The sequence below is a fragment of the Lycium barbarum genome, chromosome 4 (assembly GCF_019175385.1).
Source record: "Lycium barbarum isolate Lr01 chromosome 4, ASM1917538v2, whole genome shotgun sequence".
Classification (NCBI taxonomy): domain Eukaryota; kingdom Viridiplantae; phylum Streptophyta; class Magnoliopsida; order Solanales; family Solanaceae; genus Lycium; species Lycium barbarum.
This window is the reverse complement of record NC_083340.1, coordinates 118,613,713-118,685,801: the sequence shown is the minus strand read 5'-3', so window position 1 is coordinate 118,685,801 and position 72,089 is coordinate 118,613,713. Positions and strand designations below refer to the sequence as shown.

Here is a 72,089-nt window from a genome sequence, read left to right as displayed (position 1 = left end):
TTAAGCGTGCTAAGGTGGGAGCAATTTTAGGATGGGTGACCCCCCTGGGAAGTATGCAAGAAATTCTATATATCCAGACATAGGAGACAAATGAGAAGTTAGAGTAACCTAAGGGAAACTAGAGTATACGGAATGGCTGGAAACCTTAAGAGGTCGTGAAAGCCGAGGTAGGCTAGACTGGAGAAGAGACAGAAAGTGCGTCACATCTCTGGAAATTTGGATAGGCTTGAATAGCGATTGGAAGTATTTCGTGGGCTAGTTGACAGTATATATATATATATATATATATATATATATGAATGCGTAGGATATCCCACATATGATTGTATCTGTGGACATGTGAGTTCCAGCAACCGGTGCTACGGTAAGGAAGGCATTAATCACGTAAGGGTACCGAAAATCGGGTGACAGCAAGAATAAATGATATAAGTGTTACAAGGTAAATTGATGACATTTTCACTACAGGTTAAGATTGGAAAGTTTTAATACAGCGATATTTGGAAAAGGAAGAGAGTGAGTAGATGGAAAACAAAGAGATCAAAGTGTCGGAAGAGGTTAAAGGTAAGAAACCTCAGTGAGTGAAGCTCCCGAGAGAAACTACCGGCAAAGCACGAGACTATTTGGGTAAGAACTCAAAGTAGGCATGTGAAAAGGGATAGAGTGTGGTAAAAGGAAACCGGAGAGGAGTGTAGGAGGTTCGAGGACCGGTTTCGATAAGTGGGGCTAAAGGAATAGTGACTAGGATAGGGGGATGTGAAGTAAGAGAAAGAAAGATTAGACCTTGTGATGATGTTAGAGGATTTCGGCCCTTGAAAGGTATATGAAGGAATAAATGTGTAGCCATATTAATGTGGTTGCCTCGGACATGGAAGAGCTTTCCTGAGAGGGTGACCTAAGAATAGGACAGATTTGTGCATTAAAAAGGAATATTTCACGAACTTCAGAACCCATACGTCAAATAACAAGAAAAGAAAAGTGTTTGAGGAGGAAGGAACCTAAGGAAGGTTAAGGATGAAAGCAGGAAAGATATACTAAAGGATGATATGGGCGCGAAATGAAAGAAAAACTTATGGTAAGAAGTTTCGATATGTTGTGCACGGAGTTGGAAAGGAAGACGAGGAGTAAGGTATAAATGAAGACTTCAAAAAAAAGACGATTGGCGTATAAGGATCCCCTTAAAAAGGGGGGGAGAACATATTATATCAGACTCAAAGGATATTTTGATGACAACGACTATTATAATGGAAGTATCAACCATTGGTAGTTTGAAAGTTTTGAAAAAAAGAACGCATCGCCTGTGAAGGAAATAAGAGAGTTCATTGGATACTAGAAAGTAGTTCATGAACCATTAATTATACGGAGCATGAGAATATACGCGATTTAATTGTACGAATCATCGACGTGAAGCAATACTCAATCATGTTTGTAGGGGATCCACACGGGAGAGCCAACAAGAAATAACGATGGACAAAACGAGCGCCAATACAAAGAAATCTAAGACAAGTATACTTGTGTCAAGAAATGACGTGGGAAGGACAAGGATAATGAGAGGGCGCAGTGGATTAGGAAACCCATGACGTGGAATGAGGACTCGTATAAAGACCCAGGAGATCGAGTATAAGGAGAATAGGGTATGGGATAAGGAATGTGCATAAAGAGAAGAATGGCTATAAAAGGGACCCTCCAGAAGTATTATGACACCCCATAAGATCAGTTGAACATTCGAGGACGAATGTTCTAAAGGGGGGGGGGGGGGGGGGGAGGATGTTATATCCCGAATTTTATACATTCGGATAATTCGAGACAATTGCGAGAAGTCAAAGGCAAGACTATTTTCCAAAATTATTTTAGTGAACAAGTTGTTTATTAGTATGGAAATATTTAGAAAGGCTAAGGGTAAAAAGGGAAATTCACAAGGTGGCCTATGGTAATATTGTGAAAGGCTAGAGGCAAAACGGGAATTTCACAAATGTTCAAGAAAATTCTTGAAGAAGGCCACTTTGGCCGTGTGGTATATATATATATATATATATATGGAAAAGTGATGATAGAATAAAACAATAAGTCATCTTTAATTAATATTAAAGAAGCTTGGAGAAGGGGGACATGTGTCCACTTATTACTTGAAGGAGGCACCTATATATATATATATTAGCAAGAGACAATTATCTAGAGATTTCATTTTCTTACAACATAAGAAGACTTGGAAAAAAAAAAAAGAAGGAGAAGAGAGGGCCATTCGGCCAAGACTTCAAAAAATTGAGGCCATGGAAATTGATCAAGATAAATTATTTATTCTAGCTTTCCTACTAATTTGAAGGTCCTCTTTAACATGAGAAAATTGTTGGAGCAAGAAAACCATTCATTCTTTCAAGTTCATGACCCTAGCCAAGTAAGAATACAAGTGGGAAAAGGTATGTATTCAATCTTCTTTTCATATGTTATGGATGCTCTGTATATGTTGTAGAGTGACGAATGAATGAAATTCATGAAATATGTAAGTATAGGGGTGTGGCCGAATGGAGGTGGTGGTGTAGAAGTGATGAATTAATTTTATTTAGTAGTTTGATTGTTGTGTTGTGGATTCCATGATGTAAAATGAAGGTTTGGTGGCTTGAAATGAATTTGAAATTGTTTGTGCATTATTGAAGAAGTTAGTGTGACATTAGTGTGGTTTCTTATATTTGTAAGAATAAATTTGTTAATGTATGGGTTGTTGACATAATTCATGAATTTGGAAGTGAGACATGTGTTGGAAGATTGTAAGTTGGGTTGTTGTGGTTGAATTTGAAAGAAGGAAATAGGTTGTTATTGTTCGTGTTGAATTTGGAAGGTGTCGGGTCAAGTAGTATGTTGAGTGAGTCGTTTTGAATGTTATGTGAATTGAATTGAATATAAATGAAATGTCGTTGAATTGTATGACAAAGGTTGTTAATGTTAGAATGCGTCTTGAATTGATTGTTGATGTTGTTAGCACGATTGTTGGTATTGTTGTTGATAGTTTGGCCGAGTTAAATTCTCGGATGGTTGATTGATGATTTGGGCCGAGTTACATTCTCGGGGATGGTGTATTTACAGGGGAGATGCTGCCAAAATTTCGGCAGATCATAAGTGAATTTATTTGAAAGACTATGTCACTACCCAACCCCGTAGGCCGTGACTAGTACCCGATCTGGGCACCCAAACACATCTATCCAATGCTATCTCAAATGTTATCAAACGCATTCAAGTATAAAGCAGAAGCCGTCAAGGCTATATTTCAAATTTAGATAATTTCCAGAAAAATTTTGGCAGAGTTTCCTTTGTTTTACAGACTATCCAAAATAACCCTGCGCACAGAAAATACCAACAAAGGCCACACCGGCCAACAAAGCAACATATAAACATATGCGGACCGGCCGCGGCGGCGAATGGGATCGCCCCAAACACAACATATACACACATCCGTACAGAAAGACCCTAACCCACAAACATATCCACAGACCTCTAAACAGACATACAGAATCATATGACGGGATAGGGCCCCGCCGTAACCAGAATTACCATACGTACAGAATGTACAGATGTCAGAAGATATATACCAAAAGTACACGCTCCGGATCAAAAGAGCTCTCCAAAATAGCAGAATCTGAGCCCTAGACTGGCGGCGTGTCTCCAGGTGCGTCCGTACCTGCGGGCATGTAACGCAGCCCCCGAAGAACCGGGGGTCAGTATGAAAAATGTACCGAGTATGTAAAGCGGAAACATAACAAACATAATCATAGTCTGAATCAGAAGCACAGAAGTATAGCAAACGGAATCGTAATCCAACGAACAGACAGAGATATACCGGACAGAGTCGTAGTTCAGACAGACAGACGGAAGGATACCGGACAGAATCATAGTCCAGACGGACGGATAGAATCATAATCCATACGGACAGACAGAATCAGAATCCATACGGACAGACAGAATCAGAATCCAATCAGACAGACAGAATCAGAATCCAATCAGACAGACAGAATCATAATAGGGCACAGGAACGTGGTCGCCACTCCTGCCTTTGGCGCCACAACATATCATATTTCAGAAGATTTCATATCTTCGAACATCTCCATCACATAACACATCATATCATAACCACGGTAACCCCGGGGACAGATCACACGCCGGGAAACCGGACACATCATACTTCGTAACATATACACGGTAACTGGGAACGACATATACCACAGTACCCCGGAACCAGACACATCATACTTCGGAATTCATACATGGGACCTGGCCCCCGACAAGGGACTCGGCGGCCCATCCGCACGATATAAACCGGCCCGGGATCCGGTGAAAGGAAGCATTGAGACATCCACGAACAGATTAATGAGAATCCACATACATACAGATCGTTATACCGACTCAATCAAACTGAAGTAGGCCAAATGGCGAGTCAAATCAGGGTATTCGGATAGCGTTCATAATATGCGCCTATATCCTGCTTGGGAAGGCACGACGGATTATTACCAGAATCAGATTTTCAGATGTCAAAGCCATTTTGTAAAATTTATATAAAAAGTAGTCATATCATGATCAGAATAATAGTCCAGATGTTGTCTGAGAAAGTCGGACAGAAACAAAGTAGTTAAAGTTATACAGAAAGTATCGGGCCTTGAGGGCCCACCTCGGACCAACCCGAGGAGACGTACGTAAATTACAGATAGTAGACCTTATGAGGTCGTCCATAATCATTTGGAAGTATTCCGACTCCGTTTAGGAAGGTTGCATACTTAAAGCTCACTTTGAAGACAAGTTATAAGGAAAATGATTCAATCTCACTGAAGGAATTGGGGCGGATTTCCATCTCGAATTCCGAGGAACGGAGTCGTATCTAAGGCTCGCGGCCGAGCCTATTATGTTCAGAACATGCCTAAGAATGAAGGGGTAAGCTTTACATACCTCGATTGCGCCTTACGCTCACTTGGCTTCTATTCCAATCTCGTCCAGAATCTACAAATGGTCATGTTTGCCAAATGTCAAATTCAAGCTTTTCAATAATCCAAACTTATTACATACTTGCCTACCGAAATTTCGGCAGCATTTCCCCTATACATATAACATCCCCGAGACTTAGCTCGGCTTAATATATCAACACAGCAACCCAGCAACAACATCAATAACAACAACAAGTATCACAAAACACATAGTATGGCCTACTAGCCATCTTTCCGACATAACATAACATCCTTCATTCCGACCTTGCATTTCCAAACCAATCTTACCATTTTCATATTCATTACTTATCAAGGTCATTACAACATACTTCGGAGGCATATCATACCATTTTCACAAAATATTCATAAGGTATACACAATATACAAGCTTACTACCAAAGTCATGTTTCACCCACAACTTCCAATCTTTAGCATATATGTTCATGATATATTTCTATCTTTCAACTTCATCAATGCCAACCATAATTTGTCTCTTAATACTTTCATTTCCATATTTACATAAGTTACAATGGATTTGCATGTTTTCCTACAACAACTTAACAACCATTTTTCCATAACAACTAAAGCCATTATTCTTCCATTCATTTCACAATAACACAATTGGCATACTATCGGAATTTGATTAACATTACATTGTTACCATAACACCACACGGCCATACACTAATTTTTTCCAACTTTCACTAATTCATTCAACTTTCACTTCTAATACAATTTCTTCTATAACTACAACAAGATTCCAACATGAATTCAAGTCATCATAGGCATGCTATATATATGCATACTCACGGCCAACATGCATACAATCCCAACACACAAAGTTTTCATGCTTTTCATTCATTTCCACTCACTACATCATACATACACCTCCAATAACATAACAAAAGCATAAAATTCTTACCTTTCCTTCAAGTTCCTCACTTGCCACTAGAGTTGTCCTCTTGCCAAGATAATTACATCAAGTTGTAGAGAATCTTGAGCTTGGTAATAATCCCACAAGGATTGAATTTTTGAACCAAAGAGATTGGCTCCAAGAATTTTTCTTCTTTTTTTCTCTTCTCTCTTTCTCTTACCCGAAACCCTTTTTTTTTCTTGCTTTGCTTTTCTTGATTTCACTTGAAGCTTCTACAAGATAAGGATATATATAATATAGTCCATATTATAATTGTCACATGGAAATTAATGAATCCATGGACTTGGGCCATGTTGTGGCCGGTTGGGCCCTTAGATTTGGGCCTCACTTTTTTTTTTTTAGTCCAATTGGTGGCTAAATGTTGTAATTCTTGAAACAAGCTTCCAAAATTCAAATTTTTCCCTTGGCCTCCTTTCGTAATTCCACACCAACGTATTCATAACCGACACATTCATACCAAGTAAGGTCCAAATATGGCCTTATTCTTTACAAGTCAAGTTATCTCAAATTTTTCGAATAAGCAAAAATGTCGGATGTAACAGACTAAGGCAAGTGTGTGTGACGATGAATCTAATGATTATGTAAATCTTCTTGAATGTAAACTAGCGATAACGAGCTTGGACAATTAAGCGTAGCTAATAGGACGTGGAGCAGGTATGTTAAGGCTCGTCCCTTTCTTTCAAGGCATGATTCCGATGTTATGATTTCATAATTGCTTCCATATTTTCCTTGTTTTCAAAAGTTAGATGTTTATGATTTCAAGGCATGATTCTCTTCCCGATAACTCGTAAATGTTTTCCAAAGTGCCCGTATTCTACCAAAACAGAAGTTTATGACTTTGTAAGATCTTATGACAATAACGATGGATATGCTTTACAATGACACTGATGATGTCAAGGATAAGAATGATTTCATGTTTAAGTTACTTGGTATGATTATTGCTTTGATTTTCAAAAAATAGCTTCCGAAACGTTCATAGAAGGTTCTGTACTTCAAACGCTCATAACTTTCTTATACTAAGTCGGATTGACCCGAAACTTGTTTCTGAGCCTTCAAGTGTCGATTTATGTAAGTACCCATCGAGTCTTAAAAATCTGTTCTATGTGCACATGTATATGAAGCGACGCCTTATGAGATTTCTGATCTTATTCTATGTTCTCTTAACGCTGTTATTCGTTGCTAGTCTCATCTTATAATAATTGTTCCATCAAGGTGAGACAAAGTCACGATGATTATTCCATAATGTAATCGGAGGTTACCGACCTTACGTCACTCCGATGGAGTTATAGCTTTTGATTGGGCTCTTATGCATGCTTAAGTTGTCATAATTACACTGTGCCTATACGGCCGGGTAGCACCGCTAAGGCGGGCGGCTTATGGATGATTACACCGTGCCTATATGGCCGGGCAGCACCGCTAAGGCGGGCCGCTTATGGATAGTAACACTGTGGCTATATGGCACGGGCAGCACCACTAGTGGGCGGCGTGAGATGACTACCCCGGACACGGGAGGCCCGGACGCGGGCTAATGATGTTATGTGATTCAGACAGTTTATGTATGCGTGAAAGTAAAAGTGAGCATGCATGATTCTGCCTTAAGAGGCAAGTAGTCACATTCATACCTTTTCTTATATTTTCTATATTTCCTTATTATGTTGTTGTTCATGTTCTGTCCAAATTATCATGTTATCATTCATGCCTTACATACTTAGTACATTGCTCGTACTGACCCCCTTTTCTTCGGGGGCTGCGTTTCATGCCGCGCAGGTACACCCAGATTAGTGGAGGCCATTATAGAAGATGTTTCAGCGAAGTTGGCAAGCTCCATTTGCCCCTGGAGAGTTGCCGGGTCAGAGTAATATGCTATGATGTCTTGTTCGAAGTTAGAGACTTTGCAGACAGAGTTGTGGGTATAGTATGTCAGTCTTGTAAGCGGCTTCACCAGCCGATGTGTCTTTATATGTTATGTTACAGATTTTGTTTGATTTGAGAATGATAAAAAGAATGTTTCTGAAAGCCGTGCTATATATTTCATCCTTATTCGATTTAAAAGTCCAAAAAGATTATGTGTGTACTAAAGGTCAGAGGGTTCGCTCTGCCCTAAGTAAGGGTCGGGTGCCCATCACACCCTAGTAAGGTCGGGGTGTGACACTGATAATACAGCTCTATCGCACGATCTAGAGTAAGAAGGAAAGATAACATCCAAAATGTCCCGTAGCTTCCTGTTTATAGATGTGGTGCACCACACAACGATAAACAAGACTCTACTAGACACGGCCTGTAGACATTCCGAGGATGAACCGCTCTGATACCATTTCTGTCACGACCCAACCAGAGGGCCATGACAGGTACCCAGTATTGGCTACCGAGCACCCCTTATCATACTATCTATCGTTCAACCTGTACTGTCACGACTCAACCAGATGGACACTTATCATACTTGCGTTTAGCATATTAAGAGATTTTATAAATGCAAGACAAAATGCTGTATAAAACTGTCACGTATGATATCACACACAAGCCGGTCAGGCTATCGTAATGTAGGGAATTGCCAAAACGTAATCCATACTGACATAACTGAACGATAACCACCCATGACCCACATACATGTCTACAGGCCTCTAAGCGAAACAACAGTGTCATATGGCGGGACAGGGCCCCGACGTACCCTAATTAGACATATATATATATACAACAGAAGGATCTGTACTAAAAGTATAGGCTCCGGAGAAAGGGAGCACTTCCAAGTAGCAGAATGGATATCCTAGGCTGGCGGGTCACCACAACGAGCGTCTGTACCTGCGGGCATGAAACGCAGCCCTCGAAGAAAAAGGGGTCAGTACGGAATATATACTGAGCATGTAAGGCATGAAATGCAATTAGGTAGATTATAACTGTAATAGAGATACCAGGAGGCAAGTATGATAATCAAGAAATCGCTGTACCTGTGCATTACGAAACAAAATCATGCATATCATTATCATATATCGTACCCGGCCCATTATGGGACTCGGTGGATAAAATCATGTCATCATGTCAGCATACTATCATATCATCATGTATATATATATATCTCGTACCCGGCCCTCTAGTGAGGGACTCGGTGAATAATGCAGTGACATTGTGCACGATAACATACCCGGCCCGGGACTCGGTGAAAGATGTAACAACAGTATGCACGAGCAGAGCAGTGAGAAATCATATGCATATAAATCAATTTTTAGGACTCAACAGGTAAGTACACTAATCGACACTTGAAGGATCATAAACACGTTTCGAGTCAATCCGAGTTAGCATAAGAAAGCTATGGACGTTATTCATTACAGAAACCTCTATGAACGTTTCAGAGCAATCCGAGACCGCCTATGAAAGTTAGGGACATTAATCCTTATAGAACCCTTTTAGGAACAGGAACTCTTTATGCTTTGCTCGTTATTCAATCATACAATAAGCTCGACTATATTAAGTATGCTCGTGTCAAGAAGTGAATAAGAATCGTAAACAAGCTCGGAATTAAAGAATAGAGTTACCCCAAGATGCGTGTCATACCTTACTTAGCTCTAGGACATGCCAAAAGAAAGAAAGGGTAAGCCTTACATACCTTGCCCGCTTCCTAAGCTAATCCGAACTTTAAGTCTCGCCTTTCGCAAGATCTACAACAACGTCAAGAGATATCAAACATTAGCTATAGGTATTTACGAATCCGATTCTAGGCTAGCAATCCACCTATAGAAATTTGGGCAGCATTTCCCCTATAAATTCAACCAACCCCGAGAATTCAACTCGGCCAAATCACCAACACAATACCAACAATCATATTTTCAACTTCAACAATTAATTCAAAATGCATTCTAATGTTAGCAACCCATTCTACATAATTCGACGGCATTTCATTTACATTCCAATTAACCACAACAACCCAACTTACAATCTTCCAAACTCAATAAGAACAACAACAACACATTCCTCGCTTCCAAGTACATGAATTATACCAACAACCACACGTTAACAACATTATTCATACAAATATAAGAAACCATGCTAATGTCACATTAACTTCTTCAACAATCCCACAACGATTACAACTTCATTTCAAGCCATCAAACCTTCATTTTAATCATGGAATCCACAACAACAACAATCAACATACTAAATAACATAAATTCATCACATCTTTCCAACACAACCCTTATTCGGCCATAACCTACACACACATATTTCATGAATTTCATCCATTTCTACATACTACAACACTCACAAATCATCCCTAACACATAGAAAAGGAGATTAAATCTTACCTTTACCCTTTAACTTCTCAACTTGGCTAGGGTTCACAACTTGCACAATGAATGCTTTGCTTGCTCCAACAACTACTCCACGATAATAAGGGCCTTCCGATTGGTTGAAATACTAGAGGAAAATATTTTTTTGATCAATATTTAGGGGCATCAAATTCGGCCAGCCATGGCCGAATGGTTTTTTTTTTTTTCATGAAGCTTCTTGAATTGTGAAAGATGAATATGAGTCTTGCTTTGTCATCACTCATCTATATATATAAATACATAGCCCATAAAAGGTGGACACATGCCCCCACTCATGGCTCAAGGCAATTGGCCAAGCCATGGGTGGGACCCACTTGAGCCACACGGCCATGGTGGCTTTCATGACCATATTTGTTTTTTGAATTTTTTTGAATTTTTCCCTTTTTACCCCTAGCCTCTCTCAATATTTCCATACCACTAATAACCAACTTGTGTATTAAAATAAATTTGGAAGGAAAATAATAGCCTTGCCCTTAACTTATCGCGATTATCTTGAAACATCCGAATGTACAAAATACGGGATATAACAAGGGACTCGGTGGATAATGCAGTGGATCTGTGCACGAGAACATGTCCTGGCCCGGGACTTAGTGAAAGATATAACAGTATGCACGAGCAGAGTAATAAGTAGCCATATGTACCCAGATCATCTTTTGAGACTCAATAGATAAGTAAACTAATTAATTCTCGAATGTCAGGATGATAGCCATATTAAGTTCTCTCTAAATGTCATTACGAACTACCTAAACGAAAGTCTCAGGGATCATAGACATGTATCAAATCAACACGGGACAACTTATGAAAGTTAAGGACATTATTCATTACAGAATCCTTTAGGAATAGGAACCTTTATGCATCATTTGATATTCAATCATGTAAAAGACTCGAGACCAATTGCTCGACTATCCTGAGGGTTCTAACATCAAGAAGTGAATAAGAATCATAAATCATACTCGGAACTTGTGAATAGAATTACCCCAAAGCTCATATCATATCTTACTTACGTCTAGGACATGCCAAAAGAAAGAAGGGACAGCTTTACATACCTTTAGCGTTCACTGGCAACACAACACGTATACGTTGCCCAATAGTACCTCACCCTATATTAAGACGTCAAAAGCTACGGTTAAGCTACGGGGGAATTCAAAACGTATCCTAATGTTAATAACTCCTTTCTAGATAATCAAACGATGTTTGCCTTATTTTCCAACCAACTACATACAACCAAGCCAACATCAATAATCATACGTTCAAGTACCAACCCGAGACTATTCAAACAAGACTCGAGAACACTCCGGACAGCCCGTACAATATTCCAAACAGCCCATATTCACAATATTCGACAACAATCCACATACGACTATTACATATTCAAATTACTCTTAATAATTCATAATCGTAACACTTTCATCTAAACAACCTTACAATAGCCCAACCAACACATAATACAACATATAATATTAATTACCATTAATCTTCTAAGCTTAATAAGAACAACAACAACATATTTGTTTCCTCCAAATTCATGAACTATACCAACAACCACACGTTACAACATTATTCGTTTAAATGCAAGAACTATACTAACAACAAACTAACTTCTACAACAGCCCACCAACAATTACAACTCCAACTTGAACCATCAAATACCCTTATTCTCATCATAGAATCTATAACGACAACGACCAAAACATCAATCAAAATCAATTCACCATTTCCTTGCAAAACAGCCTCCTACGGCTTCAACAATGATTCCACACCAACACACATAATTCCATGTACTCAATTCATATTTACTAAGTTACAACAAGCCCAAATCCTTACTAAAATATGTAGAACATGATCATCCCTTACCTTAGCAACTTGACTTCTCAACTTGGCTAGAATTTGTGATTGAATTAATACTTGTTCTTGCTGCCCTATGGACTGCTTTCACGTCATAATCTTCCCTTCCAATTCAGTTACAACACCTTGAAAAATCAATTTGAATCAAGGTTGGAAGCTTGCCAAAAATCAGCCATGGCCGAGAGCCTACAAGAGCATTCATGGCATGTTTGTGGTTTCTCTTTCAATTGAAACTTGAAGACAATTATGTAGAACACTTTAGGGCTTGATTTGCTATGGAAACATCATCTCTCAAGGCCAGCCATGGCCGTGAGCTGCCATGGCTGAGCTCCTTTCTCTTGAATTTCATTTTTGTGAATGAAAAATGAACATCTTAGTCATCTTTTTGGTATATATATGCCCTCCATAGTGGTGACACATGTCCAACCCTTGACATGTGTCCCATTATTCTCCATGAACCAATCATAGTAATCCATATGGTGTGGGGCCCACTTAGTGGTCTAATTAGGCTAATTAATCATAATTAATCACTAATTCCTACTTAATAATTTAATCACAATTTATTAATTCCTAATCTCCAATAATAATATTTTTACACTAAATAAAATCTATAACAATTAATTCTAATTTAGAAACTAAAAATTAAGGGTTTCTATTCCGTGTCCGAGATGGGTTCCGTCTTTAACTCGCGTCGATCCTTTGCGAATAACTTGACGTATAAAAATACGGGGTGTAACATTCTTCCCCTCTTTAGAACATTCGTCCTCAAATGTTGAACTAATCCTGAATTCCCAATACTTTCTCAAGTAGTCTCTTACCTTATTATGCCATTTTTATACCTTTTCCGTTTGTTGAGTCGCTTTAGTTCATTATAACGTATTTTAGGTCTCTACATAGTCATTCCTGCAATATCTCCTCCCTCTGCTGCTTCTGGTGGTAATTATTCCACGCCGTTGTCTTTGCTCTTCTCTTTGTTTCATAGTTGATTATCAGCTGCATTTCGAGTTGTCCTTCTAAAATGTCACTGTCTTTCTTATCTGCATACTGTTCAGTTGTACTGTCATCGATTGATTTGGACTTGTACTCATGGTGCATATAGTCGTGATTCGACTCTTTCATTTTCTATTGTTATTTCTTTAAGATGACGCATCGTTCATTTCACTTTACCTCCTTATCTTTAAACAAGATTTTGTAATGCACAGGCGTTCCTCACTGGTTCATTAGATCTTAATACTTCTGGAGCATTGCAAGCCTCTGATAACCTGTAGACCCTTCGCAGATTCTATGAGTAAAATGAGATTTCCCAAAGGGTAACATTTTTGTACTCTAATATCCTTGCTTTACTCCGTTGTGACAATTCACATCCTGGAATCCTCAGCTTTATGTGTTACCTTCTGACTTTCTTTTGAAGGTTTTTGATTATCACTCGTTTTTACTTCTTGATCTCGCTCTATAGGGTTAGCTATCAATTAGCGCTAGGGTTCCCTCATATTACGACTTTACTATCATCCAGTAACCAGTAATCCGCTTGTTCTGATTATCTTGGCTAAATCATTTCATAATTTCTTTTACTCTAACTGGCAATACTTTAGGCGTATTATCTCGTGTCGTTTCTCTATCTTTAACTCAAACTCTGTTATTGCCCCTTTACTCCAATTTGTTCTTAGTTCTGCTATCATACATCTTATTGCAATCATTACACGGGCATGTGTAGGTGCTCTCATCCCAGAAAATACCTCAATGTCTCTTATTTCTTTCGGTTGATATCAAAGTTCAACTATGGCTTTTGCCCTTAGTACTAATTATATCCCCGTAGTTTCGCCTCAACCCATCTTACACCTTTCTTTGGGGTACCCAAAATGTAGCAACTATATTGTTGCTACCAGATTCTTACCCTTCTTATCAAGTACTCACTTGGCCTCATCTTTAACATACAATTAGTCGTAGGTTGCATAACTATTCTTGTATGATAAGTACATTCGGTTTTAGTCATAGTCTTTCCTCCCCCTGGTTTATTTTGCTCTGCATATCTTATTGTACTATTACTCACTTGCTGTGTATTTTGTCATACTCTTTCCCCTCTTTCTATTCAGCATTGGGTTTTCTCATATCCTACAATAGGAAATATTCCCTATTCTTTCTCCTTTTCCACTTATGTGTCACAATATCATTAGCCAATAACTCTATTGTCAACATCTTAACCTCCAATCCAATATAGCCTTGCTATTCTTTATAATATTCTTTTAAGTTACTTGTTATCATTCTCTTGTCGTATTCTTCCTTCTTACAAGCATCCACCTTCTGATGTCATATCATCCCAAGTCTTTACCAATAATTCTCAACACTGTCTCCAATACCATCTTGGCTTCTATCCGTTTGTTGCTGGCTTTCAGATCTCCCTAACTTGCTTCAGCATGGGATCTCACTTGAAGTTTAGGTATTCACATTCAACGTGTTGCAATACCAGTTGATTTCCTCTTACACTTGCATTTTTCTCATCCGCTTCCCCTCTTTAGGGTATACTTACATCATTATCTATTTATTTTTCTGCTCTATGCCTCCATTTCCAACTTCCAAATTCCTACGATTCTTTTTCCAATACATTTGGTATGGTGCACCATATCCATGTCTTCCTTTATATCGTCTATAACTTAGATTACCCAGGTATGAAGCCCTAACACAATCACGAGGCGATGAGAACTCTCGATACATAGTACAAAATCTTATCTGATGGTTGGTACTCGAGTAATATAATTAATGTAGCAATTTGTCCGAAGCCACATTCCATTCATTCCAATCCGTAATTAGCTAGTGCTTATAGTCGTTTAATTTCTCCATTAGGTAGCACTTATATTCTAATGATAAGTGTCCCAAGCTTTCTCATAACACTATCTTTATCCTGATTTTTCCTCCTTGTTGTATACCCAACACTAACTTCTAACTTACTCAAAATCATAGCAAATTCATTTTAATAGTGGTCTTGTCTCATCACTTTTTTGTCGTACTACACCTTAAGTTTGTAGCTATACATTTCCCTTTTATCCTATACTCATACTCAATTAGTTACGTTTGTCTTGAGTGCTTCCTTTAGTATTCCTTTCATTCTCCCAGTCTATGTCCATGTTTTATTTTATGCACGACGAACCTCATGCTACTCCTGTACCCTTCGGAAAGAATTATTTCTGCATAACCTCTTTTATCATTCTCAAAACCTATTCTGTTCATCCCTATTTGTTCTTATCATCCAGTCATTTCCGGCACTCATTCTGCCTCATTGTTCATCTTCCTTTAGGTTTGTCTTTCACAATTCCGTCACTTGTATTACTCATTTTTCCAAGCTATACATGTCATAACGCATCGCTATACTGTAATCCCACTCGCTTTCTTCTTATCTTCCTCTTACTATTAACTCCTTCTCTCCCTGTGCTCGCTTTCACTTTCGTTACCACTTGACTTTCATTCTGAACTTTCCCTATAGAACTTTATAAGTCTTTCTTGTTCGTTCTACATTTGCTTTTCCGTTTCGCACTAACCATATCGTATCCTTTAGTGACTTCCTTGCTAGGCTTTACTCATTTATATAACAATCCTCATGGTATTCACATTACATCATGTTCGTAGTCTATCCTATAATGTAATACTTCTTAATCTTATTCACGATGCTTACTATGTTTTAATTAAACTTTATGGACTAGACGTACTTAACCCTTCACCCTTTTCTGATCAATCTTATCCTTAATATCTCACAAGTTGTCTTATGAATACCTTCATGATTTGTTGTAACTCTTCCTCCTCTGTACTTTTGTCTCAATCATACTACTATTCCTTTTTAACTGTAACCTCGTCGTAATTTATCCCTACTTATCGGTTCACTCGATACCTCAGTAAAATGTTCTGTTACGGGTTACCACCCTTTTTTTTAAAATCATCCCTTAGTATCACAAGCCCTTTCGAATCATCCTAACATTTCACTAACAACATATGAAATACATGATCCTAGACAGCCCACAAGTTTAAGTTTTCCTTCCACCATTTCCACCTTCAATAGTTGCTTAAAAACTAATAAACTCAAGGACATGATGAAATGTTGCCTCAAGGACACAAGAACACTACTACTCCAAGGTTACGTCACCGTTAAGCGTCCCCCCGAAACTACACAAGAAGAACCAGAATCCAACAAGCACCATGAGACTTTTATTGCTTAATTCACACAGTTTACCCTCAGATTTTTTTGTTTGTCACGAACGGACTATTTAGTTCACAAACTACTTACTATGGACTTTGTACTCTTCCAATAAAGTGAAACTTGATTGCTGGACATTTTTGTCCTTCAACGTGAGTCTTTTTTCTAAGGTAAAATGTGGTTGGAAAGTATTCTGGTCCGTTCAAATGAATTGTGAATCCGCTGCTCATATACGCTTCTTCAAAACAAGGTCTCCCAAATAGGAATGATGCTTCTTATGGATGACGTGGGGGTATTTATTAAAGCTTTAGTCCAACATACTAGATTTACCTTATCGGTATCACCCTTCAAAACATATCATGAACCTATGTCTCATTCTCTTCCTTTTCCTATTTCTGGGAAAATTTGGGCAGAGTCCTCTATACTTCTTACTATCCCAAAACCTGTACGCAGGAAATACCAACAATGCCTCACAGGGCCAACGTATATACGCATATATCATATCGTATCATAGCCACGCAGGGCTCCCAATTTCCAGTAAAAGTATAAAGGTGTTCGGGACTTACCTCATATGTTCAACTCAAGCTGCACTTGTTACACTTTCCTGTTTACTTTCCCTTTCAATCTTCAACTTTGCATTTCAATCATATTTCAATGTTCTTACCTTATCCAACATGCCTCTTTCGCACCGTAACTTACCTGTGTACTTTGTAACTGTCAATATCATCGGTCGCTTTCTTCTGTCGATGTCGTTCTTCAGCTTAAATCAAAAGTTAGTACAAGGAATTTCATTTCCTATGGCTGGGCTCTATCGCACGATCTTAGATATGAAAGAAAGGTAACATCCTAAATGTCCTGTAGCTTTCTGTTTATAGATGTGGTGCACAACACATCGATAAACAAGACTCTACTAGACACGGTCTGTAGACACTTCGAGGATGAACCGCTCTGATACCACTTTTGTCACGACCCAACCCCTTAGGCCGTGACTAGTGCCCGAGCTGGGCACTCGTATACATATTTGTTAGCTATAATCAATACACAACTAAACATAATCTGGAACAGAATGTCATCTCAAAACTGTCACATGTCTATATATCAACGCAACCTGTCTCCTGAGGAGTGACAACATCAATAGATAACATGGAACACAAGACGACAGCTGTCATAACGTGTAGGAACGCCCCAACTATATATACGCAAGCCGACAAGGCTGCCACTACACACAACATCCCAAAATATACATATACGCAAGCCGACAAGGCTGCCACTACGAATGGGAACATCCCCAAAACATAAATCATGCTAACACAGCTGAACAACGTCTATATACAACCCACACATATGTCTAGAGACCTCTAAGATTACGACTAGCAAAATATGACGAGACAGGGCCCCGCCGTACCCCTGGATAAACATATACATATTCATCATAAGATCCGAACCAAAGATCCAGACTCCGGAACAACGGAGCTCTCCAAGACAGCTGAATAGAAATCCTATGCTGAAGGGTCACCGAACCGACTATCTGTACCTGCGGGCATGAAACGCAGCCCCCCGAAGAAAGGGAGTCAGTACGGAATATGTACTGAGCATGTAAAGCATGAATTATAGTGAACAGGGTCATACTGAGATAAGGAGTGCAGAAAACTAGTACAATAACCAAAAAAACCACAAGGCTTACCTTTGAACATAAACCATACGTGTCAATATCATATCCAACCAGTTATAGGACTTAGTGACATAATTAGATAATCATCCTGTACATATGCATATAAAACGTGTCCCGACCCTCTAGTGAGGGACTCGGTAATTAAAATCATCATAGACATGCACATATAACGTATCCCGGCCCTCTAATGAGGGACTCGGTGAATAAAGTCATCATATGTCATCCTGGTCGCCATCCCCATATCATCATATCATCATATGCATATACATATAACGTGTCCCGGCCCTCTAATGAGGGACTCGGTGAACAATGCAGTGGATCTGTACACGAGAACATGTCCTGGCCCGGGACTCAGTGAAAGATATAACAGTATGCACGAGCAGAGTAATAAGTAGCCATATGTACCCAGATCATCTTTTGAGACTCAATAGATAAGTAGACTAATTAATTCTCGAATGTCAGGATGACAGCCATATTAAGTTCTCTCTAAATGTCATTACGAACTACATAAAGGAAAGTCTCAGGGATCATAGACATGTATCAAATCAACACGGGACAGCTTATGAAAGTTAAGGACATTATTCATTACAGAATCCTTTAGGAATAGGAACCTTTATGCATCATTTGCTATTCAATAATGTAAAAGACTCGAGAGCAATAGCTCGACTATCCTAAGAGTTCTAACATCAAGAAGTGAATAAGAATCATAAATCATACTCGGAACTTTTGAATAGAATTACCCCAAAGCTCATATCATATCTTACTTACGTCTAGGACATGCCAAAAGAAAGAAGGGACAGCTTTACATACCTTAAGCGTTCACTCGCAACACAACACGTACACGTTGCCGAATAGTACCTCAACCTATATTAAGACGTCACAAGCTACAATTAAGCTACGGGGGAATTCAAAACGTATCCTAACGTTAATAACTCCTTTCTAGATAATCAAACGACGTTTGCCTTATTTTCAAACCAACTACATACAACCAAGCCAACATCAATAATCATACGTTCAAGTACCAACCCGAGACTATTCAAACAAGACTCGAGAACACTCCGGACAGCCAGTACAATATTCCAAACAGCCCATATTCACAATATTCGACAACAATCCACATACGACTATTACATATTAAAATTACTCTTAATAATTCATAATCGTAACACTTTCATCTAAACAACCATACAATAGCCCAACCAACACACAATACAACATATAATCTTAATTACCATTAATCTTCCAAGCTTAACAAGAACAACAACAACATATTCTTTTCATCCAAATTCATGAACTATACCAACAACCACACGTTACAACATTATTCGTTTAAATGCAAGAACTATACTAACAACATACTAACTTCTACAACAGCCCACCAACAATTACAACTCCAACTTGAACCATCAAATACCCTTATTCTCATCATAGAATCTATAACGACAACGACCAAAACATCAATCAAAATCAATTCACCATTTCCTTGCAAAACAGCCTCCTACGGCTTCAACAATGATTCCACACCAACACACATAATTCCATGTACTCAATTCATATTTACTAAGTTACAACAAGCCCAAAGCCTTACTAAAATATGTAGAACATGATCAGCCCTTACCTTAGCAACTTGACTTCTCAACTTGGCTAGAATTTGTGATTGAATTAATACTTGTTCTTGCTGCCCTATGGACTGCTTTCACGTCACAATCTTCTCTTCCAATTCAGTTAGAACACCTTGAAAAATCAATTTGAATCAAGGTTGGAAGCTTGCCAAAAATCAGCCATGGCCGAGAGCCTACAAGAGCATTCATGGCATGTTTGTGGTTTCTCTTTCAATTGAAACTTGAAGACAATTATGTAGAACACTTTAGGGCTTGATTTGACATGGAAACATCATCTCTCAAGGCCAGACATGGCCGTGAGCTGCCATGGCTGAGTTCCTTTCTCTTGAATTTCATTTTTGTGAATGAAAAATGAACATTTTAGTCATCTTTTTGGTATATATACGCCCTCCAGAGTGGTGACACATGTCCAACCCTTGACATGTGTCCCATTATCCTCCATGAACCAATTATATTCATCCATATGGTGTGGGGCCCACTTAGTGGTCTAATTAGGCTAATTAATCATAATTAATCACTAATCCCTACTTAATAATTTAATAACAATTTATTAATGCCTAATCTCCAATAATAATATTTTTACACTAAATAAAATCTATAACAATTAATTCTAATTTAGAAACTAAAAATTAAGGGTTTCTCTTCCGTGTCCGAGAAGGGTTCCGTCTTTAACTCGCGTCGATCCTTTGCGAATAACTTGACGTATAAAAATACGGGGTGTAACACTAAGTTCCTCTTTACTATAGGATCAGGTAACTTGGTCGACAACATAAAAGTGATCCCGGACAAAACAGAAGGATAAAGAAACTAACACAGTTTTGAGGATGACCGGACAGACAATGTAGGTATGAACGAAACTCGGATGGACGAAATACAGATACCCATTACTGAACCTACGGATCAGCCGAAATTAGACCGGACAGATGCCCGTCTGTAAAGAAAACATGAAGAAAGTACAAAGTGAAGGCGTCGGGACCAAATAAATGCCCCTGAAAGGAAAATTGGGTAGGTGTAAACGTCAGAAGCATTAATCGATTCAGTTGCACGATTACGCCACTAAAACATTCTCGAAACAAAGTCCATCAATGTGTCTGCCCGATCCTCAATAACCCTCAGGTGCGCCTTATCCTTTAGCTTACTATATATCTTGTGATAATGTTTCCTCGCAACACCAAAGCTTTATTACAGCAATCACCACAAGAACCAAGCCAAAAACCTTTTCGGAGGCAATGAAAAAAGAACATTAGAGATAAGGCATGCAGCAAGAGGTCCAAGCATTGAAGGTTGATGGAACGTGGACATTAGAAAAATTTCCATCAGATAAGAAAGCACTCGGATGTTGATGGGTGTACAAGATCAAGCACAACTTTGACGGCACAATCGAGCGATATAAAACTCAGTTGGTCATTTTTGAAATAAACAGGAGGAAGGAATTGACTACAATTAAACGTTTGCTCCGGTTACTAAGGTAGTAATCTTTTGGACTTTTATGGAAGTTGCGGCTGCACGAAATTGGGAGTTGCATAAGCTGGATGTTCATAATGCCTTCTTACACGGTGAACTTATGAAGGAAGTTTATATAAAATTGCCACCAGGATTTCATGTTCCTAGTCCGGGGCAAGTATGTCGACAAAGGAAATCTTTGTATGGTTTGAAACAAGCCCCATGGTGCTGGTTTACTAAATTGTCAAGTGCTTTGATGAAATATGAGTTCAAACAATCATATTCTCTCTTCATAATGCACCGGGAGATTTGCAGCTTAACATTTTAGTCTACGTGGATGACTTTATTATCTCCGAAAACGACCATAGTGCCATTGAACATTTCAAAGGCTATCTCCGCGCATGTTTTCAGATGAAGGATTTGGGCCTTCTGAAGTATTTTCTAAATATGCCTTGAATATAATCTTTGAGTTCAGATTATAGGGAACTAAACCAATCAATACTCCCATGGAACAGAATCATGGTTTGGCATTGGCTGAAGGAGCATGTAAACCATGAATTATAGTGAACAGGGTCATACTGAGATAAGGAGTGCAGAAAACTAGTACAATAACCAAAAAAACCACAAGGCTTACCTTTGAACATAAACCATACGTGTCAATATCATATCCAACCAGTTATAGGACTTAGTGACATAATTAGATAATCATCCTGTACATATGCATATAAAACGTGTCCCGACCCTCTAGTGAGGGACTCGGTAATTAAAATCATCATAGACATGCACATATAACGTATCCCGGCCCTCTAATGAGGGACTCGGTGAATAAAGTCATCATATGTCATCCTGGTCGCCATCCCCATATCATCATATCATCATATGCATATACATATAACGTGTCCCGGCCCTCTAATGAGGGACTCGGTGGACAATGCAGTGGATCTGTGCACGAGAACATGTCCTGGCCCGGGACTCAGTGAAAGATATAACAGTATGCACGAGCAGAGTAATAAGTAGCCATATGTACCCAGATCATCTTTTGAGACTCAATAGATAAGTAGACTAATTAATTCTAGAATGTCAGGATGACAGCCATATTAAGTTTTCTCTAAATGTCATTACGAACTACATAAAGGAAAGTCTCAGGGATCATAGACATGTATCAAATCAACACGGGACAACTTATGAAAGTTAAGGACATTATTCATTACAGAATCCTTTAGGAATAGGAACCTTTATGCATCATTTGCTATTCAATAATGTAAAAGACTCGAGAGCAATAGCTCGACTATCCTGAGAGTTCTAACATCAAGAAGTGAATAAGAATCATAAATCATACTCGGAACTTTTGAATAGAATTACCCCAAAGCTCATATCATATCTTACTTACGTCTAGGACATGCCAAAAGAAAGAAGGGACAGCTTTACATACCTTAAGCGTTCACTCGCAACACAACACGTACACGTTGCCGAATAGTACCTCAACCTATATTAAGACGTCACAAGCTACAATTAAGCTACGGGGGAATTCAAAACGTATCCTAACGTTAATAACTCCTTTCTAGATAATCAAACGACGTTTGCCTTATTTTCAAACCAACTACATACAACCAAGCCAACATCAATAATCATACGTTCAAGTACCAACCCGAGACTATTCAAACAAGACTCGAGAACACTCCGGACAACCCGTACAATATTCCAAACAGCCCATATTCACAATATTCGACAACAATCCACATACGACTATTACATATTCAAATTACTCTTAATAATTCATAATCGTAACACTTTCATCTAAACAACCATACAATAGCCCAACCAACACACAATACAACATATAATCTTAATTACCATTAATCTTCCAAGCTTAACAAGAACAACAACAACATATTCTTTTCATCCAAATTCATGAACTATACCAACAACGACATGTTACAACATTATTCGTTTAAATGCAAGAACTATACTAACAACATACTAACTTCTACAACAGCCCACCAACAATTACAACTCCAACTTGAACCATCAAATACCCTTATTCTCATCATAGAATCTATAACGACAACGACCAAAACATCAATCAAAATCAATTCACCATTTCCTTGCAAAACAGCCTCCTACGGCTTCAACAATGATTCCACACCAACACACATAATTCCATGTACTCAATTCATATTTACTAAGTTACAACAAGCCCAAATCCTTACTAAAATATGTAGAACATGATCAGCCCTTACCTTAGCAATTTGACTTCTCAACTTGGCTAGAATTTGTGATTGAATTAATACTTGTTCTTGCTGCCCTATGGACTGCTTTCACGTCACAATCTTCCCTTCCAATTCAGTTAGAACACCTTGAAAAATCAATTTGAATCAAGGTTGGAAGCTTGCCAAAAATCAGCCATGGCCGAGAGCCTACAAGAGCATTCATGGCATGTTTGTGGTTTCTCTTTCAATTGAAACTTGAAGACAATTATGTAGAACACTTTAGGGCTTGATTTGCCATGGAAACATCATCTCTCAAGGCCAGACATGGCCGTGAGCTGCCATGGCTGAGTTCCTTTCTCTTGAATTTCATTTTTGTGAATGAAAACTGAACATTTTAGTCATCTTTTTGGTATATATACGCCCTCCATAGTGGTGACACATGTCCAACCCTTGACATGTGTCCCATTATCCTCCATGAACCAATCATATTCATCCATATGGTGTGGGGCCCACTTAGTGGTCTAATTAGGCTAATTAATCATAATTAATCACTAATCCCTACTTAATAATTTAATAACAATTTATTAATGCCTAATCTCCAATAATAATATTTTTACACTAAATAAAATCTATAACAATTAATTCTAATTTAGAAACTAAAAATTAAGGGTTTCTCTTCCGTGTCCGAAAAGGGTTCCATCTTTAACTCGCGTCGATCTTTTGCGAATAACTTGACGTATAAAAATACGGGGTGTAACACTAAGTTCCTCTTTACTATAGGATCAGGTAACTTGGTCGACAACATAAAAGTGATCCCGGACAAAACAGAAGGATAAAGAAACTAACATAGTTTTGAGGATGACCGGACAGACAATGTAGGTATGAACGAAACTCGGATGGACGAAATACAGATACCCATTACTGAACCTACGGATCAGCCAAAATTAGACCGGACAGATGCCCGTCTGTAAAGAAAACATGAAGAAAGTACAAAGTGAAAGCGTCGGGACCAAATAAATGCCCCGAAAGGAAAATTGGGTAGGTGTAAACGTCAGATGTATTAATCGATTCAGTTGCACGATTACGCCACTAAAACATTCTCGAAACAAAGTCCATCAATGTGTCTGCCCGATCCTCAATAACCCTCAGGTGCGCCTTATCCTTTAGCTTACTATATATCTTGTGATAATGTTTCCTCGCAACACCAAAGCTTTATTACAGCAATCACCATAAGAACCAAGCCAAAAACCTTTTCGGAGGCAATGAAAAAAGAACATTAGAGATAAGGCATGCAGCAAGAGGTCCAAGCATTGAAGGTTGATGGAACGTGGACATTAGAAAAATTTCCATCAGATAAGAAAGCACTCGGATGTTGATGGGTGTACAAGATCAAGCACAACTTTGACGGCACAATCGAGCGATATAAAACTCAGTTGGTCATTTTTGAAATAAACAGGAGGAAGGAATTGACTACAATTAAACGTTTGCTCCGGTTACTAAGGTAGTAATCTTTTGGACTTTTATGGAAGTTGCGGCTGCACGAAATTGGGAGTTGCATAAGCTGGATGTTCATAATGCCTTCTTACACGGTGAACTTATGAAGGAAGTTTATATAAAATTGCCACCAGGATTTCATGTTCCTAGTCCGGGGCAAGTATGTCGACAAAGGAAATCTTTGTATGGTTTGAAACAAGCCCCATGGTGCTGGTTTACTAAATTGTCAAGTGCTTTGATGAAATATGAGTTCAAACAATCATATTCTCTCTTCATAATGCACCGGGAGATTTGCAGCTTAACATTTTAGTCTACGTGGATGACTTTATTATCTCCGAAAACGACCATAGTGCCATTGAACATTTCAAAGGCTATCTCCGCGCATGTTTTCAGATGAAGGATTTGGGCCTTCTGAAGTATTTTCTAAATATTCCTTGAATATAATCTTTGAGTTCAGATTATAGGGAACTAAACCAATCAATACTCCCATGGAACAGAATCACGGTTTGGCATTGGCCGAAGGAGCCGATGCTACGTCCCGTATTTTATACATTGGGATGATCCGGATTAACTATGATAAGTTAGGGCAAAGACCATTCCGGGACTTGAAGTAGAGACTTTTGACCTTTGATTTTATTTTGAGACGTAAGTTGTTCATGAAATTGTTGGCATGGACCACTTAGGAAAAGTTGGCACCAAAAATCATATATTTGGAAGTTGAAAATCTTGCAAAAGAGGCCCTTTGGTCATGTGGCTTTGAAAGTAGTCCCACACACTTTGTGGCCAATTTTAAATGGTTCAACTCATGGGTGGACCATGGACACTTGGAGGGCTCATCTTGGGGCTTAAAAGATGACTTCTAAGTCATCTTCTAGCACTTCCACACTTAGAAAAATAAATCAAGAAGTTGAAGAACAACAACCAACACCATTCGGCCAAGCCTAAGAAAAACCAAGTCCAATTTTAGCCATCCCAAAAATATTTCTTTGGTGAAAATCCACTAATTGAAGGTCCCTAAGTAACGTGGAAGTGTTGTTGGAGCGATCAAGCCATCCGTTTAGTAGATCGCAAACCCTAGGCAAAGTGTGGAGTTAAAGAAGAAAGGTAAGATTTGATCTTGTTTTATGTGTCATAAATGTTGTATGCATGTTGTAGTATGCTAAAATGGACGAAAATCATGACATAGGATATGTTGGAAGTGGGTCGTGTGCTTGGTGTGTTAGCCGTGTGAGGTGTGTGTATGTTGTGTGGTTGAGGTGATGAATTGTTCTTATGTACCATGTTTAATTGTTGTAGTGTGTAGGATGGCTAAGAATCACTAATATATGCATGTGTGGTAATAGCCGAATGTGGGTCATACTATATGCCAAAGAAAGCATTAATGTCGCTTAGTGTTTTAGTGGTTGTTGTGATGACTTTTATGTTGGAAATGAGAGTTTAATGTCGCAAGTTGATATGGTAAGTGTTGCGGACTGATTTGGAGAATTATGTGCAAGTAATGCAATTTTTATTTTTATGAGAATAGCATTGTTAGAATGTGGATTATTGGTGCAAATCATGATTCGAAAGTCGGAAGTGTGTATAGCGAGGTTCTCGGGTTTGGGACTGTTTTCGGGAAAATTGGAGCAATTGTTGGATTGTTGGAAATATTGTGTAAGTTGTTTAAAATGTCCTTGAATATTGTTGGTATGGGTTCGGGTTGGTAATTGAATGTATGAGCGGTATTGTGGCTTGAATGTAAGCCGTCGAATTGAATATTATGAATGTTGTTGAATGATGAAAAAGAGAGCTATTAATGTTATATTGCCTTTCGGATTGGTCATTGGGGTTGTTAGGTTGGTTATTGTTGTTGCGATTGTTGATTTGGCCGAGTTAAATTCTCGGGGTTGGCCTATTTACAGGGGAAATGCTGCCCAAATTTCTGTATAATTGAGTGTTAGTTTGGAATAAATCGCCTAAGTGCCTATGTCTAATGTTTGATATTCGTTGACGTATTTGTAGACCTTGGGGTGCCCGAGGCGTAGGTTGGGATTAGCTTGAGTTGGGCTATCTTGGAGTGCGTACGAGGTATGTAAAGCTCAAACCTTCCTTCTTTTGGCATGCCTTACTTATACATAGGTTATATCACGAGCCTCGAGGAAATTCTAAATTCGCAATCCGAGTACGTTATTACTCTTATATATTTCTTGGCACTCGTATGTTTGATGTGATGAAATATGAATCCTTATGTCTTCGAAATAACTGATTTCCAAATGTTTCACAAAAAGTTTTGTTTTAAAGAATTCCGTAATTATGGACGCCGTATCTTTCACATAAAAGCTCGGATTGCTTCGATATTTTCGTAGGAGTTTGTATGGCGTATAATGAGTATGTTCTCCATAGGCGGGCCTGGCTCGGGTCTATACCCGTCCGTAGGTCCCGCGACTTTCCTTTATGTAATTCGGATGACTTTTGAAAGAATTTGGTATGACTATTAATTCGATTCTCAAGTATGGTCATTTTACTTATATTTGAGTCCATGATAATGATTTTATGCATATGGTTACTCACGACTCTGCTCGTGCATTCTGTTATATCTTTCGCCGAGTCCCGGGCCGGTTCTGTTGTCGTGCGCACTTTGATATATTCCGGTGTTATGCTGTGTTGATGGTTCACCGAGCCACTCGCTAGAGGGCCGGGTTCCACTTATATTTGGCGTTATGCTGTGTATGGCGTTATGCTGTGTTATGATGTGTGACGGGGATACGGAGATTTGAACCTTCTGGTGTTATGCTGTGTAATGGCGCCATCAACGGGCGGGCGACCATATTCTCTGTGCCCTATGCATGACTTATATTTTGAGAGTAAACATTTTGATATTTTGGGTTTGCACTTATGTTCTGTACTTCTATTTCGTTTATGCCTCAGATTTGTTTTCTGTATCTTCTGCTTTGCATACTCAGTACATATTTCGTACTGACCCCCTTTCTTCGGGGGGCTGCGTTTCATGCCCGCAGGTGCAGACGCACAGTTTGGTGATCTAGCCATTTAGGACACCCTCTTCTGCTGTTTGGAGTGCTCCTCTTATTCCGGAGCCTACATTTTGGTATATATCTTCGTTCGTTGCATATGTATGTACTTGTTCAGGGGTACGGCGGGGCCCTGTCCCGCCATATGATTCGGTTGGTCTGTTTAGAGTTCTGTAGACGTATATGTGGGTTGTGCCTACTTCTGTTCAGGTGTGTTTGTATGATCCCACTTGCCATGGAAGCCTTGTCGGCGTGCGTTTGTATATGTTTTGGGCCGTTGCGCCATTTGATAGCCTTGTCGGCTTCTGATATATATGTACATATATGGTTGTGTTTGAAATGTGTCTGAGACAGTTTGATATGATTTGTGGCAGCGTGTGATATTTGTGCCCGTATACGCTATTTGTATGCGATTCGAAATTGATGAGTGTGTTCAGGTGCCCAGTTCGGGCACTAGTCACGGCCTACGGGGTTGGGTCGTGACAGCCAATTTGGGCTATCCGGAACCATACCAATATCTGGTAGAATGATATACCACAGTTTTACGCGACCTGAGTTGTCATATTACGTGCCTGTTCTATATTATTTCATGCAGTAACTGAAGAAAGCACACCGGAACGCAACTCTTCGTGTGGTGCGCTACTTGAAGAAGAACCCAGGACAAGGCATTGTGATGAGAAAAGATTCTGATCTCCAATAGCACAAATGGTGTGATTCGGACTGGGCTGGATGTCCATTGACCCAAAAATCACTCCCGATTGGTTTATCTCCCTTAGGAATTCATCAGTATCATGGAAAAATAAGATGTAGCACATTGTCTCTCACTGTTCAGCGGAGGTGAAATATCGATCAATGGCAATGACAGTCTGTGAGTTGAAATAGTTAAAAGGGAATTTCTCATAGATTGGGCATTGAAGATAAATCTTCGGTGAAAATGTAGTGTAATATTCAAGCGACATTGTATATTGCACGAAATCCTATGTTTCATAAACGAACTAAAAACATTAAAGTTGATTGTCACTATGTCCGGGATGCACTCTAATCTGGTATAATACTTCCCAATGATGTGTCAACTAGTGAGCAATTGGCAGATGTGTTTACAAAGGTTTTGGGCAAATTGCATCATGAATATTTGATTGTCAAGTTGGGCATTCGAGACCCTCATGCTCCAACTTAGGGGGGGTATGGAACCCTATTTTAGTCTAATTTGAATAGTTTATTTATGGTGAAATTGTAATTATGGTAATATAGGATGTGTAGTCCTGTTAGAAAAGGGTTACTTAATTAAATTAGCAAAAGGTGGGCCTTATTTGTATATAAGGAGGTCATTCTGATCAGTAAAAAGCGGAAATAATTATCCCATTATTCTTGTCTCTCTAAATTCTTGTCCCTGTTTCAATTTCAATGGTGGATGACACACTTTCTTGGTAGGAATATATGTACTTGCTCATGATAGGTTCTATGCACAAAATGCTGGTTGTGGTGGAAATCATGGCAAACATCCTGTATATGGTTTTTTACAAAGTTGTTGTTTGAAAAGTTGAACTTTTAATGTATATGACAGTTCAAAATCATAAGCTTGGTTTCTGACACATTAATCTTGAGTGTAATTTTTCTCAAAGACATTGTTCTTATTCAACTTAGCATTCAAGACACATAGCACCGACGCGCCAACTGCTAGTGAGATACAAATATGCATAGTTGTTTCGAGGATGTGTTTCCATTCTAATGTTCTATGCTACCACATATAGTGCAATAGTCTGAACAAGTTAGTGGGGCTCCACACATAGCATTTCAAAAAAGTTAGTTATCTCATTAAAAGGCCGTTTCATGTGCTTGGAATTGTAACGGGCCTTGCTTTCCTGAATATTAGGTTTTTTCTTCTGGATTTATGGAGTGATTATGTTTCTCTGAACAAGTAATATGTAAATCCTTTTTTTCGGATAAGTAGTAATGTATAAATCGTTTCGGAGTCTTGTTTGGTTCAGTGCTTTGAAACAATAATTATTTAGTTGTGACAAAGTATTGAAAGTTGACATATTCATTTGGCTCGATGATGCCTTTTCTCTTTTATTCATTGTTCGTATTTTTTATGTCTGATTTGCTAATGTTTGCAATGCGAGCGTTGATGGGCGCGTTTATATATGGAAAATTACAGAAGGGCCATATGAGGAAGATAGGCCTCAAATAACTGGGAGGATTTTCATTACAGTTCAAGTTGTGGATAAAGGCGGATCTTTTCATCGACGAGTTTGCTGGCATGACATAAACAAGTATCTTGCAATCCTTTTTTTTTTTTTTTGCTTTTTGGAACTTTTTGTTGCTTAGTTCTATTGAATTTCCCCTTAATCATTCTCATGGTTTCTTTAATAGTAAATTCTTGCTGTTGGAATTGGAAGACGTATTCTAAGAATTGATACTACTAAAGTAGGAAAAAATGAAGTATTTTCAGCATATGAACCTCTCAAGTTTCTTATCGATAGGTTAGTTGATGGGGTACAAATTGTTAGTACTCACGATGAGAAGTGACTGATTTGTCCATGTGACAATGGATGACCACTCATTTGGTACCTGCTCCTACGGATGCAACAGTTCTTGAGAGTTTTGCTCATTGATGATATCATGTAAATTATTCCTCGCTCTGCTATTTGGTAGCATAACTTGGTTGCACTCTATTTACTGGTGCATGTGTCTTGTATCTTGTTTTATTTTTTGGGTTTTTATGTTTTATTAATAAATATGGGTTTGTTTCCTATTTAATAGATAAAGATTTGGCAAGATAGGAAACCCCTACCAATTGCAGTTCACAGGCCTTATGATGGTCAACCTGTTAATTTTGTTACCTTCTTGGTAGGCCCACATCATACTCATCACTGGAGTATGTGCTTATAGAGGTCATTCCACTGGTTGAATCATAGAGGTCTTTCCACTGATTGAATCATACTTCCGGAGAATAGTAGCAAACACATTCAGAAAGTTATCTTGATTTTCTTTATAAATTTGACGCTTGGTTATTCTTGTGTATTGAGTTATCCATGAACAACTAGTTAAATATATTCAGGGGCCACTTAATCGGGAAGTGAAAATATGGTCATTAGCAAGTGAAGAAGGCTGGTTACTTCCTAGTGATGCTGAATCATGGCACTGTATGAAGATGTTGGAGTTGAAGAGTTTAGCTGAAACTCGTTTTGAAGATGCGTTTTAACCAAGTTGTAGCCTTTTCTCAAAAAGGTATTCTCTTACTAGCAAATGCAAGAAAGATTGCAATATATTTTGTGCATCTAGAGTATGGTCCCAACCCTGCAGCAACCCGGGATAGATTACAAGTTAGAGTTTACGATTACAATTCTAGTTTTGAGCTTCACCGGGACGAGTGATCTTCTATCCCATGGTGAACAGATTGTTCAAGTGTAATGTGTACATACACAGGCTATTCATCAGTATACTTTGGACTCATCCCAATGTTTTCCACATCCAATGGATAATCTGGGCTAAAGGACGGGATCTAGTGTTTTACGTGAGGCTAGCAGTCTTAAAGGATTTGACCCTATTGATCCCCCCATAAAGTAAAAAAATGGAGTTACCTTTATCAAGTTCTACAACCACATCATCACTACCTGAAAGTAGGTCTGATATTGCAAGTACAACCATACTTGCAACTCCTGCACCTACCGATTTGGGAAAGTCCACATATTTCTTCCATTATGAAATCAGATCTGTCTAGATTGCGCTCTGTAACTAGTGATACTTTTATTGCCCCTATAAAATCATCAACAACTTCCTATGAGTCCAAAGTTTTCCCAAAAGCTACATGTCTCAGAAGTCCATTAAACATTGTTGAGCCTTTCTCTCTCTATCAGTAACCGTGTCGGGGACCCAAACGTTTTTGAATATTCAGTTGACAGGAAAATGGATGCAATTCATCCAAAATTTTCTAGTGTTACTTCCTTGGATGATGAGCCAAGGAATGATGAAACTAAAGTGTACATGATGATGGTTCCTCAGGTATCAATCATTACATTAAGTTAAAGTACCTAACAAATCTGGCGACTCCTTTGGAGATAACAATGGCTAACTCACACTCGGAGGCAAACCAGGCTCATGAGAAAAAAAAATGAAGGAGAACTGAAGATCCAGGATGTTGTAATAGACAGTGAAGCTCCTAATGTGGAGGTGGAGTTTAAGGTTGTTGGTGAAACAAGATTCAGTCAGAATACTGATATTGATTCTCATGAACTAGACACTTTTGGATTAGAAAAGAAGGAGAAAGCCTTTTGCTCGCAAGAGTTTGATCTTGGAATTGAAATGGCTAGAGAATCTCATGCCTTATCACCTAACCTATACCATTGAGAAATCCAGGCAATTTCATGGGGCTAGTGGAAGTGAGGGGCTGGGCAAAACTTCGATCACTGCATGCAGATGGAAATCGTGACTCTACAAAGGAGATCCCTGAACAGGATTTTGATTCATCTATCATATTTCCTGCTCATCAACCATCGGCTACTACTGTAAAAGGAAAAAAGCAAAAGGGAAAAAAACTCAAGGATCTTGGCCATCATCACCATTACGTAGTGCTTTCAATTCATCAGATTCTTACACTGTGAGAGTCATATATTACTATTCTAGTCAATTCTTTGTTGGTAATGCAAAGCCAAAGTTTCTTTGTGGGTTCTTTTTCTTACTTATCTTTTCTCCTATATGCAGTTCAAATGTCCCTCATAGGTGGTGGAAAGCATTTCCTTCCTCCTTATATTGAATTATGTGTTGTTGAGTTAGTAAATGGGCTAGAACAAGAGATGGGCCCCGCGCACATGAGAATTGGGCTTGGTAGGCAAAAGTGATGAATTTTCTCCCCCTGCGAGCGAGGTATACCTGAGGCCCAAATTAAATTTGGTTTTGGAAAAAATTAGTTTTTGATACTTTCACCTTACCCGAAATTGTCAAAATATATCCTTACCTTAATGCGTCCAGATTCATTCCATGGAATTGATTATTCATATTTGTAACCTATACAGTTAAGTGAGCCATTATGGTCATAACTGTTGGCCTGATTTATTTCCTTTTTCTTGAACAGTTATTTTCTATACCTATATATTTGGAGGTCTACCTTTGGTAAGATACACAATAAAAATATATCTTCTCTACTACATAGTTCTTTTTCTTTCGGGTTTCTGGGCAAACTCCATACTTCCAGCAACCAATGCAGATTTTTGGAAGTGTTTTGGAACCTTGGGGAGCATGGGCTAAACGATTTACAACATGGATGGTTTGAGAATCGCTTTCAAGGCAGTGGATAGTGATTGTTTTATAATGGGTGGTAAGGTTCCCGAGGAAATCAAGAGAGTTTTGGATCAGATTTTGAAAGTTGGAAGTACTCAAGAAAATGAGAAAGTTTGACCGAAGCCAGCATCAGTTTAAATGGGTCCATGTCGGAGTTTCGTCTATTTCATTGGGTCCAAAATGTGGTTTATGACCTAGTCGAACAGTTGGTTCAGCCCCTGAGGGGTCGGGCGTGATTTAAATCATTTTAAGAAACTAGTTAAGTTAAGGATTTGACTTGACTGCGGTCAACATCGAGTCAAGACGACCCCTGTTCTGATTTTTGAGTGTGCGAGCAGGTTCGTAGTGTGTTTTTTTTTTTATTGAAATGGAAAATTGGATTGTGTCATAGATGTTCTTGATGAGTTTCTAATGTTGGATCCAGATATGTTGGATCCAGATATGTTGTATGCCAAATTTTGTTGGTTTTCTGGTGCCAGCAGTGCGCACTTCTTTCAAGATTGGATCTTCGCCATCACGAATGGTTGCCGAGGAAGCTGGTCATCATTTTCGGGAGAGTCGAGCCGCATTCACATAGGAGAAGCGAGGTCTTGGCCGGGTCAGCTAAGCCATCGCGATAGCGATAAGGTTGTCGCGTTCGCGGTGCTCTTGACTGGGTTGGGTCGTCATTGTGGGCAGGGATCCGCGTGCGCGAAGATTAAATAAGACCTAGATAGATTACAACTCCCACTTCAAATTTCATTGTTCGTAAATTAATTTGGGAGTTGGTGAGATACACAGTAAAAATTATATATTCTCTACTTCATACATCCTTTTCTTTCTGGTTTCTAGGCAAACTCCATACTTTCAACCACCAGTGCAGGTGCTTGGAAGTGTTGTGCAACCATGGGGAACATACCGGGCTAAATGATTTGCATCGTGGTCGTTTTGAAAATCACTTTCAAGGCAGTGGACAGTGATTTCATAAGTTATTTTTCTTGCTTTATGATGGGTGGTGCGGTTCCCGAGGCAATTAAATGAGTTTTGGATCAAATTTGGTAAATTAAAAGTACTTGAGTTAAGAAAATGAGGAAATTTGACCAAAGTCAGCATGTTAAATGGGTCCATGTTGGAGTTTCATCTATTTCATTCGGTTCGAAGTGTGATTTATGACCTAGCCGAACAGTTGGTTCGCCTCCCGAGGGGCCGAGCGTGATTTAAGTCATTTTGAGTAACTAGTTGCGATAAGCATTTGAGTTGATATCAGTCAACATCGGATCAAGATGACCCCTTATCAGAGTTTTGAGCACGCGAGCTGGTTGGTAGTGTGTTTTATGATGAAATGCTTAATGGTTTGTGTAATAGAGGTTCCGGACGAGTTTCAGATGTTGGATCGATATATGTGGTATACCAGATTTTTGGTGGTTTTCTGGTGCCAGCAGGGGTCATTTCTTTCGCGATTGGATCTTCGCCATCGCGAATGGTTTTCGAGGAAGCTGGTCATCGTGGTCGCGAGAATCAAGCTGCATTAACCTAGGGGGAGCGGGATTTTGGCCGGGTCAGCTAAGCCATAGCGATAGTGATGAGCTTGTCGCATTTGCGATGGTCTTGGCTGGGTTGGGTCGTTATTGCGGGCAGAGGTCCGCGTTCGCAATGAGGAAATAAGACCTAGATAAATTACAACCCCCATGTCGAATTTCATTGTTCATAAATTAATTAGGGAATTGGTGAGATACACAATAAAAAAATATATCTTTTCTACTTGATACGTTTTTTTCTTTCTAGTTTCTGGGCTAACTGCATACTTCCAGCCACCGGTGCAGGTGAGAAGTGTTGTGGAACCATAGGGAGCGTACAGGCCTAAATGATTAGCACTGTGATTGGTTTGAAAATCACTTTCAAGGCAGTAGATAGTGATTTCATAAGGTGTTTTTCTTGTTATATGATGGGTGGTGCGGTTCCCGAGGGAATCAGGTATGTTTTGGATCAGAATTTAAAAATTGGAAGTACTTAAGTTAAGAAAATGACAAAATTTAACCGAAGTCATCATTGGGATTAAATAGGTCCATGTCTGAGTTTCGTCTATTTCATTGGGTCTAGAATGTGATTTATGACCTAGTCGAACAGTTGGTTAGGCTCCCGAGAGGTCGAGTGTGATTTAGGTCATTTTGAGAAACTGGTTAAGTTAAAGATTTGAGTTGACTACGGTCAACATCGGGTCAAGACTACCCCTTTTCGGAGTTTTTAGCGTGCGAGCAGGTTCGTGGTGTGTTTTATGATTAAAATGCATAATTGGTTTGTGTCATAGAGTTTCCGGATGAGTTTCGGATAGTGGATCTAGATATGTGGTATTCCAGATTTTTGCTGGTCTTCTGGTGCCAGCAGTGGTCATTTCTTTAGCGATTGGATCTTCGCCATCTCAAATGGATCCTGAGAAAGCTGGTCATTGCGGTCGGGAGAGTCCGGCCGCGTTCACGCAGAGGGAGCGGGGTCTCTGTCGGGTCAGCTAAGCCATCGCAATAGCGATAAGGTTTTCGCATTCGCGACGCTCTGGCCGGGTTCGGTCGTGATTGCCCGCAGGGGTCCACGTTTGCGAAGATGAAATGAGACCTACACAGATTTCAACCCCCACTTCAAATTTCATTGTTCATAAATTAATTTTTGGAGCTGGTGAGATACTCAGTAAAATATATATCTTCTCTACTTCACACGTCTTTTTCTTTCTGGTTTCTGGGCAAACTTCATACTTCCAACCTCTAGTGCAGGTGCTTGGAAGTGTTGTGCAACCTTGGGGAGGGTACCGGGCTAAATGATTTGCACTGTGGTCGGTTTGAAAATCTCCTTCAAGGCAATGGACAGTGATTTCATAAGTTGTTTTTCTTGTTCTATGATGGGTGGCGCGGTTCTCGAGGCAATCAGGTGAGTTTTGGATCAAATTTCGAAAATTGGAAGTACTTAAGTTAAGAAAATAAGGAAATTTGGCCGAAGTCATCACCGGGGTTAAATGGGTCCATGTCGGAGTTACGTCGATTTCATTGTGTAACACCCTGTACCTTTAACGAAAGTTTTGACCACGATCCTAGACTTAGAACATCAGATAAAGAATGTGGGAATTGAAAATTTTCCGTTCAGTTGTGATATGGTGGTTTACGCCCATGAACAGTGGTCGTATTTAAATTTACGACCATGAACAGTGCCCGTAAACTGAAACCAAGAATTTCTGAACATTCTGGAATTTGACATTTTGAGGTCATATGGTTAAATACGGACTGTATTTCACTTTACGGCCCGTATTTCAAAACGTGTTTGGAATTTGGGAAAACTTCCTTGATACAAGTTGTAGATCATTGAAATATCTTTCCAACGGTATCTTACGGGGGTCAAACGGACATCTGTGCAAAGAGTTATGGCCATATTACTGAAGAGATGCAGTGCAGTCCATATGGCAGAATACGGAAAGTATTGCAGTTTACGGCCCGTAAACTGAAATACGGCCAGTATTTTGCTGGACGTAAAGTGTAAAGTTCCAGAACACTATATATTCGTCCATATCAGTTCAACTCATTATTTTTCATTCCTTCAAGCCCTAGAACGACTTCCTACCCTCTCCCATCATCAAGAACACCAAGGTAAGCCTACTCTAATTATTCCAACTCAATTCTAACACCTATCCTTGTAATATAATCAAGACATTATCATTCTAAAACTAGGGTTTTCAAGAAAACCCATCTCAAGGTTCAAGAATTCAATATTTTGGAAATCTTCTTCAAAGCTCAAGTCTTTAATTGAAGTTTTGGAGCAATTAAGGTATGTAGAACTTTCATCCACATGAGGGAATCTCTACGTTCTTCCCCATGCTCCGTTTCTTGATATCCATGCAGTTCAAACCCTAGGGCATTAAACCCAACATATTGGTAGCCCGTATTTATGTATTTATGTACATGAATTTTGTATCTATATTCGTTATTGTATTCCTAATCTTCCATTACGGTTATTAGGAACCCTAGCTTAATCCATGAATCATGAATTCTTCCTCATGTATTCTCATTATGTTTATATGAAACTTTATGATTTTATGTAGCAAGTTACAAGCATGTTTTCAAGTCAATTATGTATATATAATTATGAACTATTGTTATTACTCATGAATCAAGAACATGTTTGCAAGACTATGACAAGTTATCTCATGAAACCATATTACAAGATATTTCATGAAACCACGTTTACAAGTTATTTAGTTAACCAAGAAGGCTCAGATAGCCTGAAACTACGTAGCCACCGTAGGATAAGGGTTGTCAGCAAGGAGGCAACACCTTCATTATGCAGTTTGGATCCTTACATGCTTATTATTACTTAAATCTCATATCCCTGGCAAGGTTGTGAGTGTTCTGCTGGTAGGACGCAAGTACCAGACCATGTTGTCGGTTATACTATAACATTCCCCACGATACAAAGTAGTTTTACATACAAGTATTTCTATTGATTACTGTTTTAAGACTTCACTCACGTTTCATGTTCATGTTCAAGTTACATTCAGTTTCAGTTCATATCCTATATCTATGTTGTGCCATGTTCTTCATTTCAGCAGGTTTTACATACTTGTACTATTCACCATGTAGTAACGTCCCTTTTGCCCAGGGCCTGCACTTCACGGTGCAGATACCGGTTTTCAGGAGCATACATCTGCACAGTAGGATCACTTCAGATATCAGCTTATTGGTGAGCCCCACTTCTCTCGGGGTTCAACATGGAGTCTGCATTAGTATTCAGTTTATGGTAGTCCAGGGCCACGTCCTGGTAGTTAGTATTCAGACATGTTTTAGAGGTTTCATAGACATATGTTAGTTCACAGAGTCAGTTATGCTTTTATGTTTGCAAACTATTGTGTTTCCATGGTATTTCATGCTATGAGATAATTTCAAGACTTTATTCCGCAAATTACATTTTCATGATTTATTTAAATTGCATCATATAGATTATATTGTTTTGATGCCCATGTTGACAAGCAAGCCATGAGGTTCGCTCGGACACATGCAAGCAAGGCCCGAGTGCCGTGTTACGCCCAGGCCATGGTTCGGGGCGTGACAAAGATTGGTATCAGATCCTAGGTTCAAGTATCTTTAGGGAGTCTATGAAACCGTGTCCAGTGGGGTCACTTTTATATGTGTGAGGGCCCCACACATATAAACAGTTGACCACCAAGACATTCAAGATTGTCTCAATTCTTTCATATTCTAGATCGTGCAGTTAGAGCAGTACTTTTAGGATATCTTTCTAATTCGTGCATGTACGTATTTTCAGAAAATGCCTGCGAAAAGGAAGTACACCAAAAAGGCTACAGCCACCAGCCTAGGGGCTACTGCAGAAGCAACTCGGGAAGAGACTGTTCCGACTCAGACAGCAGCCCCATCTGCTCCTACAGTAACACCTCCTATTGATTCGGATGGGGATGTTAGGAATGCTATTAATATGCTCACACAACTGGTAGCAGCTCAGGCCCAACGTCAGGAATCTGGGTCGAGTTTAGGAGGTAATGGGGAGTCTTCTAAGACTAAGGACTTCATCAGGATAAAACCCCCAGTCTTTACGGGGACAAAGAAAGATGAGGACCCTCAGGACTACATTGATGCTCTCCAAAAGATCTTCAGGATTATAACAGTTACAGAAACCGAAGCAGCTACTTTTGGAGCCCATCAGCTACAGGGCATTGCTAACACTTGGTATGAATCTTGGGAATTATCCCGAGGTGAGGATGCACCTGATGCTACATGGGATGAATTCACAAGTGCCTTCCTGGACCACTTCATGCCAATAGAAGTCAGAGAAGCTATGGCTGAGCAATTCTTGAAGCTTAAACAAAATGGTAGGTCAATTCAGGACTACTATTTAGAATTTATCAGTCTGGCTAAGCATGCTTCACATATGGTACCGGATATGAGGGCAAGAGTGAGGAGGTTTGTTGGAGGTCTTGATCCCTATTTGTACGATGGGGCCAATATTGCCGCACAGAATGGGGGAATGACTATCTCCAAGATGGTTGCTTTCGTACAGGGAAATGAGACAAGGCTGAAGGAGGAGGAAGCCTTGCAGAAAGAGAAAGACAAGGAGTTCAACAAGAGGGTCAAGTCTACCGGACAGTTCAGCGGTAATGAAAACAGGAAGTTCTTTAAGAACAGGTCAGCCGGACCTACTCCGTCCACGGTAAGTGCTCCAGTTTCCAAGTTCAGGAAAGATAACCGTCAACAGAATTTCAGGTGGTCAGGCTCCCAGTCTCAGGCCAGTGTGACTCAGAGTAACTTCACCAATCCGATTTGTGCTAAGTGTGGGAAGAGGCATCCTGTGGAGTACCGCTCTGGATCAAATATTTGCTATGGGTGTGGCCAGCCGGGCCATGTTCAGCGAAATTGCCCTTCAGTCAGACATGGCACAGGAGGTAATCGGACTCAGTCAGTAAATTCATCAGTTCCTCATAATAACCAGACTCAGGCAGGACGTGTACCAGCTAGATCTGGCAACACAAGCGGTGGCCCAAACCGTTTGTATGCTTTGACCGGGCGCCAGGATATCGATAACCGTACTGATGTTGTCACAGGTATACTCACAGTTTTCAGTTTTGATGTTTATTCTCTCATGGACCCTGGATCCACCCTATCCTATGTGGAGTCAGTCATAGCCCGACGTGTCTATAAGGGTTGTCCAATCAGAGTCTATCACCATGTTGTTCCAACTGACCTATCTGAGTTAGAAATGGTAGATTTTGATGTAATCATGGGCATGGACTGGTTATATTCATGTTATGCGTCAGTTGATTGTAGAACCAAAACTGTGAATTTCAAGTTTCCTAATGAGCCAGTCTTAGAGTGGAAGGGTGATTCTGTGAGTCCTAAGGGTAGGTTTATTTCTTACCTCAAGGCAAGAAAGATGGTGTCTAAGGGTTATATCTATCATCTCGTTCGGGTTAGGGATTCATCTTCCCAGACCCCAACTCTTCAGTCAGTCTCTGTTGTTAATGAGTTCCTAGAAGTCTTTCCCGAGGATCTTCCCGGAATCCCTCCTGATAGGGAAATTGATTTCGCAATTGACCTACTCCCAGGTACGAAACCTATATCTATTCCACCTTATAGGATGGCTCCAGCTGAATTACGCGAGCTTAAGGCTCAACTCAAAGATCTTTTAGACAAGGGTTTTATCCGAACCAGTGTCTCTCCATGGGGTGCCCCAGTCCTTTTCGTTCGCAAGAAGGATGGTTCTTTGCGCATGTGCATTGACTATCGACAGCTCAATAAATTCACGGTCAAGAACAAATACCCTCTTCCACGAATAGACGACTTATTCGATCAGCTTCAGGGTGCCCAATGTTACTCCAAAATAGATCTCCGATCAGGTTACCATCAGCTTAAGGTTTGGGGACAAGATATTCCTAAAACAGCCTTTAGAACCAGATATGGCCATTTCGAATTCTGTGTCATGTCCTTCGGTTTGACCAATGCCCCAACAGCATTTATGGACCTCATGAATAGAGTCTTCAAGCCATACCTCGACCTCTTTGTCATTGTCTTCATAGATGATATCCTCATTTACTCCCGTAGTGAGGCCGAGCACGCAGAAGATCTTCGTATAGTTCTTCAGATTCTTAAGGACCGCAAGTTGTATGCAAAATTCTCCAAGTGTGAATTTTGGCTCAAATCAGTAGCCTTCTTAGGTCATGTGATTTCTGGTAAGGGTGTTCAGGTTGACTCTCAGAAGATTGAGGCCGTTAAGAATTGGCCCAAACCCGCATCAGTTTCAGATATCCGCAGTTTCTTGGGTCTAGCAGGCTATTACCGACGTTTCGTCGAGGGGTTTTCATCTATTTCAGCACCATTGACTAAGCTGATGAAGAAGGAAGTTAAGTTCCAATGGTCAGATGCTTGTGATCGAAGCTTTGAAGAGCTGAAGAAGAGATTGACTTCTGCTCCAGTTTTGACTTTACCAGAGGGAACTGAAGGGTTCGTGGTTTATTGTGATGCTTCGGGAGTTGGTCTCGGATGTGTCTTAATGCAGCATGGTAAGGTTGTAGCATATGCATCTCGTCAGCTCAAGGTTCCCGAAAAGAATTATCCGACTCATGACCTAGAGTTGGCAGCTGTAGTTTTGCACTTAAGATATGGCGTCATTATTTGTATGGAGTGCATGTTGATATTTTCACAGATCATAAAAGCCTGCAGTATATCTTCAAGCAAAGAGAGATGAATCTTAGGCAGAGGAGATGGCTCGAATTGCTTAAGGATTATGATGTGGATATTCTCTATCATCCGAGGAAAGCGAATGTTGTAGCTGATGCTCTTAGTCGGCGCTCCATGGGGAGCTTAGCCCACGTTGATGCAGATAAGAGAATTATGACCAAGGAAGTTCACCGTTTGGCTAGTCTTGGAGTTCGACTTTTAGACTCCGAGGACGGCGGCGTAGTTGTTCAGAATAGAGCCCTTTCCTCCTTAGTGGTTGAAGCCAAAGAGAAACAGTTTAGTGATCCCTACTTGTTGTAGCTGAGAGAGGGAATTCACAAGCATAAGACGGCGGCTTTTGAACAAGGGGGAGATGATGGTACCTTGAGGTACCGAGGCAGATTGTGTGTTCCAGATGTAGATGGGCTCAGAGAGCGAATCATGTCAGAAACTCATAACTCCAGGTATTTCATTCACCCAGGTTCCACCAAGATGTACCATGATCTTAAGGAGATTTACTGGTGGAACGATATGAAGAAGAATGTGGCAGATTTTGTAGCTAAGTGTCCGAATTGTCAGCAAGTGAAAGCCGAACACCAGAGACCTGGTGGCTTGGCTCAGAATATTGATATTCCTGTCTGGAAATGGGAAATGATCAATATGGACTTTGTATCAGGTCTACCTCGTTCAGCTAGGAGACATGACTCTATTTGGGTGATCGTTGACAGGCTTACTAAGTCGGCGCACTTTTTACCAGTCAAGACCACAAATTCAGCAGAAGATTATGCCAAGCTGTATGTTAATGAGATTGTCAGATTGCATGGGACACCAGTGTCCATTATTTCAGATCGTGGTGCTCAGTTTACAGCGAACTTCTGGAAATCTTTTCAGAAAGGATTGGGTACCAAGGTGAACCTTAGCACAGCTTTTCATCCGCAGACCGATGGCCAGGCAGAGCGTACTATTCAAACTCTGGAGGACATGTTGAGAGCATGCGTCTTGGATTTCAAAGGTAATTGGGATGATCACTTGCCTCTTATCGAGGTTTCCTATAATAACAGTTATCATGCTAGCATTGGGATGGCACCGTTTGAAGCTCTGTATGGGCAAAGGTGTAGATCACCAATTGGTTGGTTCGAAGTTGGTGAAGTAGATTTGTTAGGAACAGATTTGGTTTATCAGGCTATGGAGAAAGTCAAGTTAATACGGGAGCGTTTGAAAACGGCTCAGAGGCGCCAGAAGTCTTATACAGATGTGAGGTGAAGGGACTTAGAATTTTCAGTTGATGATTGGGTGTTCCTTAAAGTCTCACCCATGAAGGGTGTTATGAGATTTGGCAAGAAAGGGAAGCTCAGTCCCAGATATATTGGACCTTACAGAATTCTACGAAAGGTCGGTCTAGTAGCTTATGAACTTGAGTTGCCACAAGATTTGGCTGCCGTACATCCCGTGTTTCATGTGTCCATGTTGCGGAAGTGTGTAGGAGACCCATCGCTGGTTGTTCCTGTTGATACTATAACAGTTAAGGATGGGTTGACTTATGAGGAGATCCCCGTAGCCATTCTTGACCGTCAGGTTCGCAAGTTGAGGACTAAGGAAGTAGCCTCAGTGAAAGTCTTGTGGAGGAGCCAGAAGGTTGAGGAAGCTACATGGGAAGCCGAGGAGGATATGAAATCCAAGTACCCATTTTTGTTTGAACAGCAAGCAGAGAACCTTTAAGGTAACTTTCCGTAGCCCATGTCACGTTATGTCTCATGTTTCACGCTCATGTCATATATCCAGCACTCATGTTTCTTGTCTCATGCCAGAAGTATCTATATTTTCAAGTAATCACATCATTTCATGTCTCATGTTTCATGTCATGTTTTCTTCACGTTTATGTATTCAAGCCATGTCCATCCATATCCTTAACCATGACCCATCATTCGAGGACGAATGATCCCAAGGGGGAGATATTGTAACACCCCGTACCTTTAACGAAAGTTTTGACCACGATCCTAGACTTAGAACATCAGATAAAGAATGTGGGAATTGAAATTTTTCCGTTCAGTTGTGATATGGTGGTTTACGCCCACGAACAGTGGTCGTATTTAAATTTACTACCATTAACAGTGCCCGTAAACTGAAACCAAGAATTTCTGAACATTCTGGAATTTGACATTTTGAGGTCATATGGTTAAATACGGACCGTATTTCACTTTACGGCCCGTATTTCAAAACCTGTTTGGCATTTGGGAAGACGTCCTTGATTAAAGTTGTAGAGCATTGAAATACCTTTCCAACGGTATCTTACGGGGGTCAAACGGACATATGTGCAAAGAGTTATGGCCATTTTACTGAAGAGATGCAGTGCAGTCCATATGGCAGAATACGGACCGTATTGCAGTTTACGGCCCGTAAACTGAAATACGGCCAGTATTTTGCTGGACGTAAAGTGCAAAGTTCCAGAACACTATATATTCGTCCATATCAGTTCAACTCATTATTTTTCATTCCTTCAAGCCCTAGAACGACTTCCTACCCTCTCCCATCATCAAGAACACCAAGGTAAGCCTACTCTAATTATTCCAACTCAATTCTAACACCTATCCTTGTAATCTAAACAAGAAATTATCATTCTAAAACTAGGGTTTTCAAGAAAACCCATCTCAAGGTTCAAGAATTCAAGGTTTTGGAAATCTTCTTCAAAGCTCAAGTCTTTAATTCAAGTTTTGGAGCAATTAAGGTATGTAGAACTTCCATCCACATGAGGGAATCTCTACATTCTTCCCCATGCTCCGTTTCTTGATATCCATGAAGTTCAAACCCTAGGGCATTAAACCCAACATATTGGTAGCCCGTATTTATGTATTTATGTACATGAATTTTGTATATATATTCGTTATTGTATTCCTAATCTTCCATTACGGTTATTAGGAACCCTAGCTTAATCCATGAATCATGAATTCTTCCTCATGTATTCTCATTATGTTTATATGAAACTTTATGATTTTATGTAGCAAGTTACAAGCATGTTTTCAAGTCAATTATATATATATAATTATGAACTATTGTTATTACTCATGAATCAAGAACATGTTTGCAAGACTATGACAAGTTATCTCATGAAACCATATTACAAGATATTTCATGAAACCACGTTTACAAGTTATTTCGTGAAATCATGATTACAAGTTATTTCACGAAAATCATGGGCTTCTTAGCCAACTATATTATGTTCATGTTTTGGGAATTGCTTAGTTAACCGAGAAGGCTCAGATAGCCTGAAACTACGTAGCCACCGTAGGATAAGGGTTGTCAGCAAGGAGGCAACACCTTCATTATGCAGTTTGGATCCTTACATGCTTATTATTACTTAAATCTCATATCCCTGGCAAGGTTGTGAGTGTTCTGCTGGTAGGATGCAAGTACCAGACCATGTTGTCGGTTATACTATAGCATTCCCCACGATACAAAGTAGTTTTACATACAAGTATTTCTATTGATTACTGTTTTAAGACTTCACTCACGTTTCATGTTCATGTTCAAGTTACATTCAGTTTCAGTTCATATCCTATATCTATGTTGTGCCATGTTCTTCATTTCAGCAGGTTTTACATACTAGTACTATTCACCATGTAGTAACGTCCCTTTTGCCCGGGGCCTGCACTTCACGGTGCAGATACCGGTTTTCAGGAGCATACATCTGCGCAGTAGGATCACTTCAGATATCAGCTTATTGGTGAGCCCCACTTCTCTCGGGGTTCAACATGGAGTCTGCATTAGTATTCAGTTTATGGTAGTCCAGGGCCACGTCCTGGTAGTTAGTATTCAGACATGTTTTAGAGGTTTCATAGACATATGTTAGTTCACAGAGTCAGTTATGCTTTTATGTTTGCAAACTATTGTGTTTCCATGGTATTTCATGCTATGAGATAATTTCAAGACTTTATTCCGCAAATTACATTTTCATGATTTATTTAAATTGAATCATATAGATTATATTGTTTTGATGCCCATGTTGACAAGCAAGCCATGAGGTTCGCTCGGACACATGCAAGCAAGGCCCGAGTGTCGTGTTACGCCCAGGCCATGGTTCGGGGCGTGACACATTGTATTCGGAACCCAGGACAAGGCATTGTGATGAGAAAAGATTGTGATCTCCAGTTGCACAGATGGTGTGATTCGGACTGGGCCGGATGTCCATTGACTCAAAAATCATTCCCGGTTGGTTTATCTCCCTTAGGAATTCACCAGTATTATGGAAAAATAAGATGTACCACATTGTCTCTCGCTCGTCAGCGGAGGTGAAATATCGATCAATGGCAATGACAGTATGTGAATTGAAATGGTTAAAAGGGAATTTCTCATAGATGGGGCGTTGAACATAAATCTCCGGTGAAAATGTACTTTAATAGTCAAGCGGCATTGTATATTGAACGAAATCCTATGTTTCATGAACGAACTAAACACATTAAAGTTGATTGTCACTATGTCCGGGATGCACGACCCTCATGCTCCAACTTAAGGGGGGGGGGGTATGGAACCCTATTTTAGTCTAATTTGAATAGTTTATTTATGGTGAAATTGTAATTATGGTAATATAGGATGTGTAGTCCTATTAGAAAAGGGTTACTTAATTAAATTAGCAAAAGGTGGGCCTTACTTGTATATAAGGAGGTCATTCTGATGAGTAAAAAGCGGAAAGAATTATCCCATTATTCTTGTCTCTCTAAATTCTCGTCCCTGTTTCAATTTCAATGGTGGATGACACACTTTCTTGGTAGGAATATATGTACTGGCTCATGATAGGTTCTATGCACAAAATGCTGGTTATGGTGGAAATCATGGCAAACTTCCTATATATGGTTTTTTACAAAGTTGTTGTGATGGATTATTTTGAAAAGTTGAACTTTTAATGCATATGAGAGTTCAAAATCATAAGCTTGGTTTCTGACACATTAATCCTGAGTGTAATTTTTCTCAAAGACATTGTTCTTATTCAACTTAGCATTCAAGACACATAGCACCGACGCGCCAATTGCTAGTGAGATACAAATATGCGTAGTTGTTTCGAGGATGTGTTTCCATTCTAATGTTCTATGCTACCACATATAGTGCAATAGTCTGAACAAGTTAGTGGGGCTCCACACATAGCATTTCAAAAAAGTTAGTTATCTCATTAAAAGGCCATTTCATGTGCTTGGAATTGTAACGGGCCTTGATTTCCTGAATATTAGGTTGTTTCTTCTAGATTTCTGGAGTGATTATGTTTCTCTGAACGAGTAATGTGTAAATCCTTTTTTGTATTGAAAGTTGACATATATAATATACATTCTTCCTTACCCTTAAAAGGGACCATTATTGTTGTTGTCTAGAAATGGATACATTCATTTGGCTCGATGATGCCTTTTCTCTTTTGTTCATTATTCGTATTTTATATGTCTGATTTGCTAATGTTTGAAATGCGAGCGTTGATGGGCGTGTTTATATATGGAAAATTATTGAAGGGCCCGATGAGGAAGATAGGCCTCAAATAACTGGAAGGATTTTCATTACAGTTCAAGTTGTGGATAAAGGCGGATCTGTTCATCGACGAGTTTGCTGGCATTGACATAAACAAGTATCTTGCAATCCTTTTTTTTTTTTTTTTGCTTTTTAGAACATTTTTGTTGCTTAGTTCTATTAAATTTCCCCTTAATCATTCTCATGGTTTCTTTAATAATAAATTCTTGTCGTTGGAATTGGAAGACGTATTCTAAGAATTGATACTACTAAAGTAGGAAAAAAAAAATTAGCAGATGAACCTCTCAAGTTTCTTGTCGATAGGTTAGTTGATGGGGTACAAATTGTTAGTACTCACGATGAGAAGTGACCGATTTGTACATGTGACAATGGATGGCCACTCGTTTGGTATCTGCTCCTACGGATGGAACAGTTCGTGAGGGTTTTGCTCATTGATGATATCATGTAAATTATTCCTCGCTCTGCTATTTGGTAGCATAGCTTGGTTGCACTCTATTTACTGGTGCATGTGTCTTGTATCATGTTTTATTTTTTGGGTTTTTATGTTTTATTGATAAATATGGGTTTGTTTCTTATTTAATAGATAAAGATTTGGCAGGATAGGAAACCCCTACCAATTGCAGTTCACAGGCCTTATGATGGTCAACCTGTTAATTTTGTTACCTTCTTGGTAGGCCCACATTGCCTTGACCACATCATACTCATCACTGGAGTATGTACTGATAGAGGTCTTTGCACTGATTGAATCATAGAGATCTTTCCACAGATTGAATCATACTTCAGGAGAATAGTAGCAAACACATTCAGAAAGTTATCTTGATTTTCATTATAAATTTGACGCGTGGTTGTTCTTGTGTATTGAGTTCTCCATGAATAATTAGTTAAATATATTTAGGGGCCACTTAATCGGGAAGTGAAAATATGGTCATTAGCAAGTGAAGAAGGTTGGTTACTTCCTAGTGATGCTGAATCATGGCACTGTATGAAGATATTGGAGTTGAAGAGTTCAGCTGAAACTCGTTTTGAAGATGCATTTTAACCAAGTTTTGGCCTTTTCTCAAAAATGTATTTCTTACTAGCAAATGCAAGAAAGATTGCAATATATTTTGTGCATCTAGAGTGGTCCCAACCCTGTAGCAACCCGGGATAGATTACAAGTTAGAGTTTACGATTACAATTCTAATTTTGAGCTTCACCGGGACAAATGATCTTCTATCCCATGGTGAACAGATTGTTCAAGTGTAATGTGTACATACACAGGCTATTCATCAGTACACTTTGGACTCATCCCAATGTTTTCCACATCTAATGGAGAATCTGGGCCAAAGGACGGGATCTAGTGTTTTACGTGAGGCTGGCAGTCTTGAAGGATTTGACCCTATTGAACCCCCCATAAAGTAAACAAATGGAGTTACCTTTATCAAGTTCTGCAACCAAATCATCACTACCTGAAAGTTGGTCTGATATTGCAAGTACAACCATACTTGCAACTCCTGCACCTACCGATTTGGGAAAGTCCACATATTGTTTCTTCCATTATGAAATCAGATCTGTCTAGATTGCACTCTGTAACAAGTAATACTTTTATTTCCCCTATAAAATCATCAACAACTTACTATGAGTCCAAAGTTGTCCCAAAAGCTACATAGTCTCAGAAGTCCATTAAACATTGTTGAGCCTTTCTCTCTCTATCAGTGACCGTGTCGGGGACCCAAACGTTTTTTAATATTCAGTTGACAGGAAAATAGATGCAATTCATCCAAAATTTTCTAGTGTTACTTCCTTGGATGATGAGCCAAGGAATGATGAAACTAAAGTGTACATGATAATGGTTTCTCGGGTATCAATCATTACATTAAGTTAAAGCACCTGACTCATCTGGTGACTCCTTCAGAGATAACAATGGCTAACTCGCACTCGGAGGCGAACCCGGCTCATGAGAAAAAAAATAAAGGAGAACTGAAGATCCAGGATGTTGTAATAGACATTGAAGCTCGTAATGTAGAGGTGGAGTTTAAGGTTGTTGGTGAAACAAGATTCAGTTAGAATACTGATACTGATTCTCATGAACTAGACACTTTTGGATTAGAAAATAAGGAGAAAGCCTTTGGCTCGCAAGAGTTTGATCTTGGAATTGAAATGGCTAGAGAATCTTATGCCTTATCACCTAACCTATACCATTGAGGAATCCAGGCAATTTCATGGGGCTAGTGGAAGTGAGGGGCTGGGCAAAACTTCGATCACTGCATGCAGATGGAAATCGTGACTCTACAAAGGAGATCCCTGAACAGGATTTTGATTCATCTATCATATTTCCTGCTCATCAACCATCGGCTACTACTGTAAAAGGAAAAAACCAAAAGGGAAAAAAACTCAAGGATCTTGGCCATCATCACCATTACGTAGTGCTTTCAATTCATCAGATTCTTATAACTGTGAGGGTCATGTATTACTATTCTAGTCAATTCTTTGTTGGTAATGCAAAGCCAAAGTTTCTTTGTGGGTTCTTTTTCTTACTTATCTTTTCTCCTATATGCAGTTCAAATGTCCCTCATAGGTGGTGGAAAGCATTTCCTTCCTCCTTATATTGAATTATGTGTTGTTGAGTTAGTAAATGGGCTAGAACAAGAGATGGGCCCCGCGCACATGAGAATTGGGCTTGGTAGGCAAAAGTGATGAATTTTCTCCCCCTGCGAGCGAGGTATACCTGAGGCCCAAATTAAATTTGGTTTTGGAAAAAATTAGTTTTTGATACTTTCACCTTACCCGAAATTGTCAAAATATATCCTTACCTTAATGCGTCCAAATTCATTCCATGGAATTGATTATTCAGATTTGTAACCTATACAGTTAAGTGAGCCATTATGGTCATAACTGTTATCCTGATTTATTTCCTTTTTCTTGAACAGTTATTTTCTATACCTATATATTTGGAGGCCTGCCGTTGGTGAGATACACAGTAAAAATATATCTTCTCTACTTCATACTTCTTTTTCTTTCGGGTTTCTGGGTAAACTCCATACTTCCAGCCACCAGTGCAGGTGTTTGGAAGTGTTTTGGAACCTTGGGGAGCATGGGCTAAACGATTTGCAACGTGGATGGTTTGAAAATTGCCTTCAAGGCAGTGGATAGTGATTGTTTTATAATGGGTGGTAAGGTTCCCGAGGTAATCAAGTGAGGTTTGGATCAGATTTTGAAAATTGGAAATACTCAAGAAAATGAGAAAGTTTGACCGAAGCCAGCATCAGGTTTAAATGGGTCCAAGTCGGAGTTTCGTCTATTTCATTTGGTCCAGAATGTGGTTTATGACCTAGTCAAACAGTTAGTTCAGCCCCTGAGGGGTCGGGCGTGATATAAATCATTTTAAGAAACTAGTTAAGTTAAGGATTTGACTTGACTGCGGTCAACATCGGGTCAAGACGACCCCCGTTCAGATTTTTTAGTGCGCGAGTAGGTTCGTAGTGTGTTTTTTGAAATGGAAAATTGGATTGTGTCATAGAGGTTCTTGATGAGTTTCTAATGTTGGATCCAGATAGGTGGTATGCCAGATTTTGTTGGTTTTCTGGTGCCAGCAGTGGTCATTTCTTTCAAGATTGGATCTTCGCCATCACGAATGATTGTCGAGGAAGCTGGTCATCGCGGTCGGGAGAGTCGAACCGCATTCACATAGGAGAAGGGGGGTCTTGGTCGGGTCAGCTAAGCCATCGCGATAGCGATAAGGTTGTCGCGTTCGTGGTGCTCTTGACTGGGTTGGGTCGTGATTACAGGCAGGGGTCCGCGTTCGCGAAGATTAAATAAGGCCTAGATAGATTACAACTTCCACTTCGAATTTCATTGTTCATAAATTAATTTGGGAGTTGGTGAGATACACAGTAAAAATTATATATTCTCTACTTCATACATCCTTTTCTTTCTGGTTTCTAGGCAAACTCCATACTTTCAACCACCAGTGCAGGTGCTTGGAAGTGTTGTGCAACTATGGGGAACATACCGGGCTAAATGATTTGTATTGTGGTCTGTTTGAAAATCACTTTCAAGGCAGTGGACAATGATTTCATAAATTATTTTTCTTGTTTTATGATGGGTGGCACGGTTCCCGAGGCAATTATATGAGTTTTGGATCAAATTTGGTAAATTAAAAGTACTTGAGTTAAGAAAACGAGGAAATTTGACCGAAGTCAGCGGGTTAAATGGGTCCATGTTGGAGTTTCATCGATTTCATTAGGTTCGGAATGTGATTTATGACCTAGTTGAACAGTTGGTTAGGCTCCCAAGGGTCGGGTGTGATTCAGGTCATTTTAAGAAACTATTTAATTTAAGGGTTTGAGTTGACTGCAGTCAACATCGGGTCAAGATGACCCCTTTTTGGAGTTTCGAGCCTGCGAGCAGGTTCGTAGTGTATTTTATGATTGAAATGCGTAATTGGTTTGTGTCATAGAGTTTCCGGATGTGTTTCGGATGCTGGATCGAGATATATGGTAAACCAGATTTTCTCTTGCTTTCTGGTGCCAGCAGTGGTCATTTCTTTCGCGATTGGATCTTTGCCATCACGAATGGTTCCCGAGAAAGCTGGTCATCGCGGTCGAGAGAGTCGAGCCGTGTTCACGTAGTGGGAGTGGGCTCTTGGCCAGGTCAGCTAAGCCATCGCGATAGCGACAAGGTTGTAACATTCGCGGTGCCCTTGGTTGGGTTGGGTCGTGATTGCGGGTAGGGATCCACGTTTGTGAATATGAAATGAGACTTAGACAGATTACAATCCCCACTTCGAAATTCATTATTCATAAATTAATTTTTTGAGTTGGTGAGATATGTAGTAAAAAATATATCTTCTCTACTTCATATATCATTTTCTTTTTGGTTTCTGGACAAACTCCATACTTCCAACCACCAGTGTAGGTGCTTGGAAGTGTTGTGCAACCTTGGGAAACGTATCGGGCTAGATGAGTTGCACCATGATCTGTATGAAAATCGCTTTCAAGGCAGCGGACCATGATTTCATAAGTTGTTTTTCTTGTTTTATGGTGGGTGGCGCGGTTCCCGAGGCAATCAGGTGAGTTTTGAATCAAATTTCATAAATTGGAAGTACTTGAGTTGAGAAAACGAGAAAATTTGACAGAAGTCATCATCGGGGTTAAATGGGTCCATGTAGGAGTTACGTCGATTTCATTGGGTCCGAAATATTATTTATGGCCTAGTCGAACTGTTGATCCGACTCCCGAGGAGTCAGGCGTGATTTAGGTCATTTTGAGAAACTAGTTGGGTTAAGGATTTGAGTTGACTGCGATCAAAATCGGGTCAAGACGACCCTTTATCGAGTTTTGAGCGCGCGAACAGTTTTGTAGCGTGTTTTATGATTGAAATGCATAATTTGTTTGTGAAATGCATAATTGGTTTGTGTATGCCGGATCGAGATATGTGGTATACCATATTTTTGCTGGTTTTCTGGTGCCAGCAGTGGTCATTTCTTTCGCGATTGGATCTTTGCTATCGCGAATGGTTCTCGAGAAAGCTGGTCATTGCGGTCCAGAGAGTCGAGCCGCGTTCACGTAGAGGGAGGGGGCTCTTGGCCGGGTCAGCTATGCCTTCACAATAGTGATAAGGTTATCGCGTTCGTGGTGCCCTTGGCCGGGTTGGGTCGTGATTGCGAGCAGGGTTCCACATTTGCGAAGATGAAATGAGAACTAGACAGATTACAAACCCTACTTCAAATTTCATTGTTCATAAATTAATTTTGGGAGTTGGTGAGATACACAGTAAAAAATATATCTTCTCTACTTCATACGTCTTTTTCTTTATGGTTTCTGGGCAAACTCCATAAATCCAACCACTAGTGCAGGTGCTTGGAAATGTTGTGCAACCTTGGAAAGCGCACCGCGCTAAATGATTTGCACTGTGATGGGTTTGAACATCACTTTCAAGGCAGCAGACAGATATTTCATAAGTTATTTTTCTTCTTTTATGATGGGTGGCACGGTTCCCGAGGAAATCAGGTGAGTTTTGGATCAAATTTGGTAAATTAGAAGTACTTAAGTAAAGAAAATGAGAAAATTTAACCGAAGTCATCATCGGGGTTAAATGGGTCCATGTCGGAGTTACGTCAATTTCATGGGATCTGAAATGTGATTTATGACCTAGTCGAACAGTTGGTCCGGCCCCCGAAGGGTCGAGTGTGATTTAGGTCATTTTGAGAAACTAGTTAAGTTAAGGATTTGAGTTGACTACAGTCAACATCGGGTCAAGACGACCCCTTTTCGGAGTTTTGAGCCGTGTTTAAGTAGAGGGAGCGGGCTTTTGGCAGGGTTAGCTAATCCATCACGATAGCGATAAGGTTGTCGCGTTCGCGGTGCTGTTGGCCTAGTTAGGTAGTGATTGCGGGCAGGGATCCGCATTCGCAAAGAAGAAATAAGACCTGGATAGATTACCACCCCGCTTCGAATTTCATTATTCAATATTTAATTTTGGAAGTTGGTGAAGATATACAGTAAAAAATATATCTTCTCTACTTCATACGTCTCTTTCTTTGTGGTTTCTGCGTAAACTCCATATTTCCAACCACCAGTGCAGGTGCTTGGAAGTGTTGTGCAACCTTGGGGAGCGTACCAGGCTAAATGATTTTCACCATGGTAGGTTTGAAAATCGCTTTCAAGGCAGTGGATGGTGATTTCATAAGTTGTTTTTCTTGTTATATGATGGGTGGGGCAGTTCTTGAGGCAATCAGGTGTGTTTTGGATCAGATTTCGAAAATTAGAAGTACTTAAGTAAAGAAAATGAGGAACTTTGACCAAAGTCAGCATCAGGGTTAAATAGGTCCATGTCAGAGTTTCATCGATTTCACTGGGTCCAGAATGTGATTTTGTCCTAGTCGAACAGTTGCTTAGGCTCCCGAGGGGTCGGGTGTGATTTAGGTCATTTTGAGATACTATTTAAGTTAAGGATTTGAGTGACTGTGGTTAACATCGGGCCAAGCCGACCTCTTTTCGGAGTTTTGAGCGTGCGAACATGTTCGTAGTGTGTTTTATGATTGAAAAGCATAATTGGTTTGTGTCATAGGGGTTCCACATGAGTTTCGGATGTTGGATCGGGATATGTGGTATACCAGATTTTTGCTGGTTTTCTGGTGCCAGCCGTGGTCATTTCTTTTGCCATTGAATCTTCGCCATCACGAATGGTTCCCGTAGAAGCTGGTCATCGCGGTTGAGAGAGTCAAGCCGCGTTAACGTAGGGGAGTGGGGTTTTGGACGGGTCAGCTAAGCCATCGCAATTGCGATAAGGTTGTTCCGTTCGCAGTGCTCTTGCCCGGGTTAGGTCGTGATTGCGGGCAGGGTCGACATTTGCGAAGATGAAATAAGACCTATACAGATTACAACCCCCACTTCGAATTTCATTGTTCATAAATTAATTTTGGGAATTGGTGAGATATAGAGTAAAATATATATCTTCTCTACATCATACGTCTTTTTCTTTCTGCTTTCTAGGCAAAGTGCATACTTCCAGCCACTAGTGCAAGTGAGAAGCAGTGTGGAACCTTGGGGAGCGTACTGGGCTAAACGATTTGCACCACGATTGGTTTGAAAATCGCTTTCAAGGTAGTGGATAGTGATTTCAGAAGTTATTTTTCTTGTTATATGATAGGTGGTGCGGTTCTCGAGGCAATCAGGTGTGTTTTGGATAAAATTTTGAAAACTGGAAGTACTTAAGGTAAGAAAATGAGAAAGTTTGACCGAACATAGCATCGGGGTTAAATGGGTCCATGTCAAAGTTTCGTTGATTTCATTGGGTTTATGATTTATGACCAAGTTGAACAGTTGGTTAGGCTCCCGAGGGTCGGGTGTGGTTTAGGTCATTTTGAGAAAATAGTTAAGTCAACGATTTGAGTTGTCTGTGATCAACATCGAGTCAAGACGAACCCTTTTCGTAGTTTTGACTGTGCGTGCAGGTTCGTAGTGTCTTTTGTGATTGAAATGCATAATTGGTCTGTGTTATAGAGTTTCCGGATAAGTTTCGAATGATGGATCAAGATATGTGGTATACCAGATTTTTGTTGGTTTTCTAGGGCCACCAGTGGTCATTTCTTTCGTGATTCGATCTTCGCCATCTCAAATGGTTCTCGAGGAAGCTGGTCATCGCGGTCGGCAGAGTCGAGCCGCGCTCACGTAGAGGGAGCGGGGTCTTGGCCGGGTCAGCTAAGTTATCGCGATAGCGATAAGGTTGTCGCATTCGCAGTGCTCTTGGCCGAGATGTGTCTTGATTGCGGGCTGGGGTCCGCGTTTGCAAAAATGAAATGAGACCTAGGTAGATTACAACTGCCACATTGAATTTCATTGTTCATAAATTAATTTTGGGAGATGGTGAGATACACAGTAAAAAATATATCTTCTCTACTTCACACATCTTTTTCTTTCTGGTTTATGGGCAAACTCCATACTTCCAACCACCAGTACAGGTGCTTGGAAGTGTTATCCAAACTTGGGGAGCGTATCGGGCTAAATAATTTGTGCCACGGTCGGTCTGAAAATCAATTTCATGGCAGTGGACAGTAATTTCATAAGTTGTTTTTCTTGTTTTATGATGGGTGGCGCGGTTCTCAGGTCAATTAGGTGAGTTTTGGATCAAATTTCATAAATTGGAAGTACTTAAGTTAAGAAAATGAGAAAATTTGAACATAGTCATCATCGGGGTTAAATGGGTCCATTTCAGAGTTATGTCGATTTCATTGGGTCCGGAATGTGATTTATGACCTAGTGGAACAGTTGGTCCTGCTCCCGAGGAGTCGGGTGTGATTTAGGTCATTTTGAGAAACTAGTTAAGTTAAGGATTTGAGTTGACTGCGGTCAATATCGGGTAAAGACGACCCCTTATCAGAGTTTTGAGTGCTCGAGCAGGTTCGTAATGTGTTTTATGATTGAAATGCATAATTGGTTTGTGTCATAGAGGTTCCGAATGAGTTTCGGATGTTGGGTATACCAGATTTTTGTAGGTTTTCTGGTGCTAGCAGTGGTCATTTCTTTCGCGATTGGATCTTCGCCATCGTGAATGGTTCCCGAGGAAGCTGATCATCACGGTCGCGAGAGTCGAGCCGCGTTCACGTAGGGTTAGCAAGGTTTTGGCCAGGTCAGCTAAGCAATCACGATAGCAATAAGGTTGTCGCATTCGCAGTGCTCTTGGCCGAGATGTGTCTTGATTGCGGGCTGGGGTCCGCGTTTGCAAAGATGAAATGAGACCTAGACAGATTACAACCCCCACTTCGAATTTCATTATTCATAAATTAATTTTTGGAGTTGGTGAGATACACAATAAAAAATATATCTTCTCTACTTAGTACGTCTTCTTTTTTTCTGGTTTCTTGGTAAACTCCATACTTCCAACCACCAGTGCAGCTGCTTGGAAGTGTTGTACAACCTGGGGGCGCGTATCTGGATAAATGATTTACACCGTGATCAGTTTGAAAATCTCTTTCAAGGCAGTGGACAGTGATTTCGTAAGTTGTTTTTCTTATTTTATGATGGTGGCGCGGTTCCCGAGATAATCAGGTGAGTTTTGGACTAGATTTCGTAAATTGGAAGTACTTAAGTTAAGAAAATGAGGAAATTTGAACGAAGTCATCCTCAGGGTTAAATGGGTCCATGTCGGAGTTACTTCGATTTCATTGGGTCCGAAATGTGATTTATGACCTAGTCAAATAGTTGGTCCGACTCCCGAGGGGTCTGGTGTGATTGAGGTCATTTGAGAAACTAGTTAAGTTAAGGATTTGAGTTGACTGCGGTCAACATCCGGTCAAGACGACCCCTTATCGGAATTTTGAGCGCGCGAGCAGGTTCGTAGTGTGTTTTATGATTTAAATGCATGATTGGTTTGTGTCATAGAGGTTCCGGATGAATTTCTGATGTTGAGTATACCAGATTTTTGCAGGTTTTCTAGTGCTAGAAGTGGTCATTTCTTTCGCGATTGGATCTTTGCCATCGCGAATTGTTCTCGAGGAAGCTGGTCATCACGGTCGCGAGAGTCGAGCCGCATTCACCTAGGGGGAGCGAGGTTTTGTCCGGGTCTGCTAAGTCATCGCGATAGAGATGAGGTTGTCGCATTCGTGGTGCTCTTGGCAGGGTTGAGTCGTGAATGCGGGTAGGGGTCTACATTAGCGAAGATGAATTGAGACCTAGACAGATTACAACCCCACTTCGAATTTCATTGTTCATAAATTAATTTTGGCAGTAGGTGAGATACAGAGTAAAAAATATATCTTCTCTACTTCATATGTCTTTTTCTTTCTGGTTTCTGGGCTAACTGCATACTTCCAGCCACCAGTGCAGGTGTTTGGAAGTGTTGTGGAACCTTGGGGGAGCGTACTGGGCTACACAATTTGTGCCGCGATCAGTCTGAAAATTGATTTCAAGGCAGTGGACAGTGATTTCATATGTTATTTTTCTTGTTTTATGATGGGTGGTGTGGTTGTCAAGGCAATCAGGTGAGTTTTGGATCAGATTTCGTAAATTGGAAGTACTTAAATTTAGAAAATGAGAAAATTTGACCAAAGTCAGCATCAGGGTTAAATGGATCTATATCGGAGTTTCGTCGATTTCATTGTGTCCAGAATGTGATTTATAACCTGGTCGAACAGTTGGTTCGGCTCTCGTGGGGTCGTGTGTGATTTAGGTCATTTTGAGAAACTAGTTAAGTTAAGGATTTGAGTTAACAACGGTTAACATCAGGTCAAGACGACCCCTTAGCGGAGTTTTAAGCACGTGAACAGGTTCTTAGTCTGTTTTATGATTGAAATGCATAATTGTTTTTTGTCATAGAGGTTCTGGATGAGTTTCGGATGTTGGGTATACAAGATTTTTGCTTGTTTTCTGGTGCTAGCAGTGGTCATTTCTTTTGCGATTGTATCTTCGCCATCGCGAAAGGTTCCCGAGGAAGTTGGTCATCACGGTAGCGAGATGCGATCCGCGTTAACGTAAGGGGAGCGGGGTCTTGGCTGGGTCATTTAAACCTTAACAATAGCGATGAGGTTGTTGCGTTCGTGGTGCTCTTGGCCGGGTTGGGTCATGATTTTGGGCAGGGGTCCGCGTTCGCGAATAGGAAATAAGACCAAGAAAGATTACAACCCACAATTTGAATTTCACTGTTCATAAATTAATTAATGGAGTTGCTGAGATACACAGTAAAAAATATACCTTCTCTACTTCATACGTCTTATTCTTTCTGGTTTCTAGGAAAACTGACCAGTGTAGGGGTTTGGAAGTGTTGTGAAACTTTGGAGAACGTACCGTGCTAAACAATTTGAGCTGTAGTCGGTCTGAAAATATCTTTCAAGGCAGTGGGCAGTCAATTCATAAGTTGTATTTCTTGTTTTATGATGGGTGGCACGGATACCAAGGTAATCAAGTGAGTTTTGGATCCGATTTCAGAAATTGGAAGTTCTTAAACTAAGAAACTGAGGAAGTTTGACCGAAGTCAACATCGGGGTTAAAAGAGTCTATGTCGGAGTTTCGCCAATTTCATTTTGTCTAGGATGTGATTTTATGACCTAGTCGAACAGTTGGCTCGGCTCCCGAGGGGTCGGGTGTGATTTAGGTCATTTTAAGGAACTAGTTACGTTAAGGATTTTAGTTGACTGCAATCAACATCGGGTCAAGAAGACCCTTTTTCGGAGTTTTGAGCACGCGAGCGGGCTTGTAGTGTGTTTTATGATTGAAATGTATAATTGGATATTGTCATAGAGGTTCCGGATGATCGGGATATGTGGTATACCAGAGTTTTGCTGGTTTTCTGGTGCCTGTAGTGGTAATTTTTTTCGCGATTAGATCTTATCCATCACGAATGGTTCACGCGGAAGCTGTGATCGCGGTCAAGAGATGCGAGCCGCGTTCTCGTAGAGGGAGCAGGGTCTTGGCTGGGTCAGCTAAGCCTTCGCGATAGCTATAAGGTTATCGCATTCACGGTGCTCTTGGCCCGGTTGGGTCGTGATTGCGGGCCGGGGTCAACGTTCATGAAGAGTAATTGAGGCCTTGAAAGATTACAACCCCCATTTCGAATTTCGTTGGTCATAAATTAATTTAGGGAGTTTGGGAGTTGGTGAGATACAAAGTAAAAAATATATCTTCTCTACTTCATACGTCGTTTTCTTTTGGGTTTATAGGCAAACTCCATACGTCCAGCCACTAGTGCAAATGTTTGGAAGTGTTGTGGCACCTTGGGGAACGTATCGGGCTAAATGATTTGCACCGTGGTCGGTCAGAAAATAGCTTTTAAGGTAGTGGACAATGATTTCATAAGTTGTTTTTCTTATTTTATGATGGGTGGCGCGGTTCCCGAGGTAATTAGGCGAGTTTTGGATCAAATTTCGACAATTGGAAGTACTTAAGTTAAGAAAATGATGAAGTTTGACCGAAGTCAGCATTGGGGTTAAATGGGTCCATGTTGGAGTTTTGTCGATTTTATTGGGTCCAGAATGTGATTTATGACCTAGTCGAACAGTTGGTTAGGCTCCCGAGCAGTCGGGTGTGATTTAGGTCATTTTGAGTAACAAGTTAAGGATTTGGGCAGACTGCAGTCAACATCAGGTCAAGACGACCCCTATCCGGAGTATTGACTGTGAAAGCTGGTTCGTAGTATGTTTTATGATTGAAATACATAATTGATTTGTGTCATAGAGGTTCCGGATGAGTTTTGAATGTTGGATCGGGGTGTGTGGTATACCAGATTTTTGCTAGTTTTCTAGTGCCGCAGTGGTCATTTCTTTCGTGATTGGATATTCGCCATCACGAATGGTTCGCGAGGAAGCAGGTCATCGCGGTAGCGAGATGCGAGTCGCGTTCACGTAGGGGGAGCGGGGTCTTGGCTGGGTCAGCTAAGCCTTCATGATAGCAATGACGTTGTCGCGTTCGCGGTACTCTTGGCTGGGTTGGGTCGTGATTGCGGGCAGGGATCCGCGTTCGCGAAAAGGAAATGAGGCCTAGACAAATTACAATCTCCACTTTGAATTTCATTGTTCATAAATTAATTTAGGGAGTTTGGGAGTTGGTGAGATACACAGTAAAAAATATATTTTCTCTACTTCATACGTCTTTTTCTTTCGGGTTTCTAGGGAAACTCCATACTTCCAGCCACCAGTGCAGGTGTATGGAAGTGTTGTGGAACCTTGGGGAGTCTACCGGGCTAAACAATTTGCAACCTGGTCGGTCCGAAAATCACTTTCAAGGCAGTGGAAAATGATTTTGATAAGTTGTTTTTCTTGTTTTAAGTGGTATTACCTCTATGTTTGATTGAGTTTCTTCGCTTCGTAATCTCCCAAAGGATAATAGCTGGCATTGCTGTATATATAGCTCGTAGTTTAGAAGGTGCTTGCACTGTCAATCATTTGACAATAACTTGCTGAAGTTGCAGGCCTTCAATGTTAATACCTGCACAAGAAGCAAACTATTTCCAAAGCTTAAAAGCTATTGGAGATGTTAGAAAAACATGTGACATGGTCTCCATTTTCTGATCAACACAGCACCAGCATCTAGACACTATAGGGATCTGCAGTTTTTTCAAATTATCATCAGTTGATACTCTATTATTCCACAATCTCAATAAGAAAAAACTGATCTTGATTGGCAATTCTTTTGGCCATATATACTCATACTGCATTGATCTCTGCTGCTTTAGCCTCAGTTCATCCCAGGCACTACTAACAGTGAACTTCCCATTTGTTGTCCCCATCCATCATGCCTTATCATTGTCAACCTGTATTAATGCTGGACTGATGTTGTCTGTGATGTGCTGAAAGTTGTCCTCTGGTACCACTTCCTTAAGTTTTTGTATATGCCATTGCCCATTAACAATATACTTCTTAACCTCCATTTCCTCCTCCACTACATAATCTAGCAGTACAATATATAAAGCTTCTTGTATGGTCCAATTGTCAAACCAAAAACTAGAATTTCCAGCTCCAATTTGCCACCAGATATTATGTTCTACTTCCTCTCTAACCTCCACCATTTTCTTCCAAACATTTGAAGCACCTTTTGCCTGAGCTATAGTAGGATGAAGTTTCTTGCAATATTTATTCACGATATATAATCCACATAAAGATGGTGTGGTTCTCAGATTCCGCCATAGTTTAGCAAAAAGTGCTTCTGATACATCCATCAATGATCTGAATCCCAACCCTCCCTCAGTCTTTGGATAGCATATCTTTTCCATGCAACCCAATGTTTTCCTTTCACACCTGCAGTGTTACTCCAGAAAAATGTTGCAAAAATTTGATGTAACTTCTTAACCACTCCAACCAAAGGGCTCATAGCAGACAACAGATACACTGGCATTATTTGTAATACATGAGAGATCAAAATGTACCTACCCCCAAAAGATAGGAATCTGTTTTTCCATGACATGACTCTCCTCATTACTTTCTTGATCAACTCTTCAAAGTAGATGTTCTTTCTTCTACCATAAAATATTGGACACCCCAAGTAAGTAAAAGGAAAGGAACCTTTTGTCATACCTGTTACTCTCTTGATTCTTGCAGAAACTGAGATAGGATTCTTTTCATGCATGTAAAAAGAGTTTTTGCTATTATTCACCAACTGGCCTGAGGTAGTTTCATAATCTCTCAAAATTTTCATCATTTTTTTCAAGGATCTAGACTCAGCTGAACAAAACATAAATCATCTACATAAGACAAATGATTTATCTATGGACTTCACTTGGGAAGCCCATATCCTTTAAATCCTTGATCTTCATTTAATTTATTCAAACCTCCAGTTAAAACCTCAGCTGCAATGATAAATAAGGTAGGAGGCAAGGGGTCTCCTTATTTAAGCCCCCTTGTGGAATGAAAAAAAACCATGAGACTGCCCATTAACTAACACTGAATACCAATTATTAGACACCAACCTCCATACCATATCTATTATTATTTCAGAAAAAAACCAAACTTCCTTAAGACCTTTGTTAAGAATATCCAAGAAACCCTGTCATAAACTTTTGCCATATCTAAATTAATAACAACATTAACTAGTTTGTTCCTCTGATTAATAGCTCTTATTATTTCTTGAGCTAATAGAACATTTTCTACTATACTCCTCCCTTTTACAAAGCCAGTTTGATTCTTTGAAATAATGCAAGGAAGCACAGTAACTAATCTCTCATGCAACACTCTAGATATAATTTTATTAGCAAAAGTGCTTAGACTAATAGGCCTCAGATCAGTAAAGTTATTGATTACCCACGAGATTTGTGTGAGTTATGAACTTAGGCAATTCCTGTCCACAAAAGAATGCCCTGACCATCTTTGTCACATCTTCTCCTATAATTGCCCAACAGACCTGAAAGAATTGCCCTGAAAAACCATCTGGACCACTTGTGTTGTCACCATTCAACCCAAAAACAGCTGCTCTAACTTCCTCTTCAGTTGGAAATGCTCCTAGGATTTCATTTTGCTCTGCTGAAATTGATGAAGGAATGTTCTCAAGCATATCAAAATTAGAAGGTCTATTTTCCTCAGTGACTTGATCTTGATAGAAATGAAAGCTTTTTTCCCCATAAGATTATTTGCAGTAATCCAATCTCCTTGCCTGTTTTGAATCCCCTGCAGATGCAGCTTTCTTCTCCTTCCTTTCACATATGAATGAAAGAATTTAGTGTTTCTTTCACCATCCTTAAACTACCTCATACCTGATTTTTGTTTCCAGTATTCCTCCTCTAAATGCAAGTATCTGTTAAGATCTGCTTGAACCTTATGAAGTTCCTGCCTATTGACTATTGAAGGATTAATCTCCAACTGAATTTCCTTCACTTTTATGACATCTTGAAGAGTAGAAATCTGCTGAAAAATATTCCCATAAGTCTCCTTGCTCCATATTGATAAATCATGTTTTACCTTTTTCATTTTAGCCTCAAACTCGGTGAATGGATTTGCTGCAAAATCTAAACACCAATGTTGTTTCACCACATAGAAAAAGCTATGATGTTTTGTTTAGAAGTTCAAGAATCTAAAAGTTTTGAAAGGTGGATGTATTACACACTACATATAAAGGGGCATGATCAGAACCATGCCTAATCAAGTGTTCTACCTCAGAAGAAGGGAAAATGTTCAAGAGCTCCTGGTTGCCAAATACTTTATCTAACCTTTTGAATATGCAATAATCTTCTATTCTACCATACCACCAAGTATACTTGCTGCCTATAAACTCCATCTCTATTAAACCACAATCATTAATAAAATGTACAAAATCATCAGTTTCCTGGTGATGCACTGGAAGACCTCCTAGTTTCTCCTATTCTGACAATATAACATTAAAGTCACCACCAACTATCCATGGTAACTGAACTGTCCCTGCAATTTGACCAACAGAGTCCTATAGGCTTTGTCTCTCCAGAGTTGTACACTTAGTATATACTGTTGTCACCATCACTGCTTGATGTAACCTTATATTGGAAAGTTTAAGAGTGACATGCTGAACTTCATCTGCTATAACCTAACTTTGCCACTCTTCAGACCAGAAAATCCACAGTTTACTCGAAGTATTTACCATGGCATTTTGAAAACCCAATCTTTTTCTGTAAACTTCTAATTCATCAGGCTTTTGGAAAGGTTCCATAAGAGCTATCTAAGTGTAATGATGTCTCCTATTAAGCTCAATCAATCTCTCAAAAGAATTTTGAGTATTGACTGACCATATATTCCAAAAAGTATTTTGTCAATCATTGATCAACCTTGGGATTTTTAACCTTATTACTCCTTGTAGTTACCTGTAAAGGCAATACTATTTTGGGCTTTTCAAAATTGCTCTTCGATCTACTTTCTTGCCTTGGGGACAAATCACCTGCTTTTGTAATATTGCTAATGTTTTGGTCCATGTTGTCACCTTCTTGAGTATCCCTAACAATCTCCATTTCCTTCCCTGGACCAAGATCATCAATTGTTTCATCAGGATTTGCTACAACCTGTATATGAGAATTGTCACACCCCTCTGGGGAAACAATATCCTTGACACATTCCTTGACCCTCCTCATGTATCATAAATTTGAGCTTTGCTATATATCTCTTGAGTATCAATAACTTGCAAAGGATTATCTGGAGTTAAGCTAGAGTCCATCACTCTCTCCTCTAATTGCTCATTATCTCCATCTGTCCCCATGTCTTCTTCTATGCTACCTTTGTTATTTCCTGCTCCTTGCCATGTCATCATTTATGCATTAACAATTGGATGTATCTCACTGGGGACTAAATTGGATGATTTCATATTCTTCCCTTCTCCTTTAGTTTCTTTCCCCACTTGATCCTGATACTTGGATTTTCCAAATAATTTTTCCACCGATGGCTTTGTTGATTCCACTTTCTTTCCTGGTGTTGATTGCTTTTTAAAATTGTTACTGCTCTTTGGTGCAGTCTTTGCTGATTCCACTTGAAAAAATTCCTTTCCATTGACATTTTTTCTTATGCTTCCCTTGTCTGTATTGATTGTTTTAGCTACATTCTGTTGCACCCCTGTGAACTGGTCCATACCATCATTTTGAAGGGCTGCAAATTTGTTCTCAGTTAGCACCTTCTCAGCCCATTATTCTTCTGTGTTTTCCTGTCTCTTATCATCTTGATTTTGCTTGCCTTTTTTATTTTTAACAGGATTCCATGCTTGATTAACCCTGTTGTTACCACCATGAAATTTGTTCCTTCTATCCATAAAGTTTAGATTTTTCTTACCCTTGATAGCCTTTTTTTTATTGATCTCATCCAGTTTACCCTTTTCATCACCTTTTACTTCACCCTTGTTTTCCACTTTGTTCTGTTTCTCTTTACTCTCAGCTCCTTTGATCTCTTCTGTCTTGTTCTCCTCAGTTTCTTCTTCCTCCTTAGGATATAGTTCTGGATGAATAACATAATACTCCTTCTCATTATGGCCTTGAAATTTGCATCGTTTACAGTATTTTAGGACATGATCATAATTTATCTGAATCCATTTATCAATTATTTCTCCAATTTTCTCCCTTCTCATTCCAATATTGATTCTTTGAGAAATGTCACTAAGAAAATCCACTTCTACCTTAATCCTAGCACAAATAGGTCTAGTTTGATTTCTAGTTGCTAAATCAACTTGTAGAGGCTTGCCAACAACAGATGCATGAAAAAAAAAAACAGCCTCTTTCTCAAAGAAATTCGCAGATAAATATGGGAAAGAAATCCAGGCAATAAAAATCAAAGTTTCTTCATCAGGGTCAAACCACGGATCCCACTTCAATGTTCTCATTGGATACATCCAGTTCATATGTTCAATGTAGAATACTGGTTTCAAGAACAAGTTGACATAAACTTTCAATAATGTTGGCCTAAGAAGCACGTACCTATTGCGTAGTAAACCAATGGGGCATTCTCCTTTCAATTTACATTGTTTTGGTATGAGCTTAAGCAATTCGTTAATGTCAAGCCAACCATATGAGAATTTCCCAACAATTGCGTATCGTAGATTTTCCCGTAATATCATCTGCTCGATCTCCTCTTCATCCCATATATATCGTGGTTCTCCATGGAGGTAAGTGATTTTCTTCGACGGCAGTGGGGGATTGGTAACCTTTTGGATTGGATTGAGGACATTAGCGTAAGTTTAAGGTGGTGGTGGTGGAAAATTTTGTGGGGCCAGGGGTGGAATTGATTGACCAACCCCCGGTGGAGGTTCTCCAGTGGTCATAGCGGCCATCGACGGTAGTTTTGGATATTAGGGACATCCAAAAAATTCAACTCTCCAACAACTAGGGTTTTGGATATTCCGATAAATTGGAAGTACGTAAGTTAAGAAAATGAGAAAGTTTGACCGAAGTTTGCACCGGGTTTATATCGTTCCATATCAGAGTTTCGTCTATTTCATTATGTCTGGAATGTTATTTATGACCTAGTCAAACAGTTGTTTCGGCTCCCGAGGGGTCGGGTGTGATTTAGGTCATTTTGAGAAACACGTTAAGGAATTGAGTTGGTTGCGGACAACATCAGGTCAAGACGACTCCTTTCTGGAGTTTTGAGCATGAGAGCTGGTTCGTAGTGTGTTTTATGACTGAAATGCATAATTGATTTGTGTCATAAAGGTTTTGGATGAGTTTCAAATGTTGGATTGGGATATGTGGTATACCAATTTTTGCTAGTTTTCTAGTGCCAGCAGTGGTCATTTCTTTTGCGATTGGATTTATGCTATCGCCAATGGTTCACGAAGAAGCTGGTCATCGCGGTCGCGAGATGCGAGCCACGTTTCACTTAAAGGAAGCGGGGTCTTGGCCGGGTCAGCTAAGCCATCGCGATAGCAATGAGGTTGTCGCGTTCGCGGTGCTCTTGGCTGAAGTGGGTCGTGATTGCGGGCAGGGGACTGCCTTCGCGAATTGGAAATGGGACCTAGATAGATTAGTACCCGCACTTTGAATTTTATTGCTCATAAATTAATTTTGGGAGTTTGGGAGTTGGTGAGATAAACAGTAAAAAATATATCTTCTCTACTTCATATGTCTTTCTCTTTCTGGTTTCTGGGCAAACTCCATTCTACCAACCACCAATGGTGGACCAATGGTGGCATTTGGAAGTGTTGTGGAACATTGGGGAGCATACCGGGCTAAACGATATGCACCGTGGTCAGTCCAAAAATCACTTTTAACGTAGTGGAATGTGATTTCATAAGTTATTTTTCTTGTTTTATGATAGGTGGTGCGGTTCTCGAGGTAATCAAGTGAGTTTGGATCAAATTTCGACAATGGGAAGTACCTAAGTTAAGAAAATGAGAAAGTGTGACTGAAGTCAGCATCAGGGTTAAATGGTTCCATGTCAGAGTTTCATCAATTTCATTGGGCCCAGAATGTGATTTATGACCTAGTCGAACAGTTGGTTCGGCTCCCGAGGGGTCAGGTATGATTTAGATCATTTTGAGAAACAGGTTAAGTTAAGGGTTTGAATTGACTGCGGTCAACATCGGGTCAAGACGACCCTTTTTTTGAGTTTTGAGTGCGAGAGCAGTTTCGTAGTGTGTTTTATGATTGAAACGCATAGTTGATTTGTGTCATAGAGGTTCCGGATGAGTTTCAGATGTTGGATCGACATATATGGTATACCGGATTTTTGCTAGTTTTCTAGCGCCAGCAGTGGTTATTTATTTTGCGAATGGATCTTCGCCATCGTGAATGGTTCGCGAGGAAGCTGGTCATCACGGTCACGAGATGCGAACCGCGTTCATTTAGGGGAAACGAGGTCTTGGCCGGTTCAGCTAAGCCATCGCGATTGCGATGAGGTTGTCACGTTCACGGTGCTCTTGGCCGAAATGGGTTGTGATTGCCGGCAGGGATCTGCCTTCGCGAATTGGAAATGAGCCCTAGATAGATTAGTACCCGTACTTAAAATTTCATTGTTCACAAATTAATTTTGGGAGTTTGGGAGCTGGTGAGATACATAGTAAAAAATATATCTTCTCTACTTCATACGTCTTTTTTTTCTGGTTTCTAGGCAAACTCCATACTTCCAGCCACTAGTGCAGGTGTTTGGAAGTATTGGGGAACCTTGGAGAGCATACCGAGCTAAACAATTTACGCCATGGTCGGTCCAAAAATCTCTTTCAACGCAGTAGACTGTGATTTCATTAGTTGTTTTTCATTTTTTATGATGTGTGGCGCGGTTCGCGAGGCAATCAAGTGAGTTTTGGATCAAATTTCGACAATTAGAAGTACTTAAGTTAAGAAAATGAGAAAGCTTGACTGAAATAAGCATCGGGGTTAAATGGGCCACGTCAGAGCTTTGTCGATTTCATTGGGTCCAGAATGTGATTTATGACCGAATCAAATAGTTGGTTTGGCTCTCGCGGGGTCAGGTGGGATTTGGGGCATTTTGAGAAACAAGTTAAGTTAAGGATTTGAGTTGACTACGGTCAAGACGACCCCTTTTCGGAGTTTTGAACGCGAGAGCAGGTTCGTAGTGTGTTTTATGAGTTAAATGCATAATTCATTTGTGTCATAGAGGTTTCAGATGAGTTTCGGATGTTGGATCGGGATATGTGGTATACCTGATTTTTGCTGGTTTTTTTGTGCCATCAGTGGTCTTTTCTTTCGCGATTGAATCTTCGCCATCGCCAATGGTTTGCGAGGAAGCTGGTCATCGCGGTCGCCAGATGAAAGTCGTGTTCACATAGGAGCAGTGGTGTCTTGGCCGGGTTTGCTAAGCCATCACGATAGCAATGAGGTTGTCGCATTCACAGTGCTCTTGGTCGGGTTGGGTCATGATTGCGGGCAGGGTTCCGCGTTCGCGAAGGGGAAATGAGACCTAGACAGATTATAACCCCTACTTCGAATTTCATTGTTCATAAATTAATTTTGGGAGTTTGGTTTTGGCTTATTTCAAAGGTAATCTTCGATTTTTGGATCGGGGGTAAGTTTTTAAACTTAATCTAAGTATCTTCCCGTGATTCTATCCTTTATTTAGTGATTTCATCCATATTTTGATCTTGGAAATTGAGGTTTTCCATGAAGTGGATTTTCATGTAAAATATCAAATTGAAGGCCAATTTGTGATCGGATTTCAATAATTTTTTAGATTCTTAACCTTTAGGATATGAGTAAGCTGATTTTTTTTATGAAATTACTGTTTTGACCTTGGGCTCGGGATTTGTTTTTGGATTGACTTTTTTGACCCGACATAATAGTATCAGAATATGGGTGTCTATGGATTTGTATTCTTACGTAGATTTCATATTTGTACAGATCGTGCTCATTTGGAAGCTTAAAGTAAGGACAAGCCCATGGATTGATCTTTCAGGCTTCGGAATTAAGGCAAGTTGAGACTTCCTAGACTCTTTATGAAGTGTTTGTATTGGTTTAATGTAATTAAGGGGAGTAATGGGGAATTTAGGGTTCTGTACTCGTGAGATGACGAGCACTTGTATTGGTACCGGTGCCATGTTATGGGTAAATTATGAAAAGCAATAATTGTGTGAAGTAGAGTATGCTAAAGCATATGGGCATTAACTAGTAGTTGCTAAACCATCTTGTTTGACTTGATTGTTTTTGTGAAATGGGTTTATAATAAACATACTTGCTAAATCTTTGTGATATTGATCGATTGTGTATTCATTACTCCAATTCTCGTCTAAAGTATGAAAAGGAGATATCTTTTGGCATTGACTTGGTACTGTGTAGTTACCTGTTGTACGCATATTCATTTCATACTTCATATGATATCACTTGCATGTTTATTTGATGAATCATATGGGATAGTCTGTGGTGTCCTGATTGGACATGGCATAGATGGAGTGATGATGACAATATAGCCTATCGATTGGATACCCGATGTGAACTGGAGGATCTGGAATACCGGGTGAGTATATGGACCTCATGAGTCCCCTACAGGTATTATGAAACCTACTGCAGGAGCGTGTGTATATCGGTGCATTACGGCCATTGCATTGTATTGCATTACATCTCATCCTCATATGATTTCATTTATATGGTTTGACTTGTTCGTGGGTTCTCGGGAAGAACTTGGTTTATCTGTCTACTTGATTGAGTCTTGTTGAGATGGTTGAACTTATTACTAGATTCATGGGAAGAATCTGGCTCAAATTTCTTATGTAATGATTTATGGAATTTCACGTGGTTGTGGAAGCATTTTCTATCTTAATTGTTGATTTTTAGCTGCTTAATTTATTTGTGGACTTTTATTCATTATTTGCTTATGAGTTATAATTTGTTGAATAAATTACTAATGAAATGTCGAGGTAAGTATCGGAAAGACCAACCCTAGCCATCGCTTAGTTTAGGGTCGGTCAACAATGTTGCTGAATAAATGTGTTTCCTAGGATTCACTCTACACTTGCTGCACCTTTTTTATGTGCAGGTTCTGTTCTGAGTCTAATAGTGGACGAGTTATTGTCGATCGTTAAGGCATACCTCTTGGAATTATCAGTGTGAGCTGTTAGTTATTCCGCGGCACCAGACTCTATATGTATCTTAATTTCCTGTCTTTACTTTTCATATTGTGTCGTAGACTTTCATACTTGTATTCCGTATTAGTGGCTCTTGTACTTATGACTTCCAAGTATGAAGTGTATGACTTAGCTTTCCACATATTCAAGTTATGAGACTTTATTATTGACTTATGAGTTATTTGTACTTTAATTCCGCTTTTATGGTTGTTAAAAGACCTTTTCTTTTACTTGTGTTCTCCTACGGGTTAGGATAGGTGACCTCACAACCTATTTGAGATTTTGGGTCATGACACAATTGATCGGTTAAGTCAGAATTTGCACACTCCTAAGGAGACGGTCTCAGTAAAAGATATTTATATTCGTTATTTACATCAAATCATGTTAATCGAATAACTATGGTTTAGTGAACTCATTTTCATTCCTTTTTTCTTTCCTTTATTGTTGGTTTTGCATTTAATCATCATAGTTAGTAGTGGCAAATGAGCGGGCTGGGTCAAAGTTGGGCTGTTGAAAATGGTCAACATAAAATGGCTAATAATCCAACCCGTCCATATTTCATACGGATAAAAGTGGGTTGGAAGACAAATAGGTTGGGTGAAAGACGGGTGACCCATATTTCCATGAGTAAATGGTAACTCTACTTTAGAATTCACTATCCAGGTAGAACTCCAGGAATCTGATAACAGTTCTACAAGAAATATTCCAGATTATTGTTTATCTGCATTCATTCGACCGCCAAAGTACAATTCACCAAGACACTAATTTTTTTTTCTCAAATGGAAAAATCTAAACTACTAGAAATATCCAATGAGTTTCTCCGATTAAGTTAAGCAATCACAAAGATTTCAAAAAACTTGTTACTAGCTGAAAAATATCCCCTAAAAATCAAAAAGTGCAGAGAATAAATTATCCCCTAAAATTCAAGGTCAATCAGTTGCTTTCATAGAAGAGCCGAAAATTCTAGCAGTTATATAAATCACCTCCTAGAATAGAACAACTTGCAAATTACCATACACAGAGTACTTCATAATAAGTAATTCAGCAAGCAAATAAAGCTTAGTAACGCACTTTAGAAAATATGTTCAGTTACTAGATGTTCCCTCAATATCCATATTTTACCCATATTCTTACAGGTCAAATATGGGTTGCATCTAAAATTTTACCCATTTAGAATATCACTCCCCAACCCATAAAAACATGAATGAACCGGGCGGGTTGATAAAATATAGGCTCATTTTGCTAGCACTAGTTATTGGCTTGCGATACTGGCACATTGATTTTGACAGAGTCACATCAACCCCAAACTAACCAATATTGTAAGATCTGTTTTCTACAATATATTTTCTTAAACATGAAAAAAGAAAAATTAGCTTCTCACCATTAGACTCTATATTATAAGATCTGTTTTATAAACAAGAAATCCTCGAGGAACATTTGTCCATGGCGGGATCAAACTCGTCATGTACGTTCGCTTTTAGCCTCTTACCATTCGACCGGAACCACAGGTAAGGAAACTATGTTGCTTCAATTTTTCATTTATATGGATGTACTCAAGAGTTGATAGATCCATCTTGATCAATCATTAATTCCACAAGTATGTTAATCATTGCCAATGTCCTTAAAATTATCATTGTTGGACCATGGGTGTCTAGTATCTAAATACAATAAATGACTTGTCAATTACTGTGACGGCCTTAGGTCAAAGAAAACTCTTATATCTCATTCTTCAAGAGAATGGCATGTTGATATTTTAGGGCATTTTATTGAGACCGGATGTGACCGGACCAGTTTGTCCGGTCACGTCGATGAGTTAGGTAAACCCTACATCGGTGGAACCCTATTATAGTCTAATTGTAATAGTTTTATTTATGGTGAAATTGTAATTATAGTAATATAGGATGTGTTATTCTATTAGAATAGAGTTACGTTATTAGACTAGGAGAAGAAGGACCTTTACCTTATTAGACTAGGAGAAGGAGGACCTTTACCTTATTAGACTAGGAGAAGGAGCACCTTGCTTGTATGTAAGGAGGTCATTATGAAGAATAAAAAAAAAGAATTCTTCCATATTCTTGTCTTTCTAAATTCTCGTCTCTGTCTCGATTTTAACATGGTATCAGAGACATGTTAGAAAGAGCAGAAAACCCTCAAACAATGCAGGTGACAAAAAAGGAATCGGCGATGACTGCAATGGAATCGTCGGTGAAGAAACAAAACCCAAAGAAAAACAATCTCTCCCTATGATATTACGTCGAATGATAACCCTGGAATTGTGGTGACACAATTCCAATTGAAGGTTGGGAATTATGAAGAATGGGCTAGATTCATGAGGACAACCCTAAGAGAAAGAAAAAAGTTCGGCTTCACCGACGGTACAATCAAGAAGACGGATGAAGAGTCACCGAACTTGGAAGATTGGTAGATTATAAACTCAATCTTGGTGTTGTGGATTTGCAACACCATAGAACCAATGCATTGCTCAACATTTCATATAAAGAGG

At 39.6% G+C, this 72,089-nt stretch overlaps 2 pseudogenes; both read left to right on the top strand.

Annotated features, from left to right (window-relative positions):
- The first annotated feature begins 29,796 nt into the window (after positions 1-29,796).
- Positions 29,797-32,452, top strand: LOC132637703 (enhancer of mRNA-decapping protein 4-like; annotated as a pseudogene).
- Positions 32,453-32,955: 503 nt separating this feature from the next.
- Positions 32,956-50,334, top strand: LOC132637702 (enhancer of mRNA-decapping protein 4-like; annotated as a pseudogene).
- Positions 50,335-72,089: the final 21,755 nt, after the last annotated feature.